The following is a 70,068-nucleotide window of genomic DNA, read 5'->3' on the forward strand; positions in this document are numbered from 1 at the left end:
GTCTGTTGTGTATTTGTGTGTGTCTGCGTGTGTGGTGTGTTTGTGTCTGTGTGTGATATGTGTGTGGTGTGTTTCTGCATGTGTATTTGTGTCTGTATGTGTGTGGTGTTTTTGCGTGTTTGGGGTATGTCTGTGTGTGATGTGTGTCTGCATGTGTGGTGTGTGTGCATGTGTGTGTCTGTGCATAGTGTGTTTGTGTATGTATGCCTGCATGTGTGTTATATCTGTGTGTGTGTTGTGTGTGTGTGGCATGTGTCCGCATGTGTGTTGTGTGTGTGTGGTGTGTGCATGTGGTATGTCTGCATGTGTGTGGTGTGTTTGTGTATGTGTGTCTGCATGTGTGGCGTGTGTGTTTGTATGTGTGCTAAGCCAGGTCCCAGGCCTCACTCTAGTGCTTGGTCACTTTCCTGTGGGTCTGAGTCCCCTTCCAGCTGCTCACAGGCAGCTGCCTGTCCTTCCCCACCGTGTGGTACACTGGGGATCTGCAGTCCTCGCTTGCCTGTGCAGAGGTGGGTCACCCCCAGGCCTCACTGGCTCAGGCGGGCGTTCTCCGCTTCTCCTTTGTAGCCCTGAGGCCTGGGTCTGTCCTTGGTCCTTGCCCTCACCTTACCCCTCAGCGTGCCTTTACGAGACCCCTGCCCAGCCATCTCCCAGCTCTTGGGAGGCCACAAGCTGCGACACAGACCCTTGGGCCTGTGAGTGGGTGGAAACACCACTCTCGTTGTAGCCCCTCTCTTAGGGACCAGGCAACTTCATCCTCACTGGCTGAGGAGGACTTGCTCAGAGGACCTGATCCGGCATCCTGGGCTGGCACTTTGATCCACTGACCTTGCCTGTACAAGACTGAGCATTCAAGTGTCCTCAGGGTGGAGTGTGGAGGCCAAGAAAGCGGTCGGGGGGGTGGTGGATGTGGGCCTTCGCTAGGCTGGTGCTCAGATGGCCCCCTCAGTGGCCCGTGCTCCACTCCTGCTGGTAGCCCCTGGTGGCCCGTGCTGCATGCCTGCTGGTGGTCCCCAGTGGCCCATGCTCCACCGCTGCTGGTAGCCCCCAGTGGCCCGTGCTCCACGACTGCTGGTGGCTCCCCATGCCCTGTGCTTTATGCCTGCTGTCCAGCCGTGGTGGGCCTGTTGCGGCCCCTGAAGTTTGCACTTCGGCCAACAAGCTTCTGTTGTAGCATGAAGGAGTGCAGCCCCTGGGGGCATCTCAGGAGGTGCCGCTCTTAGCCAGGGTTAAAAAGGGAAAAGGGCTGGCCAACTTTGTCTTTTTGTTGATGTTCTGTTTAATACTAAGGTCCTGGGGTGACATTTGTGCCCCTGGTGGCCTCTGAGGTCTGTGTGTGGCCAGGCACCGCCTCTCTCAGCTCCTGGGTTTTCTCCTGGTCTGGTCTGCCCTGAGTTATTGGAGAAGCAGAAGCCCTGCCTAGCACAGCCTTAGAAGGCATCCCTGGGCTTCCGCTCAGCCAAATGCCCTGCTCTGCCTCGGATTCTGCAGTCCTGGCTCACCGGACCACAAGCAGTCTGTGGCCTACTCTTTCTGCAGATGTGGGTGGGCTCCCGGAACAGACCCGCAGGGCCCAGCCTGGGAGTGTGCGAGGCCGGGTGGCCAGCGGCCTGCAGGGGGCTCCAGCACCTGTTCGCAGGAGGGAGAGTCCCACCTTCTGTCTTCTGAAAGGTCTGAGTCTGGGGCCTTGGTTCTGTGAGGACCGTCCTCACCCCCTCCACCACATCTGGGTCCTCACGGAGCCTCTGTCTGTGTCCTGGGATGCATCCCCACGCTGGGGCAGGGGCAGCAGGTGAGGCACGAGGGCCTGTTTGCAGGATGCAGGTGGATGAGTGGGCCTGGCTGGGGGGTCCTTTGGGAGCTCAGCTCCTGTGAGCCAGCACTGTCCCCATGGGCGGCAACCTTTGAAGTCAACAAAATCTGGCTGGTTGCCTCTTAGGTGGCCCACGATGGGCTTCCTGCAGAGGGCAGAGTGGACACAGGCCGCAAGTACGTGTACATCTGGGAATTGCCCCTCTGCATTAGTGAGGGGATGAGGTTGGTTTTATGTTAATGAGAAAGAAGCATGTGCTTGTTTTCGTCTCTGAAATAATGAAGTCTGCTAACATGGCCTTGGGATGCCGTAACTGTTTTGGTGTTACCTAGTTTCCTTTAGATTCTCAGTGTCTTATGCTCCTTTCTTTAGTGCGAGGAAAATATTTTCCATTTTTCTGTAGTTATTCTCCTCTTATTTTTCATTTTGCCAACTTTCTGAGCAATTTCTTAGGGGGCATTTAGAGAGCTCTAATTCTGGTACAATAAAATTAATGCCCAGTGTCAGCAAACAGCCTCTCCTGTGAGGACAGGATGGCCCCCGATGGAGCTCACTATACTGGAGCTTGCACATCGGGGCCCTGGATCCTCATTAGGTGCTGTCTCCTCGGCGTATAGTGGCAGAGCCAGGCTGAAAGCCCTGAGACTTAGTTTCACCTGCCAAATGGCCCCTGTCAGGGTTGGTGGCACAGGCGGTAGGGGTTGGAGCAGCGATGCAGATGTAGGGTCGGTGCCAGCAGGGGATCTGGCCTGGATCCCTGCGGAGGGTCCACTTCCTACAGCCTTGGTGGGGGAGGAGGGGCAGCCCAGTGGTCGCCCCACCCTGGTGGGCAGGCCTTGGATACAGCCCCTGCGTCTGGCCCAGGCACCTAGGTGGTGAGGGGGTGCTGAGGCCTTTGGTTCTCTGAGCTTCTTTTGGGCAGCAGAAGGACCCTCCCACCGTGACCACCTCTCTTTTCTCTCAGTCTCTCGGAATCTCCTGCACAAAGCAGTAAATGACTGACCAAGGCAACCGTCCTGGCCAAGGTGAGGCCTGTCCCCTGTGCCACCCAGTTCATGAGTGGGTGGGTGGCCCAGGGGTGGGTGGTGCTGGAAGGAGGAAGCCCGCAAGGGGCCTCTCCTTGTGTAAGTGAATTGGCTGTGCCAGGGAAGAGTGTCCAACAGTGGACACTGTCCCAGAGCTTGGAGCCACACAGGTAGGCACTGCATGGAGGGCAGGGCCAGGTGTGAGGACCGTATCCCCACCTGACCTTTGTGCCTCTGACTCCTGGTGCTGGCTGTACACGTTCTTGTGACCCCCAAGCCTCGGCCTCCTCACCTGTAAAGTGGGCTTGTGCTGCCTCTCCCCAGGATCCAGGATCCTGTGCCAACGTCCAGAGCCGAGGAACCTGATTCTTGGTGGGGAGGTGTATTTTAAGGACATATTGATCTCCATCCTTGTTTACTGACTGCAGCCCTAATTCCCATGTGGCCTTTGGACAGGGCAGTTCCCTCTGCACCCTTGGAGCCGAGGTCTGGAGAGCCCTTCAGCTACTTCTGCAGTGCGCCAACCCCTGGACTATTAAAAGGTTGTTGTTCACTAGGGATGTGCCCAACCATCTGGGGCATTTGGGGGCCTTTCCATGCACCAAGGTGGTCCAGGCTGTGGGTGCAGCTCCTGGCTGTGACTTGTCCTTCCTGTGCTGAGTCACGGACTCACCATGGCTGTTGTCACCTTGTCCCTGCTACATCACAGGGAGGGGTGAGGCCTGGGATGCCAGAGGGATGGAGTTTGAGGAGACTGGGACTTCCTTACCCTCACAGGCACTGCTGGGGCCTCATACAGGCTTCGATTTGGGCTTGGGGTCCAGTCAGGGCCCAGCCAGTCTGTCCATATGCCAAGCCTGAGGTCACCCTGAGGTGTGTTTCTTAGCTCGGTTGGCAGAATAACAGCCCCTGCTGTCACCCATGTCCTAATCCTGCAACTTTAAGTTGCATGGCAAGAAGAGAGGAAGGGAAGCTGTGGATGGAGTTGGGACTGTGGATGGGGAGACTGTCCTGGATGACCTGGCGGCTGCAGCGTCGTCACAGTAGTCCTTAGGAGGGGAGGAGGGCGGGAGGAGGGTGGAGTCAGGGCAACATCTGTGAGAGCTCAGCTGGCCATCACTGGCTTTGAACGTGGAAGAGGCCAGGAGCCAGGGAGTGCAGGGGCCTCTAGGAACTGGAGGAGGTGGAAACAGATTCTCTCTAGAGCTTCCAGAGGGAGCTGCCCTTGCCCATGCCTTGATTTTAGGCCAGTGAGACCCATTTGGACTTCTGATCTCCAACCTGGAGAGCGAGTCCTTCAGGGGGCTCCTATCCAAAGGCCCTGTGAGGATCCTGGTATTTCCAACCTCTCACCCTAAGTCTTGTCCCCAGAACAGCCATGTTTCAGGGAGTGCTGGCCCTGCTAACTGAGCCCCGAGTCTGTCTGTCCTACTCTGAGTTTGGTGGTCTGACCTCTGACCTTCTGCCTGAGGGTCAGCACAAACCCATAAAGGCCTGGCAGGCAGGTGTGTGTGATGGGCCATAAGTGTGCAAGGGCCCTGCTGGGATGGTGGCAGAACCAGGTCAGGGTGGTGTAGGCCATCCTGTGCCTTCGTCTGCTCCAGATGCTGCAGTGAGGGCACAGCCTGGAGCAGCCAAGGGCCAGGTGAGGGTGTGGACATGGGGCATGGATGTGACTATGGATGTGTGCATGGACATGGAGCATGGATGTGGCTGTGGGTGTGGATATGGGGTCTCACGTGGATGTGGGGTCTGATACGCAGTGTGGATTCTGGGTCTAATTTCTGGGCTGCAAGAGCTCAACCAGCTCCCCTCCAGGGCAATGTATTATAACATGTGTCCTTGAAATGAGTAATGATGGTGCTGAAGGGACTGTTCTCAGCTCCCAGCTCATCTGGTCCCACAAAAGTCCTTGCATGTGGCTGAAACTCAGTGTCACTGATGAGAACCTGAGGTATACATGGCACTGTGGTCAGTGCATGTGACGTTTTCTAGCCCTGTCCTGCCCTCCTCTGTGCCGAGCTCTTCTTCACATGCCATAGTGCTGTGCCCTGGTCCCGTTCTTGGCTTTGGGCCTTTGCTTCTATTGGGCAGACACCCTTAGTATAAACTTCATGAAGGAAGAATATTAACACTTTGCCATATTTGATGTATTTTTCATAGCGTGCATTTTAAAGTTTGTTTTGGTGTTTTGGAGCATAATTTTCATCCATCAGTGTTCTTTCTGAGTTTCCCTTCCAATTTTTGTTTGTTTCTTTGTAAAGAAAGTCACTTTGCACCCTGAGAGCAGACAAATATTCCCTCACATTGTGCTTTAGATGGCTTTTCTTTTACACTTGACTCTTTGGAGTGCGTGGATTGACTTTAGCTTGTATTCTAAGAGAGTGAACTTTTTATTTTCAAAAACAGTTTGCTAAGATCTTTTTCTGGGCTTCATGCTCTGTTTCCAGAACTCAGGACTGTGGTGGCTGTGGAAGAGAACACCCGTCTAGGGCTCAAGACCCTGGTGGCCTTGCAGGGTTAGTCTGATACACTGGGAACTAGCAGTAACAGCTCACTCTAATGAGTATTCACTCTGGGCCAGGCCCAGCCATCTCTTTACCTGGCTTCATTTGCATGTATAAATGCTCCAAGGCCAAGGGCTGTACTATCCTTAGTGAATGAATAAGGAGACTATTCTGTCTGTGGGCAGGCACTTAACCTCTCATACCTACCTCAATTTCCCTATTGTGGTAAATAAGGCTAATAATAAGAATTCCCATTATTGCAGGGTTGTTGGAAAATAATGCTATTAGAATTCTTGACATGCTACCTGTCTCAGAGTGAGCGATCAGCCAGAGTTAGTGATAATGGAGTTGGTGATGGTGGTCATGGTGATGGTGAAGGTCATGGTGATGATAATGTTGGTGAGGATGATGATGGTGATTGAGGTGATGATAATGATGGTGTAGCAATGTTGGTGATGGTGATGAAAATGATGGTGATGAGGGTGGAGGTGATGATGATAATGATGGTGTAGCAATGTTGGTGATGATGATGATGGTGGTGGTGGTGATTATAGTGGTTGAGATGATGATAATGATGGTGTGGTGGTAGTGGTGATGGTGATGACGGTGGTGGTGTTGATGAAGGTGGTTGAGATGATAATGATGGTGTGGCGATGTTGGTGATGGTGATGGTAGTGGTGATGATGATAGTGGTTGAGATGATGATGATAATGATGGTGTGGCAATGTTGGTGATGGTGTTGGTGGTGAGGGTGATGATGATGGTGGTGGTGATGGTGGTAGAGGTGATGATGATGGTGTGGTGATGGTGATGGTGATGATGGTGATGATGGTGGTTGAGGTGATGATGATAATGATGGTGTGGCAATGTTGGTGATGGTGTTGGTGGTGAGGGTGATGATGATGCTGGTGGTGATGGTGGTAGAGGTGATGATGATGATGGTGTGGCGATGTTGGTGATGACGATGGTAGTGATGATAGTGGTTGAGGTGATGATGATAATGATGGTGTGGCAATGTTGGTGATGGTGTTGGTGGTGAGGGTGGTAGAGGCGATGATGATGGTGTGGTGATGTTGGTGATGGTGTTGGTGGTGAGGGTGATGATGGTGGTGGTGATGGTAGTAGAGGTGATGATGATGGTGTGGCGATGTTGGTGATGACGATGGTAGTGGTGATGATAGTGGTTGAGGTGATGATGATAACGATGGTGTGGCAATGTTGGTGATGGTGATGATGGTGATGGTGAAGGTGAAGATAATGATGATAATGGTGATGATAGTGGTTGAGGTGATGATAATGATGGTGTGGCAATGTTGGTGATGGTGATGATGGTGATGGTGAAGGTGAAGATAATGATGATAATGGTGATGATAGTGGTTGAGGTGATGATAATGATGGTGTGGCAATGTTGGTGATGGTGTTGGTGGTGAGGGTGATGATGGTGGTGGTGATGGTAGTTGAGGTGATGATGATGATGGTGTGGCGATGTTGGTGATGACGATGGTAGTGATGATGATAGTGGTTGAGGTGATGATGATAATGATGGTGTGGCAATGTTGGTGATGGTGTTGGTGGTGAGGGTGGTAGAGGCGATGATGATGATGGTGTGGTGATGTTGGTGATGGTGATGATGATGATGGTGGTTGAGGTGATGATGATGATGGTGTAGCAATGTTGGTGATGGTAATGGTGGTGATGGTGAAGATAATGATGATGGTGGTGACGATAGTGGTTGAGGTAATGATGATAATGATGGTGTGGCAATGTTGGTGATGGTGATGGTGGTGATGGAGATGGTGATGTTGTCACTCTTACAGGGCCAGGTTCGTTTTTCCTCTTTTATTGAGTTAAAATTCACATAGCATAATATTAATCATTTTAAAGTGAACAATTCAGTGGTACTTAGTAAATTCACAATGCTTTGCAACCATTGCCTCTATCTAGCTTCAAAATATTTTAATTGCCAAAGGAGACTCCGTACCCACTAAACAGTAACTCCTCATTCCTCTCTCCTCCCACCCTCTGAAAGCACTACCAGTCAGCTTTCTGTCTCCGTGGATATACCTATTATAAACATATTATCATTTCACATAAGTGGAATCATACAGCATTAGTCCTTATGTATCATGCTTCTTTCATTTAGTGTAATGCCTTCAAGATTCATCCACATTGTAGAGTGTATCAGGACCTCATTCCTTTTTAAGGCTGAATAATATTCCATTGTACATACAGATTAAATTTTGTTTATCCATTCATTGACGTTTATCCAAATGTCAGTGGACATTTGGGCAATTTCCACTTTTTGGTTATTGTGAATAATACTGTTAGGAATATTTGTGTACAAGGATTTATTTGAGTACCTATTCATTTCTTTTTTGTTGTTGTTTTTTTTTTAGAGACAGAGTCACGCTTTATTGGCCAGGCTTGAGTGCAGTGGCACAAGCTCGGCTCACTGCCACCTCTACTTCCTGGGTTCAAGTGATTCTCATGCCTCAGCCTCCTGAGTAGCTAGGACCACAGGTGTGTGCCACCATGCCCAGCTAATTTTTGTATTTTTGATAGAGGCAGGGTTTCGCCATGTTGGTCAGGCTGGTCTCAAACTCCTAACTTCAAGTGATCTGCCCACCTTGGCCTCCCAAAGTGCTGGGATTACAGGCATGAGCCACAATACCTGGCCTGAGTACCTATTCTTAATTCTTTTGGGTATGTATCTGTCAGTGGAATTTCTGTGTCACATTGTAATTCTATGTTTAATTTTCTGAGGAAACATAAAATTTTTCTCCACAGTGCTTGCACCATTTTACATTTTTACCATTGATGTAAGAGGGTTATGATTTCTCCACATCCTCTCCAACACTTACTTTTAAAAAAAAAAATTGGCCAGGCACAATGACTCACGCCTGTAATCCCAGTACTTTGGTGGGCTGAGGTGGGTGGATCACCTGAGGTAAGGAGTTTGAGACCAGCCTGACCAACAAGGTGAAACCCCATCTCTACTCAAAATACAAAAATTAGCTGGGCGTGGTGGCAGGCACCTGTAGTCCCAGCTACTCAGGAGGCTGAGACAGGAGAACTGCTTGAACCTGGGAGGCAGAGGTTGCAGTGAGCTGAGATTGCGCCACTGCATTCCAACCTGGGCGACGGAGCAAGACTCCATCTCAAATAATAATAATAATAATAATAATAATAATAATAATAAAATGTAGCCATCCTACTGGGTGTGAAGTGTTATCTTACTGTAGTTTTGATTTTAATTTCCTTAATGACTGAGAATGTTGAGCTTCTTTTCATGTGCTTGTTGTCCATTTGCATATTTCTTTGAAGAAATGTCTGTTCAAGTCCTTTACCTGTTTATTAATCAGATTGTTGAACTGTAATAGTTCTTTATATCTTGTGGATGCTGTACCCTTGTCTTATTTATGGTTTGCAAATATTTTCTCCTGTTCTGTCACTTGCCTTCTTACTCTGTTGGTAGTGTCCTTTAATGCAAAAAAGTTTTTAATTTTGATGGAATCCAAATTAGCAATTTTTTCTTTTGTTGTTCATGCTTTTGGTGTCATATCTAGGAATCTATTGTTGAATTCAGGGTCATGAAGATTTACTCCTATGTTTTAAGAGTTTTATAATTTTAGCTTATATTTAGGCTGTCAATCCATTTCTAGTTAATTTTTGTATGTGGTGTGAGGTAGGCATCCAACTTCATTCCATTGCATGTGGATGTCCACTTGCCTTAGCACCATATGTTGAAGAGATTATTCTTTCTCCATTGCGTGGTCTAGGAACCCTTGTTAAAAATCAGTTGGGTGTTGATGTATGGGTTTATTTCTGAGGTCTTAGTTCTATTGCATTGATCTATATGTCTATCCTTACGCCAGTGCCACAGTGTTTTATCATAGCCTTGTAGTAAGTTTTAAATCAGGAAGGGTAAGTTTCCTTAGCTTTTCCATTTCTGTAAACAAAGTTGTTGGGATTTTGATAGGGATTGCATTGAATCTGTAGATTCCTTTAGGTAGTATTGCTGTCTTAACACTATTAAGTCTTACAGTTCATCAACATGGGATATATTTCCATTTATTGTATCCTTTAAAACCTCTTTCAACTGTGTACAAGTCTTGCATTTCCTAGGTTAAATTTATTCCTATATATTAATATTTTGTTATTTTTGATGCTATTATAATGGTAATTGCTTTCTTGATTTTATTTTCAGATTATTCATTGCTAGTGTATAGAAATCCAACTGGTTTTTGTGTGTTGTTTTTGCACCTTCAACTTCTGAATTTATTTATTAGCTATAGAAAGTTTTTCTGTCTATGGATTCCTTAGAGTTTTCTATATACAGGATTATGTCATATGCAAATAAAGATAATTTTATATCTTCCTTTCCAATTCAGACTCCTTTTATTTCAGGAATTTTTGTGTCCTAATTGCTCTGGCTAGAGCTTCCAGTACTGTGTTAAACAGAAGTGGCAACACAATGGGCATCCTATTTTGTTCCTCATCTTATGGGAAAAGCTTACAGCCTTTCACCATTGTATACAATGTTTGCTGTGGATTTTTCATCCATGGCTTTCATCATGTTGAAGAAGTTCCCGACTATTCCTAGTTTGTGGAGTGTTTTTATCATGAAAGGATTTTGTTAAGTGCTTTTTCTGTATCAATTGAGATGGTCACATAGGATTTTTCATCATTGTGTTAATATGGTATAATGTGTCTTGGGGAGGATGGGGAATTGGGGAAGGATTGGGAGAGATGGGAACATAGGAATGAGGCAGAGGGCTGTGCTGGCTCAGGAGAAGGAGCCCAGTGAGCCCTGCTTCTTCTTGTATTTTACCCACTTAATGAGATCTGTCCTCCTGGGTGAAGGAAAGAGAAGCACAACTTCTGCTGTCTCAGCCTCCAGGACAGAGCCCCAGGGTTGCATTTTTTTCTTCTTGCAGTCAGACGTGATGCTTCAGGGGTTGAAGCACTGATTTATTTTTATGTGCTGAACCATCCTTGCATTCCTGTGATAAATCCCACTTGGTCATGGTGCATTGTCCCCTTAATGTGCTCCTAGACTTTATTTGCTGGTATTCTGTTGAGGATTTTTACATCAAGAATCTGTTGAGGATTCTGTAGAGATACTGGTCTGTAGTTTTCTTTTCTTATAGTGTCTCTGTCTGGATTTGGACTCAGGGTAATGCTGACCTCATAGAATGAGTTAGGAAATGTTCCCCGCTCTTCTATTTTCTGAAAAAGTTTGAGAAGGATTGGTGTTATTCTTCTTTAAATATTTGATAGAATTCACTATTGGTGGTTCTGGGATTTTCTTTTTGGGGGAGGTTTTTTGATTCCTGATTTAATCTCTTTACTTGTTATAGGTCTGTTCAAATGTTCTGTTTCTTTTTGAGTTAGTTTTGGCAGTTTGTGTGCTTCTGAGCATTTCTCCATTTCATCCAGGTTATGTAATTTATTGACCTATAATTTTTCATAGTATTCTGTTATAATCCTTTTTTATTTCCTTAAGGTCAGCAGTGTCTTTATGTTCGTTTTTTTGTTTGTTTGTTTGCTGTGATTAAAAACAGTTTGCTTCATGCACATCTGTAGCTTCCATTCCAGGTAGCTTGCTGCCCAGACCCCCTTCTATAGTGACATTCTAGGGCTGCCTGGGGGGAATGTCCATTTTAAAAATTACTGGTCAGTTTTATCTACGTGCATTTGCTCACTAGAGGAAGATGTTGAAGTATTTTCCAGTTTGTTTGCTGCATTCTTCTTCTGGGAGTTGTCTGGATCTGTGCCCTGCCCATTATCCACTGTGTTCTTATTTAGTCTTGGAGCCTCTTTACATGCTACAGATGGCCATTCTCATGTCACCTTTTTTTTTTTTTTTGGAGACAGAGTCTCACTCTGTTGCCCAGGCTGGAGTGCAATGGTGCAATCTCAGCTCACTGCAACCTCCGCCTTCCGGGCTCAAACAATTCCCCCACCTCAGCTTCCCGAGTAGCTGGGATTACAAGTGTGTGTCACTATGCCCTGGCTAATTTTTTTTGTATTTTTATTAGAGATGGGGTTTCACCATGTTGGCCAGGCTGATCTTGAACTCCTAACCTCAAGTGATCCACCCACCTTGGCCTCTTAAAGTGCTGGGATTACAGACATGAGCCACCACACCTGGCCTCATGTCACTTTTAACTAAAAAAAGTATCAGAATAAAACAAAGCATTTCCATTTTGCTGGGTTTGCTTCTGCAGAAGTTTATTGATGTCTTAGGTTGTGTCCTTTGATACTCTGTCTTCATTCCTCAAATGGCTTAAAGCCTGTAGCCCTGCCATCTGCGTGGGAGGAGCACTCTCTTGTTCTAAGTCTCCAAGCACGTTTGCAAGGGGTCTGGAGGAGCTCCAGGGAGGGAATGAGGAAAGAATAGTTCTGTGTCTGGAGTCCTGGGCATGTCCCAAGGCCAGGCTGCTAGGCCTGTGTCTGGGCCTCTTCCTGGCCCCCATGAGGATGAGCTGGATGGGTGGCTATGGTGTGGCCCGCAGGAGGGGCTCCGAGCTGCCTTTGGTGTTTTCTGCTCCCTCAGGTTACCCCTGGTGAAGTGATGGGGACAGCCTGGCTCTGAGAACCCCTCTTCCTTCCCTGCCCCGCCGGTGATGGGGCATTGGTGGCCCTCACCCAGGCAGGCTTGCTGGATGGCCCATTCATTGGGTCCTCTTGGTGGGGCATATCTAGACGCTGTATCTAGGTCCAGGCTGCAGAGGCCTTTCCAGGAGGACATCTCTGCAGCTCTTTCCCTCCACCCTGCTTTCTCGATAGAACACTGTCCCTGCACAGCTGTGCTCCATCTGGTCCAGGTTCCCAGACGATGAGCAGGGATTCTCCCTAGAGCTTGGCAGATGGAAAGTGCTTGAGGGGGTGCTGAGTGCCGAGGTAATGGTCTGTTTCGTCTCATTTCAGCTGTGTTGGGGTAGAAGAGGAGGAGGCGCCCGACATCGACATATACCACTGCCCAAACTGTGAGAAAACCCATGGGAAGTCCACCTGTAAGTACCGCAGCCCGAGCGGCCACCTCTTGCTGACGAGAGCAGCATCCACCCTGCCTGCGCTGTGTGGAGGGCGAGGTCTCTGCTGGCCCTGGGCCCTGGGTTGCTGGGGGCAAAACGCCCTGAGTAGTGTCTAGGGCTGGGGACTCTGCCATCCTAGCTTACTGTCCCCTGTAGCCTCACTAGGCCCACTGTAGCCCCTCCTGATCAGCTCCTGCTGGCAGAGGCAGCTGTGCACAGACCCAAAGGGCCTTCTGAGGCCTAGGGAGAGGCCAGACCAGCCTGAATTAGGGGGACATGGACGTGGGGACCTGGATAAATGGTGATGCAGGGGTTTTCCAGGGTCCCCAGCCTAGCCCGGCCCAGCCAGCCACTGCCACATGGCGGGGCACAGCCTGTCTGTGTTTTCTGGGCACGTGCATTGTTGGTGGGCTCTGTCCTCCCCTCCTTTTTCAGCCCTGCCTCATGCCACCCACCTCCTCCTCTGCAGATAATCTTGGAGGGCCTTTACCTTTCCCACACAGCCTGCTGTTCGTGTGTCCTAAGGGCTGAGGCTCCATTTTCTTCTTGACCCTTTCAGGTGTGCTGGGTCCTGGGATGCAGGCTTGGCTCACACTGTTCAGGTTCATCCAGGTGAGCTGGAGGTTACATGAGCCTTGAGCTCCAAGCCTCAGCCCTGGTTGCAGACGGGGAGCTGTGTGGTGGTCTGCAAGGACTCGGGAGGGGTGTGGCCTGTAGACAGGACAGATGGTATGGATGTGGGTGTGTTTGTTTAATGTGGCGTCTTGTTTCCACGTCATTGGAGGTTCTTGGGTGCTCACAGAATCTGCAGGCTGGACATGGGCCCTGGCTGGGTCAGCTGATCACATCCCTGCTGACCTGAGCCCTGGACAAGTCTGTGGTATTTTGTTGTGGCAGCCTGAACAGAGTGTGACATACACACAGGCATGTGCACACATACATACACATGCACAAATAATGTAAGCATACACATACATGCACACGCACATGTGTACAGCCAGGCAGGGGCTGGGGGTCCCACCGCCTGCAACCTCAGCACTGTCTGCTAGTCTAGGATGTCTCTCCCTGAGCGGTTGGCCATAGGAGACGGGAAGGGGAGCCTGCACTGATGTTTTAGTGCAATAGAGGGCAGGTTGGGACACCAGGCCTCTGCCCAAACTCCCCGCAGGCACAGGGGCAGGGTCTGGGTGAGGCAGGCACACAGGACTCCCATGGCAGGTGGGCTGTTTCTGAGGATGCCTGGGGACATTAGAGAAATCGAAACTGTGTGCTCACCAATGTGTAAAACCTGCCCAACCCCAGCACCACACCATTGCTCTACCCCAACCCCAACTCATGCAGGAGCCCCCAAGCAAGGACCCCTTGAAACGTAGCTGACTATCAGGAGAAGGGGCTCCTGGCCCAGGGGTTTCCGACACTTTCTTTTCTACCAGTCTGAAAACCTCTTCTCAAGTGATGCACATGTGTACAAACCACACAAGAGCAACGCCACCCCAGCACCCTCCTGAGCCCCCCACTCAGGGGACCTGAGAGGGTCCTGCCTCCCAGGAGAGCACGTCCTGGGGTGTCCTGGCTCCAACCCTGCTCTGCCCTGACACCTGCCCCCTAGGCCCCATGGGGCAGCCCCAGATTCCCACTGGAAGCTCAGCCCTGTTTGTGTCGTTCCTGTTGTAAAGACAGCCTGGCCCTGAGCTTTCCAGGTGGGCTCATTGAGGTGCCAGAAGCACGAAGATACCCCGCCAGGCTGATCCTTCCTGCTGTTTCTGAGCAATAACCAGATGATAGGTTAATGAGCTTGCCATAGGCAGATGCATTCTGAGCATAAATGCAGCCAACTCTTGGGGACCAGGAGTAAGAAGGCAATTTAGGAATCCCGGAACCTCCCCACAGGCAAACCATCGGCCTGTAAGTTCAGAAGAGCTGCTAGCTTCTCCTCATCCCCCTCTTGCATATTTGTTGAGGCTGTGCTGGGGATCGGGTCGAGACCTGAAACACATGCAGCACCCGCCATTGTCCAGCAATGGACAGGCACAAAGTGTTCAGGCCTTGGGAGAGGCCAAAAAAGAGCAGCCCGGTCCTCAGAGTAGTGAGAGCCCCACCTGCCCCAGCCCCAGCATCACCAGCTGCGAGGCCAGGCCTCCAAGGCTTCCTTGACCCGGCCTCAGCTCACAGAACGGGGTGCTGGGGCCCCTTCCACCTATTACCTGCATCCTCCCTCTGCCCGTGCTGATTCCATAGGACTCATCCCACAGGGCTCTGGGGGTCTAGTGCTTCAGCTTGCAACTGGGCCCCGGTTACTTAACTGGGCTTAAGTAATAGAAAATTGATTTCTTACAGTTCTGGAGGCTGGAACTCCAAGATCAAGGTTGTGATTCAGTGTGTGGTGAGGGCCTGCTTCTGGTTCGTAGACAGTGACCTCTTGCCTTGTCCTCACATGGTGGAAGGAAGGAGGCAGCTCTCTGGGGTCTCCTTTATAAGGACACTAATCCCATTCAGGAGAACTTCGTCCTCATGACCTCATCACCTCCCAAAGGCCCCGCCTCCTAAAATCGTCACCTTAGGGGTCAAGATTTCAACAAATACATTTTGGTGGGACGGATGTTCAGTCCACGGCTGTGTGCGTGTGTATATGTGTGTGCATGCATGTGTGTCTGCATGCTCGTGTCTATGTGCTGAATGTGCTGTATAAATTCTGTGAAGCAGATTTTCAGTCATTATTGAGGGACGTGTGCTCCATCAGGGACAAAGGTACACGGTTCTAGCACCTTCCACCAGTGTGTATGCTCAGATTTGAAGTGAGTGTGCACTGTGCCCAGAGTCTGTCTATGATGCCTCAGTTGGTCTTTGCATTGACTCCAGGCACGCCTTGCACACCAAGGCACTTTAGGGACAAGAGGGCCCCTCTGTGTCCCTGGAGAAGCTCTAAGCCAGTGCTGGGAACCTCTGGAGGCCTTGAGCCTGCCTCCACCTGTCCTGCTCCTGCCACCCTGGCTTGCGGGTGGGGATGGGGGCTGCTCAGGGTTCCTGAGCGAGCTGTGCCTGAGGCCTGGTCCTCACAGTTTGCCCCCTCTTTTTGAAAGCCACAGTGGTGGGGATTGCAGGATCCCTCCCTGTTCCAGTATGTCCCTTGAGCTGATTTTGGCCATGGCCTGTGGGCAGGGACCATAGGCCCACAGGTTTACCTGACTGACGGATTGGGTACAGGGTGTCCCAGGGTGCCTGACCAGGAACTCGGGAAGGCATCCCTATCTGATGAGGAATGGTTAGAAGCGGGCCTGAATTGCAGCTCCTGACTTACACGCAGTCACTTATCTTATTGAACTGACTTTCCTCATCCTGTCCTGCCCCGTGGGTTTGGGGTGACTCTGCTCAGCGGCTGTCTCGGTGTGTTGTCACAGGGGCGCTGTCGTCATGCTCTGTATGTGGCTCTGGGACAGGGTGCCCCATGCCAGCAGCAGGAGGGACAGTCGGCCTCCTTGCCCCTCCGTGTACCTTTACTGGTGACCTTGGCACGGCCCCACGTCTCTGGCCTCAGTTGCTTCATCCGTGACGTGTGGACCCCGCCCCACAAGAGAGGAGGTACACAGGTGTAGCCGGGGGCCCTTGGCCTCAGTGAGTGTCCTCGGACAGAAGTGTGATCGATGAAATAATGACCATGCAGACAGGTGATGGGGAGGATGCCCTCACCCTGCCGGCCGTGCTGGGCCCCTGTGGGCTTCCCTCCGTGGCACCCTGTCTCTGTGGGCTGCCTCCTCTTCCTTGATCTCCTCAGCCAGCCCTGAGGCCTCTCCCAGCTGCAATGTCACTGCTGCCGCGTAACCACAGGGCTGCCTTGCGCTCCTGCCTGGGCTGCCTCGCGCTCCAGCCTGAGCCGCCGCCGTCCTAGACCTTCATTGCAGCCCCTCCTTGGAGCCCTGCCCACACTCGGTACTCCTCACAGGTGGTGACCTAAGGGCAGGCAGGGAGCTCTGCTTGGTGCAGAAAGCTCAGCTCTGGAAGTTTCCTCCCTAGGTCCCACTTGGCTCCCCCATGGAGTAGATATAACGGCCTCCATTTCCACGAGGCCTTCCAAGGCAGGGAAGGCACTTGTGAACTTTGAAGCCCTTTGCTCCCTTGATACCCACACCTCCCCCGGTAGCAGCAGGCCCAGCAGGAAGGTGATGGTATTCACAGTCACCGAGGCTTAGGACTGTTGGGGGGTCAGGAGGGTCTGGGCTGTCATTGGGGGTGTCTTTTTTCCAACTCCTTTACATTCTGGGCTGAACATCTCAGCACACACACTTCTAGGGCCAGCCTTGGCCCCCTTCCCATCTCAGCTCTTAAGAAGCAGGGGCTCCCAAGCATCTGACGCTTGGGTGACACCTGCTCCAGCACTCCCAGCCTTGCAGGGAGCCAAGCTACTCAGTGAGTGCTTGCAAACTGCAACAGGAGGGCAGGTTGGAGTTATCTGTGGCCCTGGCATTGCCTGACTCAGGCTGGCACCAAGATGGCAGGAGCATGGGCTGAACTGAGCCTTCTCTGTTGATAGTTATGAAGGCAGATGCATCTACCTCTCCTTCTGAGTTGCTCTGAAGCTGAGCAGCCAGTGTGACAAGGATGGGAGACTTCATCTGCCTGCAGACACTCTCCCTGTGCCCACTGTGTGCTGGGCCCAGTACTGGTCACAGGGGGCACCCAGGGATGAGCCCAGGGTCTGTTAGGAGCACCAAGCCAGCCTGCGAGTGTGTTCTGCCCTTGGACAAGCAGCTACCACACCAGGTGGCTTTGCCCTGAGAAAACGCCCAGCGGAGTCTGGAGCAGACACTGTGCATGTGCCAACCTATATCCCACAGCCACCCCACAAGGCCTGTGTGAGCCTTTCTCTAGTAAAGATGAGGCACAGAGATGTCAAGTAATTTGCCCAAGGTTACACAGCTAGAAGAGGATTGGCCAAAACACATTTGAACCCTTTTTGTTGCTCATCTGTGTCTGATGCTTCCTTCAGAAGTCCTGGCTTCTGGCCTTGACTCTGTCGGATTTTGCCAAGTTTCCATAGTGTCCATTTGAATTGTGGGCAGAGAGATTGAACACAATGCGAAGGTTCTTTGCAAATAAGAGGTCCCAGCCCCACCCAGCCCTGCTCCTTTGAGTTGGTAACAGAGCCTGCTCAGAGGCAGGCATTGTCACTAGGTGGTTGTTAGTTCCGTTTGCCCCCACAGCCACTGAGACTCAGGAGAATGACACATGGCCTTCTAAGGCCCCCATCTCCTGCGCCCCCCACCTCACCTTTGTCTGTGAAGGAAGAGCACCGTACGGGCCCTGCCTGGCTCTGCTCTTGAATTCAGTCCCTTTCCTGCTCAAGGGTCAGCCTGTGTCAGACTCAGCCAAGCAGCCCCCAAGGAGGGCATCTCCATGCCCCGATGGGCCTCCCTTACCCCGGCTGCTCTTTTCTGCCTGGTTGAGTACAAGGCTGGGAGCTAGGGACATAGCAGGGTGGAGAAGAAATTGCTTCCCTCCCTTCAGGGACTTGAAGTCCAGTAGGGGTATGTGTGCGTGCATAGGGCTTGCGGTTCGGTAGGGGTGTGTGCATGTGTATGTACGTGTGTGTGCATGCGTGTGTGTGCATGCATTGTTCCATGGGCGTGTAGTCCACTAGGGATGTGTGTACATGTGCTCACATGCACATGTAAGAAGTCCAGGGTGTGTATACCTTGTGCCCCGGGAGAAGGTGTGACCTGGGCAGTGTGAGGAAGTAGGTGGGGTGGACAGGTCCATGGTTGGCGGTGGGCAGGGGAGGGCTGGAGTGTGGCCAGCACAGAGGAGCGGGGATGTGCACCACCTGGAGAGGTGGGGAGGAGAGGGAACAAGATGGTGGGACCTGACCTGCCCCTGTCCGTGGCTGTGGCTATTGGGGTGATGGAGGTCCCAGTAGGGAGGTGACAGAGTCCAGCTGTGGAGGCCTTGGGATGGTGAGGCCGAACCGTGGCTGAGGACCTTTTCAGGAGTTGCCTCCCTGGTGGTCTCTGCAGACTCAGAGCCTGAATGAGGAGGGGTCCTGGGAGACCCCAGCTTCTGGGTCAGGGAATGGAGGACAGTGGTGCCATCCGTGGTGAGGTGTGGGATGGGAGAGGACACGAGGTCGAGGTGGGGAGTTGACTCCTCTCTCTGTGTGTGGCAGGGTGGGGGTGTCATCAGCCTTGGGAGGTGAGCGTGAGCCCAGCAATGTTGGGAGTTGTTAGTAGGCTGGGCGGGCCAAGGGTCTTAGGGGAGGTTGTGGAGCCCTGCTGGGGCTGCGCCGTGTGATGGGCCTTCCTTCCCGTCTCCTCTACAGTAAAGAAGAAGCGGACCTGGCACAAACACGGACCGGGGCAAGCGCCCGACGTCAAGCCTGTGCAGAACGGCAGCCAGCTCTTCATCAAGGAGCTGCGGAGCCGGACCTTTCCCAGGTGGGCTGGCCCTCCCTCTGTGCTCCACCTACAGCCAGGGGATGAGCATTCTCTCCGTCCCTCGCCCTGCTATCCATCACTGGGAGCTCCCTCTGCTATGCTTGCTGGAAAGCAGGAAGCAGGGAGCCTGTCTCCTGGAGGCAGCATAGTCCGCACCAGCAACCCAGAGCTCCCTGCAAATGGGCCAAACTCTCCTCCCCTTGGTCAGCATTTCCCTGGGGGTGGGGAACAAGCATTGGCGACCCTTCTCCTGCTGGGTGGAAGGGACCTCTCTCCCAACCTGAGTATGCCCAGCACCTGCCAGGTACTCTCCTGAACCCTTGGCTCCCAGTCCTTCCTCAGCCCACACGCGTGCTCCCATGACCCAGGCAGGTGTCGTCCTCATGTCTCCTTCTCAGAGACCCCCAGTGCCCACACTCTTGTTCTGCATGAGGGCAGAGGACAGAATTCTGGCCACAGGGAGGACGCAGCTGGGAGCAGCTCCTGGTGAGAAAGGAGCTGTTTAGGGGAAGCACCTCCGAGCTACCCTGCGGCCGTTCATGAGCTGGAGACAGTTTCTGTTTGTCACACAGCCTTTATTTCTCCCTCACTTTTGAGGGATAATTCCGCTGGACACAGAATCCTAAGTTGGCGGGGTTTTTTTCTTTTGACATTTTAAATTCCAACTCCCTTCTTGCGTGTGTGATTTCTGATGCAAAATCCAATGGAACTCTTGTTCTGACTCCTCTCTGGGCAAGGTGTTTTTCTCCTGGCTTCTTTATTTTTTCTTTTCTGACCTTCATTGAGATAAAATACATATAATACAGTTCACCCATTTAAAATGTGCAGTTCAGCGGATTTTACCGTATTCACAGATATGTGCGCATCACTGATTTTGGGACATTTTCATCACCCCCAAAATAAATCCCATTACCTTTATACATCATCCCTGTCTTCCCATCCCCTTTCCCAGCATGTCCTTAGCAACTACTAATCCACTTTCTTGTTTCTGTAGATTTGCTTCATATAAATGGAGCTCTACAACAAGACTGGCCTCTTTCATTTAGCAGAGTGCATTCAAGGGTCATCTGTGCCGTGGCATGTGTTAGCACCTCACTCCTTTTCTGAGGCTGAATGATATTTTATCATATAGATATTCCACATAGGTACTCTGTCTGTCCGTTCATCAGGTGATGGTCATTTGCGTTGTTTCCACTTTTTGGCTACTATGAATAATTGTGCCATAAACATTTTTATATGAGTTTTTATGTGGACATATGCTTTTATTGTTTTAGGAGTGTAATTGCTGGGTCATATGGTAACTGTGTTTAACTGTTTGAAGAACTGTCAGACTGTTTTCCAAAGCAGCTTCCCCGTTTTACCTTCCCACCAGCAGGATATGAGGGTCTCCATTTCTTCACATCCTCACTAGAACTTGTTATTATCTGACTTAACTTGATTCTAGCCATGTGGGTGGGTGTGAACTGGTATCTTATTTTTTGATTTTCATTTCTCTAGTAATTAGTGATGTTGAGCATCTTTTCATGAACTTGTTGATCCTGGTATATCTTCCTTGGAAAAATGACTATTCAGGTCCTTTGCCCATTCTTATTTTTATTTTTTGCTTTTTAAAAAAATTATTGAGTTTAAAAGTTTCATATATAGTACATTGTAGATACAAGCCCATTACCTGATATATGATTTCAAAATACTGTCTCCTATTCTGTGGGTTGTCTTTTTACTCTCTTGATGGTGTCATTTGAAGTAGAAAAGTTTTTAATTTTGATAAAGTCCAATTAATCTATTTTTTGTTGTTGTGCTTTTGTTCTCATATCTGAGAATCCATTGCCAAATCCAAAGTCATGAAGATTTATTGATATATTTTCTTCTAAGAGTTTTGTAGTTTTAGCACATACAGTTTGTTCTTTGATACGTTTTGAGCTTATTTTTGTATACGGTGTGAGGTAAGGATTGAACTTCATTTTTTTTGCATGCAGCTCTTCATTTGTTGTAGTACCATTGGTTGAAAACACTATTCTTTTGCTAGTAAACAGTCTTGGCACCCTTGTCAAACTCAATTGGCCATAGATGTGTTTGTTTCTGATATTAAATTCTATTCCACTGATCTACATATCTGCTTATGCCAGTACCACACAGTCTTAATTACTATAGTAATTTATAGTGAGTTTTGAAATCAGGAAGTACAAGTCTTCCAAGTTTGTTTTTCTTTTTCTTTCTTTTTTTTTTTTTTTGAGATGGAATCTCACTCTGTCACCCAGGCTGGAGTACAGTGGCATGATCTAGGCTCACTGCAACCTCCACCTCCCAGGTTCAAGTGATTCATCTGCCTCAGCCACCTGAGTAGCTGGGACTACAGGCTTGCACTACCAAGCCTGGCTAATTTTTTGTGGTTTTAGTAGAGACGGGGTTTCACCATGTTGGCCGGGCTGGTCTCAAACTCCTGCCCACCTCGGCCTCCCAAAGTGCTGGGATTACAGGCGTGAGCCACCACGCCCGGCCAAGTTTGTTTTTCTTTTTCAAGTTTGTTTTGATCATTCTGGGTCCCTTTTATGTCATACGAATTTTAAGGTCAGCTTGTCAATTTTTACAAGGAAGTCAGCTGGGATTTTGAAAGCTATTGCTTTCAATCTGTAGATCACTCTGCAAGTATTTCAATCTTAACAATGTTAAAACTTCTAAGCTGTGAACATGGATACTTTTCCATTTATTTAGATCTTTTAAGTTTCTTTCAAGAATGATTTATAGTTTTCAGAGTATACGTTTTACATTTCCTCTGTTAAATATATTCTGAAGTATTTTATTCTTTTTGGTGCTCTTGTAAATAGAATTGTTTTCTTAATTTTCAGATTGTTCATTGCTAGTGTATGGAAATACAATTGATTTTTATGTGTTGATCTTGTATCTTGCAACCTTGCTGAACTAGTTTATTAGTTCTAATAGTTTTTTTAGAGGGTTCCTTAGTATTTTCTATACACATATGATCATGTCATTTGCAAACTGAGATAGTATGACTTCTTCCTTTCCCATCTAGGTGACCTGTATTTATTTTTCTTGCCTAATTGCTGTGCCAAGAACCTCCAATATCACCTCGAATAGAAGTGGCAAGGTGAGGGTGGTCAGGGCCCCACTCAGTACTATCAGCATGCCACACCCAAGGGAGAGCTTCAGTTTCACTAGTCAGAGCTGGATGCAAGAAGGCAGCCCTCACCCCTTGGCACTACTTGCCACAGACTTAAACTCAGCAACAGTCAGCTGGGGCAGAATGAGAAGTGGAAGTCCTGCTTTTCCAAGAAGAAAGCTCTCTAGCTGGGAGCTGGTGGGGACGAAGCCTGTGTTCTTGGCTGCAGCACAGTGGAGTGTCCTCTCTGAGCTCTGAATGTGAATGGAGGGAGCAGTCTTGGTCCAAATGTCACAGACTCTTCTTACTGAGTTTTTGGAGATTTTCTTAAATAGATGTTTCTTCATTTGCTCTTTGGTCTTGGGACCATTTCCAGAGGCTCTGAATAATTGTTTTTTAAATAATTTTCACCAGTTCATTGTCATGCTGGAAGTTGACCTCGCTCATCTGACTTCTTTCTTTTTTTTTTTTTTTTTTTTTGAGACGGAGTCTCGCTCTGTCACCCAGGCTGGAGTGCAGTGGCCGGATCTCAGCTCACTGCAAGCTCCGCCTCCCGGGTTCACGCCATTCTCCTGCCTCAGCCTCCCAAGTAGCTGGGACTACAGGCGCCCGCCACCTCGCCCGGCTAGTTTTTTGTATTTTTTAGTAGAGACGGGGTTTCACCATGTTAGCCAGGATGGTCTCGATCTCCTGACCTCGTGATCCGCCCGTCTCAGCCTCCCAAAGTGCTGGGATTACAGGCTTGAGCCACTGCGCCCGGCTGACTTCTTTCAAGATATTTGCTTTGTCTTTTTTTTTTTTTTTTTTTTTTTTTGCAGTTTGAATATGATATGCCTAGGTGCAGAATTTTTGGCATTTATCCTCCTTTATGTGGTCTAATATTTTTGGATCTTTGGTTTCATGTCTGCCATTAATTTTAGAAAATTCTCAGCCCTTATTACTTCAAATAAATATTTATTCTACTGCATTTTCTCTTCCTTTTTATATTCTCAGTATGCACATTACACTGTTTGTAATTCTTCTTCTACATTTCTTGGATATTCTACCCCTCCCCTTGACCCCCACCCACCTGCTTCTTTGTTCTGTTTGGAGTTCAGGCTGGAAGTTTTTATTGACGTAACTTCAGGCTTACTGGTTCTTTTCTTGGCAATGTCTAGTCTACTGATGAGCCCATCAAAGGCATCCTTCATTTTTGCTACTTTTATTATTATTTTTAAATTTGTAGCCTTTCCCTTTTGGCTGTGTCTTAGTTTCCATTTCTCTGTTTACATTACCCATCTGTTCTTACATGTTGTCAGCTTTTCCCATTAGTGTAGCTAACCTATTAATCCTAGTTATTTTAAATTTTCTGTCTGATAATTCAGAAATCTGTGCTATGTCTGAGTCTTGTTCTGATGCTTGCTTTGTCTCTTCAGACTATGGTTTTTCTTGCCATTTAGCAGGCTTTATAATTTCTTGTGAAAGCTGGACATGATGTATTGTGTAATAGGAATTGAGGTAATTAGGGTTTAGTGTGAAGTTTTATGTTAATCTGGGTAGGACCTGGGCTGTGTTAAATTTGCTCTAGCTCTAGGTGCCAGAGATGTCAGCTTCTTCTAGTTTCTTTGTTTTTCTCCCGGTTTCTTTGGGTTTTCCTAAGAATTTCATATTAAACAGAGTCTGTGTCTGCAGCTCTCTCAGTTATAGTCAGCTATTGTTATACTGATGTATGGTGGTAAGTTTTGGGGAGGGGAAGTGTTCTATAATTTCAGGATTAAATCTCAGTTTTATAGAGTCTGGGCTGTGATCATTAGGAGCATTTCTCAGCCTTTTTAATTTTTCTTTCCTTATCTGAGACAGGAAGGCTGGTAGGGGCTGGAGGTGACCAGTTGCCTTCCCCATGTCCAATAGAGTCTGATACAGGGGAGTAGACTTTTGTTGTGGAGAACACCACTCTGGGTGTATTTAAAAATAGTTCCTATTTCCATCCTCCTGCCGGATTAAGGAGTTTTTAACTCTTAAACTGATCTACACTTAACTTTTGGCAGTTTGTCAAAAGTTATCACTTAAGTGTTCCTACAGGTCACTGCCTCCAGCAGCTTCTGCTTCAGGTAAGGCAATCTCAGCTATGATTTTCTGTCTCCTCAGATTTTGGGTGGTTGGTTGTTTGTCCTATGAGCTCAATTCTCTGATGAATATAAGAAAAGTTGTTGATTTTCTGTTTTTTCAGCCTTTTTCTTGTGTGGAAAAGGGGAGTGACAACATCCAAGCTCTTCACATGTTGGAGTTGAAACCGGAAGTCCAGTTCCACATTATTTTAACCACCTTATATTCATTGGGTTATCTGTTGTTTTATTGTTGAATTGTAAGAATTCTTTACATAGTCTGGATACTTGTCCCTTACCGGGCACTTTGTCCCATTCTGTGTTGTCTTTGTACTTTCTTGACAGTGTCATTTGAAGCACAAAAGTTTTTAATGTTAACGAAGTCTAACTTACCTCTTTTTTCCCTTTCGTTGCTTGTGCTTTTGGTATCACTGCTAATAAATCATCGCCTAATCCAAGATCTTGAAGATTTATGCCTTTGTTTTCTTCTGTGAGTTTTATAGTTTAAGCTTTTATATTTAGGTCTTTGACTCATTTTGATTGAATTTTTGTATACTGTGTGAGGTAGGAAGAACTTTATTCTTTTACATGTGGATATCAATTTTTCCTAGCAACATTTATTGAAAAGACTGGCCTCTCCCCATTGAACTGTCTTGGCACTCTCATTGAAAAGCAGTTGATTGTGGGTGTAAGGATTTATTTCTGGGCACTCAAGTGTATTCCATTGCTCTGTATATCTTTTCTTAGGACAGTACCACAGTCTTGACTGTAGGAGCTTCGTATTGAATTTTGAGGTTGGGAAGGGTCCTCCAACATTATTGTTCTTTTAAAAATCTGTTTTGGTCATCTGAGTGCTTTGCATTTTTATTCAGCATTCCAAGTTTAGTTTGTCAGTTTCTGCAAAGAAGTCAGTTGGGATTTTGATAGGGATTGTGTGGAATCTGTAGATTAGTTTTCCATTGTTTCTTGAATCCACACCTTTCTTCTAGGTTTGATTTCCTTCTTATAGAATTATGTCTTTTAGTTCTTTCAGCAAAGGCTTATGAAAAATATACTGTCTTGTCTGACAATGACTGTCTTTTTTCTTACTTGATTCTAATATTCTAAAATGGATCTAAAGTTCTAGAGTGAAAGCTATTTTTCTTTAATTCTTTGAAAGGTAATTTATTGTCTTTTGACATCTCTTGCTAATGAGATGTCTGTTGTTAGTCTAGTTGCTGTTTCTTTATATTGTTTGATGTACTTGGTACATGAGTGTATGGTACTGCCTCTAGATGTTCATTTGTTTTTGTTTATTCTGCTTAGAACTCAGTAAGCCCCTTTAATTTGGAGAGTCACATGTCACTTCTGAGAAATACGGTTTTCTCTTTAGTAGCATTTCTTCTGTATTCTCTATATCATTTAAAAAATTTTCTTCAAGTTTACTATTTTTTCAGCCATCTACTGTTTAGTGCATCCACTGAGTTTAAAAAATTTTGATCATCATATTTTTTATTTCTAAAATTTCTATAAATTTCCTTTTCAATGTTGCCTGGTCTTTTTTCTTTTTTAATACATCCCTGTGCCTTGCCGCATCCTCTTGTTTTCCTTCTGAATGTGTTCCAATATATTTATCTTCAAATCTCTTTTCAGTTGTTCTGTTATTCTCAGTTCTGGTGTCTCTTTGGACTGGTGCGTCTATTGACTGACCCTCTTGGTGGTTCACTTCCTTCTGTGGAGCATGGTGCTTCAGAGGGGTCACATTCCACTGGGACTAGTATGTCCTTGGCTGCTGTCCACCTACAAGATAGTTTGTGTTTGCCTTTTGCTAAGGTCTTATGGTTTTCACAGATTAGTTCCAGATCCAGTTTGGGGTTCCCAACCGATGGGTTTAGTGCGAGTTTGGAACTCTCACTGCTAGACAGGATCTTGGCATTGGGATTCATCAAGGGTCATTTTCTGCCTGTGGCCCAGGTGGATGGGAGGCCTTCCCCGTTGCTTTCAGAGCTTCGTTTGCATGGTTTGTATACCTCGAGTTTCTCACACGGTTGTCTGTACACATTCTTTCTTCTTCCTCACCGTCCAGTACCCCCTGGTTTATCTTTAACGCTATTCCCATGTGGTCAAAGCCAACGGACACTCTTCAGTTCTGATCTTAATTGCCCTCTTGACAAAATTAGGCACTGCAGCCCTCTCGATCCTTGAAGTCCTGTCCTTTGTTGGGAATGGGTTTCCTCCCACCTGCCCGCTTCCTCTCCTGGTAACTGCCCTCCTTGAGGCATTTCTGGGGACTCAGCTCCACAAACTCTTTAGCTCTTCTGAGCTTGTGGCCTACCCAGCTGGCACATCCCTGGACAATCTGACATGTGTCTTAGACCACATGTGTCCCCAGATCAGCTCTTGGACTGTCCCTGTCCCCTGCTCCTGCCCCTCTACCGTGGGCCCTCTGTAAATGGCCTCGCCTCTGCCCCTCTGCTCACAATAGTCTCCTGGCTGTCTGTATTTGCCTCTTCCTGTTCCCTCCCACTTTCTGAGCTATCACCAGACTTATTGATCTCCTGAACCCCCTTGGCCCTTTCCCTGTCCCTTAGTCTAGGCATGGTGCCCTGAGCCTCCTGATGCTCTGTGCCCCCACTCTGCCCTGCTGCAGGCCACTGTCCACACAGCAATGGACAACCCGCAGACTACACCGCTGCCCTACTTAGAATTCCAGAGGCTTGGCTGGGCACAGTGGCTAACGCCTGTAATCCCAGCACTTTGGGTGGCTGAGGTGGGTGGATCACCTGAGGTCAGGAGTTCGAGACCAACCTGACCAACATGGTGAAATCCCGTCTCTACTAAAAATACAAAATGAGCCAGGCATGGTGGCACATGCCTGTAATTCCAGCTACTCAAGAGGCTGAGGCAGGAGAATTGCTTAAAACCTGGGAGGCAGAGGTTGCGGTGAGCCAAGATCGCGCCATTGCACTCCAGCCTGGGCAGCAAGAATGAAACTCCGTCTCTAAAAAAAAAAAAAAAAAAAAAAGAATTCTGGCGACTCCCAGTGCTCTTGGTGTGCAAAGAATTCCTGCAGTTCCCAGTGCTTCTGGTGTGCAGTGGGAGCCCTCCAGCTGTGGCTCCTGTCATTCCCATACCTGCTGCTCTCTGTCCGCGTCAGAGACCTTGGGTGGTGCACTCCTCCCCTCGGCCCTGCCTTGCTGGGTGCTCTTGCCCCTGTTCCCTGCTGTCCTCCTCCCCAGCGCTGCTCACAGCTGTGCCCATCCCATAGAAGCATGTCCCCAGGGTCACCAAACAGAGGCTGTTCTAGCAGGCCCTGTGGACCACAGCTGCCCAGGGACCTCTCAGGGAGCAGGAGGCAGCCTGGGGCATGGACTGGGGCTGAGAGCTCTGGGTCCAGCTATATGACCCTGGGCAGACCATACTCCCCCTGGGCCTCATGTCCCTGGGAAGATTCCTAGGGTGTGTCAGTGCTCTGCCAAGGTCATTTGTCCTGTTTGCCTGTGGGCCCCTCTCATCTGCCTCTGGCCCTGTGGTGGTGGCCATGTCCAGTAGGGAGCAGGCCAGGACTGGATGCTCTCGTCCGGGTCCTTGGAGCTGACACTGCACATGCCGTTCATCCTTGCCAGCCAGGGGCCTCCTCCCAGCCCTGCACCTCTGCTGCTTCCTCTGGGGCAGGAATGTGGGGACAGGCTAGGCAGGGCGAGAGAGAGACAGGAGACCTAGTTTTCACCCCGTGCTCTCTATGTGGCTTTGTCCAAGGCCTTCCCAATATCAGAGCTGTCTTAGTGGCTCTTGTTCCTGAGCTGTGATTTGGTGGCCCTGCCGGGGAGAAGCAGGTGCTTCTGAGAAGGGGTGCATGGGAGGTGCAGTGGAGGAGCTGCCCCCATCCTCACCTATGGGTCAGCCTGGGTGCTGGTGGTGGGGGAGCGACCTTGCTTAGGCCCAGGCACCTCTTGCCTCTCTGTCTTGTTGGGAAGGACAGGCCCTTGTCACCTCTCGACTTTTCCATCTGACACGTGTGAGACCCCATGTCCCTGCTCCCCCAAACAGTGGGGTTCCGGAGTCATCTGCCCTGGCTGCCCTATGGTCCCACGTGTGACATCACGGCCAGGCCTCCTCCTGTGGCTGTGGGAGGTGGGTGGCCAGACCCAGGCTTGCCTCTCCAGTGCCAAGGCCCTGTCCACACCTGTCCTGGTACAGGAGGCCTCGGGCCCGATGTGGCCTCTGACCTGTGCCTCCCTGCAGTGCTGAAGACGTGGTGGCCCGTGTGCCGGGCAGTCAGCTCACGCTGGGCTACATGGAGGAGCACGGCTTCACCGAGCCCATCCTCGTCCCTAAGAAAGATGGGCTGGGTCTGGCTGTGCCGGCCCCCACGTTCTATGTCAGCGACGTCGAGAACTACGTGGGTAAGTGCCATCCCCTTCCCAGTGCTCTGGGGCTGGAGCCGGGAGTGCTGGGGCACCCACCACTGTGCATGCTGTTTCCCCGCGCCCTGCCTGTGTCCCATGTGTGTCGTGAGCAGGGGAGCCTCAAGGCTCACCGTACTCTGTTCCCGGTACTCTTAGATCAGACCCTGCGTCCCACTGAGATGACAAATGACCTGGCAGATCCCTTGCCCTCCCAGATACTCTGACTGCAAAGTGGGGGCTGGTCTGGGAGACCCTTTGATTCTGGCAGCTATGAATTGCATTACTGTGGGTGCTACTTGACACTGTCATGCCTGGGAGGCCCTGGTGGTGCGGGCCCATGTCCCCATCCTGGCTACCTGATTAGGGGCCTGGCCTTCCTCATCTGCACCATGACCTGCCCCCATGGCACCAGAATCTCCTCCTCGTCTGGATTCCATATGGGTTCTAGCCAGTGCCATTGCCATCAGCAGCGCCCACTTCATGTCCCCTCCAGAGCTACTGGGCTCAGGTGGGCACTTGTGGGTAGAGGAGGCACCTGTGGGGGTGCCGTTCAAGAGGCAGCGGCAGGGAGAGGCCAGCACACCTAGCAGTGTCCCTGACAGGTCAGCAGCCATACGGCCAAGCATGGAGGCCCACATGGTTGCAGGGCCTCAAGGTGCTCATGGGGGATGCCTGGATGGCTGGCCCGGGGAGGAACAACCCTGAACGGGCAAACACCCAGGACAGAAGATGGGCAGACAGGCACACTGGCCTCTCAGTGCTGGGGCTCCGAGACGACTGGCCCCACCGCTCTGAGCCTCACTCTCTTCCTGTGTGCACCCCTCGTGGGGTATGTGCTGGAGGTGAAATGAGGTCACCTTTACAAGCTTGTGGGCACATAGGGGCGCCCACCAGGAGGCCATCAAGTTCAATTTCAACAGGGGGCTAGGGCCCTGGATTTTCTTTAGAGTCACATGGACACCCTGGGGCTACCGAGACTGGGCTCCCAAACTGGTGGTGAGGAGGAAGAGCGAGCACCGTGGTAGCTGTCAGACATCTCAGGAAGAAGGGCTAGAAAGTGCTCATCCTGGGACCTGGGGTGAGGATGTTAGGTGTCCATGCAGAGGGGCTGATTCTGTGGGGTTCTTACTGAGGAGGAGGGCAGGCTGTACATAGTTGGAGCCGTGGCACTAGCTCTGTGGCTGATCCTGCCCTGAGCCGGGATCCAGCGCCTGGTCTCGCCTGTGCTCGGCTTTCCCACGGGTTTGCCTGAGAGCGGGCCGTGGCCATCTGGTGGGCTGTTTCTGTCTTGCTGCACAGTGCTGGTCAGGCAGCCTTGTGTACCCCCACTGTAATGTTCATGCTTGCCGGGCCAGTGCTCTTTCTCACCTTCCCAGACCCTGGCATGGTGCGTGCAGGATAACATCTAATACATAGTGAGGGCCTGCCCAGTGCCTGGCACTTTTCTAAGCTCTTCCCATGTAAGAGCTAATTTCCTCCCTTCCACAGCTCTGAGAGGTGGGTCCTGCCCTGCCACCAAGACCCTGGACTCACCTAATCATGTGGGTGGGGCCTGGTTTGTCCTCTGGCCCTGTTCCCTCCACAGCTGTCCCTGAAAAAGCAGGGAGGAGATGGTTCGTAGTTTGTATTGCTTCTATGTCTTTTTTTTCCCTCTTAATTTTTTTTTTTATGATGGAACTTTATAAACACACACAAAATTAGAGAAACAGTAAACCCTCATGCACCCAGCACCGGAAACAAAAACCACCAGCTTTGGGCTGATTTTCTGTCTCCCTACTTTTTTGTTCTCTTGTAGTATTTTAAAAGGAATTCTGATCACGCATGGTAGCTCATGCCTGTAATCCCAGCACTTTAGGAGGCTGAGGTGGGTGGATTTCTTGAGGCCAGGAGTTCGAGACCAGCCTGGCCAACATGGCAAAACCCTGTCTCCACTAAAAATACAGAAATTAGCTGGGTTTGGTGGTGGCACTGGTAGTCCCGGCTCCTCGGAAGGCTGAGACAGAAGAATCACTTGAATCTGGGAGGTGGAGGTTACAGTGAGCCAAGATCGTGCCACTGCACTCCAGCCTGGGAGGCAGAATGAGATTCCATCTCAAAAAAAGAAAAAAGAAAAATTCTTTTTACATACATCATTTTACCCATAAAAATTCTAGTACATAGCTCTAGCAGACAATTTAAAAAATATATAATCACCATTCCATCATCGCACTGGATTATATTAACAGTAATTCCTTGGTGCATGTAAGACCCAGTTTAATTCTTCCCAGTTGCCTCAAAAGTGCCTTTTTACATTTGGCTGTGGAATCCAAATGAGACCCTCACATTGCATTTGGTTTTTATATCCCTGAAGTCTCTTTTATTCTGACAGCCCCATTTCATTTTATCCTGTTGGTTTGTTGGAGAAAAGGCCATGTTGGTCCTGCAGAATGTCCCACATCCAGGATTTGGTTGCCAGCGTCCCCAGTGGTATCACTAAGCAGGTCCCTCTGTCCCAGCTGTTTCCTATAAACTCGTGGCTAGAGGCTTGCTTGACTTGCCTTCAGGTTTTTGGCAGGACTCCCTCTGAGTGGGTGTGCTTCCATCCGTGGGGAGGCCTATCGTGCCTGACCACACTCTTGCAGTGATGCAGACAAGGCCAGTGGCCCCAGCACCCACCTCATCTGTCCACACTAATCCCATGGCCTTGCAGTTTGTGGTCAGAGGAGCCATGGAGAACTATTGCAAAGGGCGACTGGCAATTCTGTCCTTCCTTCTCCCTCTATCAGTCATGAGTCTTTTGTAAAGAAAATTTCCACCTCATCTGGTTGTCCTGAACTTTTCCTTGTCAACTACAGAAAAGGCTTTTCCCTTTATTTATCAGTTTGCCAATTCTCAGAGTAATGAATAGGTGCCCTAGAAGTGCAGGGGTTTTGATAGCTTAATTTTTAAAATGTAGGTATGTCTCATGAATTACTTGGAACATACACTAAAATGTATTTGCAGTTCGTCTGAAATTCAGGCAGGCCAGGCGTCCTGTGTTTTTATTTGTTAATCTGGCCACCCTCGCTGAGGCCTGTGTCCTGGCTGCCTCACAGCATCACCAGGCCAGAGGAAGAGTGGTCAGGGTGCTTTGTTGAGCCAGGGGAAAAGCAGGCAGGTGAAGCTGGACGTTGGCACCTAGAGCCTTTGCACCCAGCCCCTGGCAGCTCCTGCTGTGTGTGAGGGCAGCCAAGGGTGTGTGTCCACTCCACACATCCTGGCCTCAGAGGGGCTGTGCCACCTTCCCAGGGTGCTCAAGCTCCTCCCGCCACCTCCCCAGGGCCGGAGCGGAGTGTGGATGTGACAGACGTCACCAAGCAGAAGGACTGCAAGATGAAGCTGAAGGAATTTGTGGACTATTATTACAGCACCAACCGCAAGCGGGTCCTCAACGTCACCAACCTCGAGTTCTCCGACACCCGGTGAGTGCTGCCACCTGGGGGTGTGGGGGCTGGGGTTGGGGCAGGGGCGCTGTGCTGTCCTTGGTGAGAAGCACAGGTCGAAGGTCTCAGAGTTGGAATACTGCACACGGCACGCACTGATTTTTCCTGTTTCTCTCTCTCTCTAAATTTGTTCATTTTTTCCTTTTTTTTTTTTTCTTCTTTAAGGCTGGCCCACAGCTGTTTCTCTTTTTAAAGTATGAAGGTGACACATTGAGAACAATTCAAACAAAAAAAAGGAGCAGAAAGGCAAAGCATCCTCTGGTCTTGGCCCTGCCCGTCCCACTCCTCAGAGAGAACCGTTGGTAACGGTGTGTAGTTTTTTCCAGAATGCACACTCATGACACACTGAGACCTGTGACACACCCACTTCTGGACACACAACATTCACGCTTATTCATGGACACACCAATACTCGTGACGCCCACTCGTGGACACACTCATGACACTCACACTGACTCATGGACACTCCAATGCATGAGACATTCGTGACAGTCTGACCCTCACATTCGCTCATGGACATACTCATGACACGCTCACCCATAGATATGTCACGCACCCACAGTCACGACACCTCATCCCTACTCACAGACACCGATGCGTGGTGCACTCACACTCACGGACACACTCGCCAACACTCGTGACACAGCACACCAACACTCATGGACGTACTCGTGACACATTCATAGACACGACACACTAGCGGACACATGGACACACGTGACACACACTCAGCACTCACCAACACAGGGTACACTCACACATGGACACATTCGCCAACACACTTCTGACACGTTCACAACACACCGGCATACTGCTCACATGACATGGACATGTGATACACACTCATGGACATTCACGGACACACTCCCGATACACAGACACTGACACTCAAACACAATAAATAGACTCATGACACGCTTATGACATGCACTTCCTTGATGCACTGAGACACTGACTCACTGGCACACTCACACTCCTGACACCTGCACACACCCGTGTAGACGTCTACACTCACACATGAGATACTGCAGGGGCGGCTTCTGTGACCCGCCTCCCTGCTTTCCAGGCAAGGCGGGCCCCACACAGATGTGCCTTGGTTGGCCTGGTCCCGCTGAGTTCCTGGCGCAAGTTGTCGTCAGCCCTGCAATCACTGGCTAGGGCATCCTCTGTCAGGGCTGACCTACACCAGCCTGGCTTCCTGGTGGCAGAGCTGCTGGCCCTGCACTTTGTGGCTCTAACCTTGTTCTCCCCACGGGCTACCGGCTTGGGTGTGGTCGGTGCCTGCCCTGGATCCACCCGTCAGCCCTCTCCATCACATCGTCTCTGCTCTCCTGCTGGCCCCTGGGAACGATCCAGAACACTCAGTCACTGTAGGGCATGGGTGGCTAAGGATGGCTTCAGTCTTCATCATTTCCATCATGCCTGTTTCCTGAAAGCACATAACATGTGCAAAGGGGTAGGTGGGGAGAAACAAAAGTATTGTCTAAAACCACACCAAGAACGAGAATACAAAACTATGCCAAGAGCCACAAAAAGGGAATATGGCTGTGCATGGTGGCTCATGCCTGTAATCCCAGGACTTTGGGAGGCTGAGGCAGGAGAGTCACTTGAGACCAGGAGTTTGCAACCAGCCTGGGCAACAAAGCAGGATCCTGTGTTTATTTTAAAAACTTAAAAAAAGAAAAAAAATGTAATGAGCTTTCAGTTTGGTTTGAGCTTCCTAACAGCAAAGGCAAAAAGGGAACTGGAGTGGGTTAAGGTACCAGAGAAAGTGGTATGTATTGCTTTGGTACCAAACAACATAACTGATCGTGTTTCCATCAACTTAATTTACTGCCCTGCCTGGGTTGAGGGGTTCTCACAGAGAGATGTCTGGGTTATAGAGCTAGGGAGAGATGGTACTTTGGCATGTGGTTTTCTGTTGGGCCTTTCAGGGCCATCCCTTTGCCTCCTGTTTCCACAGGCCCAGTCCATGAACCATTAGGGGGTTGTTTGCAACTGTTGTTGGGCACTGACCTACCAGAGCCTTCACATGGGCTTGGGTGGGGCCGTGGAGTGGGCTCTGCTTCCTCAGTAAGTCTGTCCCCAAGGATGTTGGTCAAGCAGGTAAGGTCAGGCCTGACCCCATGTGCTGTCTGGGGTAGCTCTTGGGGCCTGCTGCCTCAGGGGGGCCCACAGTGACCACTGTACCCCCAGACCAGAGAGATGCCTGCTGTGTGGCAGGTCTAGGGTGATGTGGCCACTGCTGGTCATTGAGACACACATCACATCTGGACTCTGCTCATGGTGGCCTTGCATGTCCATGGGGGCTTTGAGGACCACCCCCCGCCAACTCAGAGAAAGGTGTGGCCTGCACCTAAACAGGCCAAGCAAGGGGAAGAAGGACGTTTGAGCGTGTGGTGGGAGGCGGGGACAGCCTGGCCCCTGTGGTGTGTGGTGTTTGAAGGACATGGCTGGAGATGGGTCATGAGGGCCCTTGTGGCAGGGAACCCTCTCCTGTGGGCAGCAATGTGCCCAGACTGCTGAGGTTTCAGAGGTTGGCAGTGGGTGTGAACTCATGGGGGATGAAGAAGGGTGCTAGTTTGGAACGTGCTGGAGATTTAAAGGTGAGGTCTGTGACTGAAGCTGGTAGGATTGGGGTGGCGGGACTCTGCTTGTGATTTGTGACAGTCTTGTCCAGGGACAGCTTGTCCAGGTTGGTGTGGCCTTTGGGTAGAGACAGCAGCACTTGCAGATGGGCTGACAGAGACATGACAGGCCCTGTCTTTCTGGAGGCAAGAACTCCCAGATCTGGTTCTTAGTGGCACCTGAAATGTCACTGCACGGGTGCTGTTGAGCTTGACTTTTTTTTCTTTTTTTTGGAGACGGAGTCTCGCTCTGTTGCCTAGGCTGGAGGGCAGTGGGGTGATCTCAGCTCACCGTAACCTCCGCCTCCTGGGTTTAAACAGTTCTCCTGCCTCAGCCTCCGAAGTAGCTGGGATTACAGGCACACCAACATGCCCAGCTAGTTTTTGTATTTTTAGCAGAGACAGTGTCGTGTCTCGCCATGTTGGCCAGGCTGGTCTCGAACACCTGACTTCGTGGTCTGCCCACCTCTGCCTCCCAGAGTGCTCAGATTACAGACGTGAGCCACCGTGCCCGGCCTAATTTGACGTTTTTGATGAAACGTAACGCGTTTTATCCAGGACAGTGACATTTCATTGAATTGAAGACTGCCTCTGCATCTCCCTATCTTCCCTGGATATGAGTTGGCTGGATTGGACAGTGACCTGACATGGCCAGGGTTCGTGGGCGCCCTGTCGTCAGCTCTGGAGAGCAGTGGCTGTTATCCAGGTGACGCCAGAGGCACCTGGGCTGAGTGTAAGAAATGATGTCTACGCTCCAGCCCAGTGCACCACAGCCACATGCATGTGGCCAGTCTGGAAAGACTTGCTTTCCAGTTCCCAGGAAAGGAGGTTCCCTCTTAGGGGTGGATGGTTTTGGGGCCTTCTCATCATCTTCTGAGGGTGGAGGCCAGCCTCAGACCCAGTCTCCTGCCAGGGCCACAGCCAGTGCCTGGGCTTGTTCCGCCCCCTGTGATCCTGTTTGCTCCTCTGTGAAATGGGAGCTGTGACACATGACCTGCAGGTGGTGAGAGAGTGTGGGACATGCCTCACAGAGCCTGTTTCCCTCTCCAGGGGACATCAGAAAGGGAGTCGCAGGTTCCCTCACCACCTTCTCTCCCACCCCCAGAATGTCCAGCTTCGTGGAGCCTCCTGACATTGTGAAGAAACTGTCCTGGGTAGAAAACTACTGGCCAGATGATGCATTGCTGGCCAAGCCCAAAGTGACCAAGTACTGCCTGATCTGCGTGAAGGACAGCTACACCGACTTCCACATCGACTCGGGGGGCGCCTCCGCCTGGTACCACGTGCTCAAGGTGAGCCACGCCCCTCGGGGCACCTCAGCCTTGCCATGGCCATGACCGATCTGCAAGATCGTCTGCAGTCCCCACAAGCCCTGACTGTGGCCAGGATGCCACTCCCCAGAGGGCCCTGGACCGTCCATCCCTGGGACAGGAGGCCTCTGGAGATGTCTCTGGGTGGAGGGGCAGGGGTGCATGTGGGAGCAGAGAATCGCATGAGTGTCTCCTTGTTCTAATGGGATTCAGGCTCGTTAACAACTGGGTGAGGCCGCTGGGTGGCCGTGCACTTAGAGGAGAAAGGGGGTGTTGCAGAGACATCCTGGAAGAGGGGTCAGCCATAGCCAGGGCCCCACACAGGAGCCAGTGGGCAGGATGGGGGCATCTGAGGGGGCAGGGAAGGCTAGGCTGAGAGAGGGAAGCCAGAAGAAAAATGAGACATAAATAGCAACAGGAACAAAGGAAACCCTAAGTTATGGGCTCCCCCAGTTGCTAACTGACCTTCTGCAGACCAGCTGGAGCTGGACCTGGAGCTGGGCGGGTGCCTGTGCTCGTCCCACCTCTGGGAGGCCTTGAGCAAGTCACTGGGGCATCCTCGGAACCTGCCTTGGTCCCATTGCAGTAGGACGGGGTCTCGCTGCTCCCTCCTGGGGCCTGCCGTAAGACTGCCTGGGACACAGTGGCATCATTTGACCCAGCCTGGGATCCAAGTGGCTCTCAAGAGTGGAGCTACCTGGAATGCTTTTGATACCCAGTTACAGCTTTATTTGCAGCCTGGGTACCCACACCATTTGTAGTGCCTCAAAACAATGTAATGTGGGATTATGGGCTTTAGCTCTTGACTGTGCTGGGGGCCCAGATACCCAGAACCTTCCTAACACCCACACTTCTGAATTGCAAAGCACCTGTGCCCTCAGTATTGCAGGCAGGAGTCGTGGACCTGGGCAGGGTACTTTTCACTTTAGGACCTGTCACTTGCACCCCTACCCCCGCATCCTGGCATGGGCGGCTCTGCCAACAGGCTCTCTTGGCAGGGGGAGAAGACCTTCTATCTCATCAGGCCGGCCTCGGCCAACATCTCCCTGTATGAGCGCTGGCGGTCTGCCTCTAACCACAGCGAGATGTTCTTTGCCGACCAGGTCGACAAATGCTACAAGTGCATCGTCAAGCAGGGCCAGACCCTCTTCATCCCGTCAGGTGAGTGCAGGCAGCTTTGGGGACCGTGTCCTAGGGATTGCCGGGCCTCATCAAGCTTAGTGCCCTGTCCCTTGGGCCGTGTCCCCACCACGGGGTCTCTCAGCGTCCCTGGTGTGCCTGCTCCCTTGTCCAGCCCACCACTGGGTGGGGACCGCCACCCCAGCCCAGTCCCTGCAGAGGGCCCAGCCACGGGGCTTGTTTTGTCTGGTCAGCGTGAGCACTCCTCACCACCGAGGCCACCTTGGAGCTGCACAGCCAGTCAGCCGCCTTCACATCCTGGCTGGGCTCACTGTGACCGAGCCCACAACTGGAGACCCAGCTCAGAGAGCCTCGTGCAGGGACAGCAGCCACGCCATCAGAGTCAGTGAGGGAGGAGCGCACTAGCTACTAATTGAGGCAATAGTAGGGGACATTTTGAGCCTGTGCTGAGGGAGAAAGCCCATCATGAGCCACGATGTGCCCCTAGATGATGGTAGAACAAATCCCAGACATCCTGCTGTTTCACTTAAATATTCCACTATTTCTGAAGGACTTCCTTTCCTTCTAGAGTAACAGAGCTGCGATATGTTCTCACACCTCGAAAAATGAATAATTAACAGCAATTCCGCAGTATCATCAAATAGCCAATTGGTGTTCAGATTTTTAAATCGTTTTATAGATTTTTTTTTTCATTTTAAATAAGTATCAAACTGAAGCCCTCATATTTTAATGATTTATAAGCCTCAGAATCTTCTGTAATCTCTGGGTCCCTCCTCCCGCCGTTGGCTTTCTCACAGTCACAGCTCTTTAGGAAAGAGTTGTGGATTTCCCAGGGTCTGGCCCAGGCTCTGTCTCTGAGGATAACCTGGGGACCAGTCCCAGCTCTGGGGGCGATGCAGCTGCCCTGGGCTTGTCTCCTCTCCTGAGCATGATTGGGAGGCCGGGTAGCTGGACAGAGGCTGGAGCTTCCTCCCTCTGTCTGAGTACTGCCCCTTCAAGTGGCCTGAGTGAGTCCCCTCAGCTCTGGGCCTTGGTTTCTCTGTCTGTGCGGGGCTGGACTGACTAGTCTGTGCCGCCTCAGACACAGCCTCTCCCCCGACCCCCTTCCATGGAGGCTGGGGTTGGACCAGGGCCAGAGAGCTTCTCCCAGGGAGGCCCCAGGCTGCTGGTGAAGCTGCAGAGGCAGACAGGGCACCAAGGTATAGGCAGGCAGGAGCTGGATCCCGGGCTGGGGAAGGCCTGTGCTGGTCTCCACCGCTCCCTGATCTGGAGCCATGAGAAGCCCATTCATGGTAGCAAGGTGGGGCACCAGCCACTCCCCTCTCTCTCCCAGGCTGGATCTATGCCACGCTCACCCCTGTGGACTGCCTGGCCTTCGCGGGACATTTCCTCCACAGCCTGAGCGTGGAGATGCAGATGAGGTAGTGCCTGCCGCGCCGTCTGCCCTCAGGCTCCGCAGGGCGGTGTCCTCCCTCTAGCTGGGTCGGTGCTGGACGCCTTGGGCTGAGTCCTGCCACAGCCCGCCTGTGGGTGGCCTGGACATGACCATCAGCCTCTGTGGGCCTCTTCGTGATGTGGAGGGAAGGAGGAGGTGGGCTCTGGGGCCGTGCAGGCCGGCTCCCCGAGGGACCTGGCTGCTGGATGGTTGTAGTTGCCCTTGGTGGGGTTGGGGTTGGGGTTGCTTAAAAGGCTGCTGCCTTCTCTTCTTGGGCACTGACAGAGCTCTCATGGGCCCCAAGGCCTGCAGCCACCAGGGCAGTTGTCCCCTGGTCCTCTGCAGCTATGCAAGGCCCAGTGGGGAGGCCTGAGCTGGTGTGTCTTGGGCCTGGATTGATGCCCAGTGTCACCTGCTTGATGGTCAGTGCACTGAGAACTGCTCTTTGGTGGCTTCCAGAGCATATGAAGTGGAAAGGAGGTTGAAACTGGGCAGCCTGACTCAGTTTCCCAACTTTGAAACTGCCTGCTGGTACATGGGGAAGCACCTGCTGGAGGCATTCAGAGGTACTGGTCACTGCGGGGTGGGTGTCCAAGCCTGGGGCTCTTGGCTGTGGGGACAGCCAGACCTGGGTCAGGGCTGACTGTCTGGGTGTGAGTGCCGCCTTCGTGTGGCCTGAGCAAGGCCCTTTGGGACTCAGCCCCCTGGGGCTCAGTTTCCCCATCTGTATAATGCAGGACTGGATTGAACGGCTTGGGCCTCTCTTTCCGATTGGACTGTCCCTTGTTTTAGAACGAACACTGGGCTGTGGGTTGAGAGGGGCGAGTGTGCGTGGCCTTGGTGCAGGTATCAATCACACCTGCTCCACCCTCCACATTGGGAAGCTGGAGCCCTCGCTCTGTCACTAGCTGAGGAGTGGGTGTGAGTGGGCTCTGGGTCCCCTTAGGATCCCTCAGGGGCGTGGCAGCTGGACCGTGAGGCAGGCTTGTGGCTCGGTCCTGGCCCTCTGTGGATGCACTGTGGCATCCCTGGGCTGCCCCTTTCTTTCCCAGGTCCTGCCTGGCCATACCGTCAGAGATGAGAGCAGGTGGCTCCTGGCAGCCGCCACCCTGTTCAGGCCTCCAGACTGCCCAGCAGCATGAGGGAGCCTACAGGAGAGTTTGCATTTATGTGTGACTTCCTTTCTCAGTGTGCCCTTCACCAAAAGTTGCTCTTAGCTTTTCTTTTTTGGTTCTGATAGCAACCAAGAGTTCTTTTATGCAGAACCCTTTGCACTCTGGCCCTAGTTTGAGAAGGTAAAATGGTCCTTAGTTGTGGCTGGCCAGGTTTCAGTAAGATTTTCCCATTGCTCCCCAAATGTGGAGCCCTGAGCTTGACTCCGGAAGAAGGAAGTGCCCAAGATGGGAGTCTAGCCCTGCCCTCAGGGGACTCGTGCCAGGGAGGCAGGGATTAGGGCAGCATCCGGGAAGCCACCCCACAGGGCCAGCCTGACTACTGGCCAGCTAGGCCACTGTGGCCATATCCTCTCTGCCTGGGCCTCCCTCTCTGAGTGGACGACAGTACAGTTGGCCCCCAGGACTGAGAGGACCCAGGGAGCTGCCATGGTCCTGGTGAGTCGGAGCCCTGGAGCCCTGGAGCCCTCTCCAGTGGGAAGAGGGAGGGAGGCCCACAGCAGGAGCACACCTCCCAGCTGAACTGTGGTTGGTCCCTCCACTGTGCTAAGGGGCGTCATGAGATGGGAAGAGGTGCTTGGGGATGCCTTGTGTGGGCCCTGGAGACAGCCGGTGGCCCGGGTCCTGGCATGTGTAGCCCCTTGCTCAGGCAGGGCTGGGGTATTGGGCAGAGTGAGGAGAGCCAGGCAGCCTGTGTTAGGGGCCTGGAGGGTGAGACAGTGGGAGGATGGTGGGAGGGCCAGTCTTTCCTCAAGCAGGGGAGGCCACCAGGAGGATGGGCACCCCCAGGTTCCAAGAGGAACTGTTGGCAGTTGAGCTGGTGGCCGTGGGTGGAGGGAGACCTCTGGAAGGCTGGACCTGGCATCCTCCGGTCTGGCTGTATGGCTGGGCACGAAGGCACCTGTGGGCAACGGACATCCATCCATCTCACCCAGTGTCTCCTTCCCAGGCTCTCACAAATCTGGGAAGCAGCTGCCCCCTCATCTAGTCCAAGGAGCTAAAATTCTCAATGGTGCTTTCCGATCGTGGACAAAGAAGCAGGTAGGAATCATGTCACAAATGCCTAGGGCAGGAGAGCAGTGATAGGTGGGAGGACCTCCCTGGAGACCAAGCAACAATGTTCAGGACTTGTCCTGCTTCACTGAGATCCAGCCTGGGAAGGATGGTGGTGCTCCTCTGCCTGGCTTGGCCCAGGGTGTGCCTTTGCCCCAGACACCCCTGCTGTCCACTGATTGGGCCACCTGAGGGCTGGGGGAGGACAGATGTAGATGCCGAGCCCCCTCCCTCAGGGGCTCACAGCTTGGTCACAAGTTGGTGGGAGGAGGGTGAGCAGGTGCCAGTGCCTCCTGGGAGAAGGTGGGTCTGCGGGTGGAGGACAGATGGCTCATGGTGGGATGACACTGAGCACAGAAAGGCCTGGAACCTGGTGGGGGCAGGGAAGGACTGGGGGAGTGGCTGGCTCCAGGACAGGGAGTGCTGGGGACACCCTGTCAGCTCCTCCTGGCTGGCCCTGGCATTAGCTCAGAAGCTAAGCTGCCTGATAGCAGGTGCAGCACCCCAGCCACCTTGCTCTGTGACGCGGGCAGCCCCTCCCTGTGACTCTTCCCGATGTGCGTGCCCCCACAGAAGCCACTTCCTGTGTTCCTTAGCATCTTCCCTTGGTTTTGGCTACAGAAGGGAGGGGAAGGCCTGACTCAGCCTTGGGCACCCTCTGGGACAGTGTTTCGTGCTGGGACTCCCATTGTGCAGAGGCACTGTGGCCGCTCCTGAGAGGAGGACCCTCTCCCAGGCCAGAGAAAGCCAGTGGAGATGTACAGAGAAGGCTGCAGGGAATACTGTGTGCAGCCTGCCTCTCTCCTGGATGGGCCACGCAGGAGAGGCAGCCAGTGCACTCCCAGGGCCATCCTGCAGCCGCCACCTCCCTCAGGTCTCAAGGCCCAGGGCAGTCCAGGGCGGCCCTCCCAGCTCATCTCAGCCAGGTGACCAGGTGGAGTGGCCTCTGACCAGGAAGAAGGGATGGGACCCATGTCCACTCCATGGCTGGCTGGTGGTGGCCTCAGGCAAGCTTGTCCTCTCGGTACTCGGTTTGTCCCCCTATTGATGGGGACTCACAGCAGAGACCTCTTGCCAGGGCAGAGTTTGGCTGGGAAGCCCCTCGCCTCATGCTGATCAGAGTGGCTCGACAGTCAGGCGACAGCCTGCAAGAATGCAGGGGTAGGTCAGGGCCACGGGACGTGTCTGATGCTGACCCTGGGCCCGGTTGTCCTGCAGGCTTTGGCAGAGCATGAGGACGAGCTCCCGGAACACTTCAAACCTTCACAGCTCATCAAAGACCTGGCCAAAGAGATCCGGCTCAGTGAGGTGGGGCCATGTCCAGGTGCTGGGCTGAATCCCTGGGGATGGGGGAGGGCCGGCCTGTCTTTCTCTGGGCCCAGGGGCCAACCTGATAGACAGCTGCCAGCTCCAGGAAGGCCAGTGCCCCAGACAGTCCTCCCTGCACTTTCCTGGGCGAGCTTGCCTTTGTGAGGGCTCAGGGTCCCAGGTCTCTGGCTGGGTCTGTGTTCTGGTGTGAGTGTGTAGGGACTGAGAGATGGCACCGGCCTCTCTGAATCTCCCATGGGGAAGGCACTCTGTGGGAGGAGCCCCTGACTTAGCCCCTCAAGTCCCAGCTTGTGTGATCCTGGATGAGCCCTCAGCTGCTGTGCTGGGGTAGAACAGAAGAGCCTTGGGGAGAGCAAGTGACTGATGGCATGTGACGGGTGTGTCACACAACAGCGTGGGTTGGGTGTGAGTGTGTCACATGATGGTGTGGGGCAGCTGAGGCTTTCTGGACTGACAGCTCCCTACCAGCCTGGCAGTGAGGGTCTCCAGCGTCCTGGTGTGTGGACCCTCCTGGGCCACAGTTTGGCAGAAGCAGCATGTGACCCTTTCCTTTCTGTATCCCAGAATGCCTCCAAAGCCGTCCGACCGGAAGTGAATACTGTCGCTTCGTCAGATGAGGTGTGTGACGGGGACCGGGAGAAGGAGGAGCCTCCGTCTCCCATTGAGGCCACCCCGCCTCAATCCCTCCTGGAGAAAGTGTCCAAAAAAAAGACTCCCAAAACTGTGAAGATGCCCAAGCCGTCCAAAATCCCCAAGCCCCCAAAGCCCCCTAAGCCCCCAAGGCCCCCCAAAACGCTGAAGCTCAAAGATGGAGGCAAGAAGAAAGGGAAGAAGTCCCGGGAGTCAGCCTCGCCCACCATCCCCAACCTGGACCTGCTCGAAGCCCACACCAAGGAGGCACTGACCAAGATGGAGCCGCCCAAGAAGGGCAAGGTAGGCCCCCCTCACCCTGACTCCCCACCTCAGCACCAGGGGTGCTGCAGCATCTCTTGGGGGAATGGCCCATGGAGATAGCTAGGGCCCATTGTCCTTGTTCCCCGGGGGCACCTGGGAAGATGTGGGGGTCTGGGCTCTTGCTGTGGGCTCAGTTTGCCCAGAAGATGCACTTCCCTGCCTGGTCCTGACGCAGTCCTGCCGCATCCAGGTCCAGACCCCCCTGAGTGGACAGGCTGTGCCAGCAAGCCACAGAGCAGTGGGCCTGGAGAGGGGCCCTCATTGAGGAAGGCAACACAATGTGTGTGTGCTGTGGCAGAGGTGGCACCCAAGAGGGCCACCTGGTGGAGGAGGCATGGTGGTTTTCCAGGAAGGGATGTCTAGTTTAGGTTTCCTAGCCAGATGAGTAGTTGCCATGGGACAAAGAAGCCCTGGGTCCTCCCTGGGGCCAAAGCATTGAGGTTAAAACCTGAAGGTAGATGAGGTGTCTGTGCAGAAACAGCAGGGAGAATGCCATTGGAGGGGATGGGGTTTAGGGGTGAGGACAGGACCAGGGTTGCCCTGATAGTCTAGCCCCTGTGGACAGTGAGAGAGATGGGCCCAGCCCTGAAGACCTACTCTGACTAGAAGATCTTAGGTCTGGGCTTCAGGGACCATAAACCCCTGAGATCAAGCACCATTGAGTGTGAGCTTCTGCCAGGAGGAGGTTGTTACCCACTTCCTGGGGGCCAGGACACTTCAGGGCCAGTATCACAGGGGTGTAGTGGGACACTTTTGTGTTCTCTTTAACAGGGCAAGCATGAATGAATGCATGAGCAGATGAGTGGATGGCTAAATGGCTGGATGGATGAATGGATGAATGAATGAATAGATGTACGAATGGATGGATGAATGGATGAACAGATGGATGAATGAATGAATGAATCGATGAATGACTGGATAGATGGATGGATGGTTGAATGGTTTAATGAATGGATGAATAGATGAATGTATAGATGGCAACATGAATGAATTGATGGATGGGTAGATCGATGGATGAATAAATGAATGGATGGATGGGTGAATGGGTAGATGAATGGATGGATGGAAGAACAAATAAATGAATGGGTGGGTACATGAATGGATGATGAATGAATGGGTAGATGAACGAATGGATGAATGAATGGATGGATGGATGGATGGATTAATGAAGGGATGGATGGATGAGTGGGTAGATGGATGAGTGCATAAGATGGATGGGTAGATGAATGGATCCTTGGGTGGATAGATGAAAGAATAGACGGATGGTTGGGGGGGTGGGTGGATGGATGGGTTGATGAATAAATGGATGGATGGATGGATGAACAATAGATGGATGGAATGGATGGGTAGATGGATGGATGAATAAATAGATGAATAGACGAATGAAAAAATGGATGGATGGATAAATGAATGGATAGATGAATGGATGGAAAGGTGGATGAACAAACAAATAGATGGGTGGATAAATGAATGGATGGATGGGTGGATGATGAATGAATCAACAAATGGTGAGTGGATGAATGGTTGGGTGGATGGATGGGTGGATAAATGGATGGATGAACAAATGGGTGGGTGGATGAATAAATGGATGGATGGATGGATGGATGGATAGAGGAATGGATGGATGGATAGATGGATGGATGAATGAATGGGTGAGCAAATACATGTATGGATAGATGAACAAATGGATGGATGGATAGGTGGGTGAATGGACCGATGGATGGATAAATGAATGGATGGGTAGATGGATGAATGGGTGGATGATTGAGTAAGTGGATGGGTGGATGAGTGGATGAATGAATGAATGAACAAATGGATGAATGGATGAGTAGATGGGTAGATGGATAAATAAATGGATGAGTGGATGGGTAGATGGATAAATAAATGTATGAGTGGATGAATGAATGGGTGGGTAGATGAATGGGATAAACGGATGGATGGAGGGAGGGATGAATGAACAAATGCATGGTGCATGGATGGATGAATGAATGAACGAATGGGTGAGTGGATGGATGGGTAGATGAATGAATGGGATGAATGAATGGATGAACGGGTGGGCAGATGAATGAACAGATGGATGGAAGAGTAGCTGGATGAACAAATGCATGGTGAATGGGTGGGTGGATGAATGAATGAATGAATAAATGGATGGATGGATGGGTGGATGAATAGATGCATGGATGGGTAGATGGATAGGTGGGGTGAATGGATGCATGGATGGGTAGATGGATAGGTGGGGTGAATGGATGCATGGATGGGTAGATGGATGGAGACTTGAACTGCAAGCACATGGACCAGAAAGAGACAGGGAATCTGTGACTTAAGGGAGCCCCACCGGCCCTCTGTGTCTGCCTCTGGGTCACAGCAGCCCTTTTTTCTAGGCCACAAAGAGTGTCCTGAGTGTGCCCAACAAAGACGTGGTTCACATGCAGAATGATGTGGAGAGGCTGGAAATTCGAGAGCAAACCAAGAGCAAGTCAGAGGCAAAGTGGAAATACAAGGTGAGACATGCACGTGTGCATGCGTGCGTGTGCGTGTGTCAGCTCGGTGAATGTGAGCAGAGATGAATCTGTGAGGCCCTATGTGTGTGAAGGAATGTGCAGACGTGTCTGCTTGTCCTGAGTAGGTAGTACCATGGGGTGTGGTTATATGGGTCTGAGGTGCGTGTGACCACCCATGGACTGCCTTCCTCTGAGTTCGTTGGGATGCAAGAGGTTGAATGTGTCACCCTGTATGTTAACAGTGTTTCCCTTCACTGTCCACACTCTGGTTTTCATTCCCACTCCCTGGGGGCCAGGCAGCATCGAGGCACTGAGTCCATGGGGTGCAGGCCCCTGAGCACCCCACAGCGGCCTGGGTGGCCACCAGAGCTATGGGTGACTTTCCTTAGGCGTGTTCCCAGCAGCTGCCTCTTCCCACTGACACTAGTCGGGGTCCTGACCCCCCACTTCTGTGTGGGGCTCAGAGACGGCCCTCGTCTTGCTTTTCAGAACAGCAAACCCGACTCCTTACTGAAGATGGAAGAGGAGCAGAAGCTAGAGAAGTCACCTCTAGCTGGGAACAAAGACAACAAGTTCTCTTTTTCCTTCTCCAACAAGAAACTCCTCAGGTATGTGAGTGCCTGGATGGGAGGGGTGACCTCACACGTGCCCCACATCACACACACCATACATACTGCATCACACACACTGCTTTATACCACACACACACCATGCATGCAGTCTGCATCTCACACACACACACCACACACTGCATCACACACAACCACACACGCTGCACATCACATACCCCATACACACACAGCCTTTGCCTGACACACCTCTGGGGACCCCTCTCCCTCTGAGCTGCTGACCTCACTGACTGCAGCCCCTGTTCCTGGCACGTCTTCTTCAGACCTAGACACCAGCAGAGCCACGTGCCTGCCTCCCACCACGCTCCACCTGCAGGGTGGGTGTGAGGAAGCAGACATGCCTGGGTGGGGCTGGGCTGGAGGATGCAGCCAGCCTGCAGTGAGGGATGGGCCCCCGAGTCAGGAAGGGAGGCTGTGGGACTCCATGAATGTTAGATGTGTGGCTCTCGTGAGCTGGTGCTGAGGACGTGCGTGGGGAACAGGGTCCTGGCTCTCAGAGCCAGTGGGGAGGGCCTGGTGTGAACCCAACGTGGGACCCTGGGTGCTGAGAGCGTGACCCATCTGGGAGTCAGGAGGGCCTCCTGGAGATGGCCCTGAGCAGAGATTAGGGGGTGTGTTTGGGTGGTGTGGTCATGCTGGATGAGCCTCAGGGTGAGGTGAGGGTGCTGAGGGCTGTGAGCGCAGTGGCAACCTCGAGAGCCTCACGGTTCCAGTGGCAACGCTTGGGCCTGTGTGTGTTCCCAGTGCGTGGGGCATGTCACCTGCTGAGGCCCCACGCCTGGCTGGAGTCAGACAGTTTCCAGCAGGAGGGGCGGCCACTTTTCTGCAGCAGCCACAGATTGACTTGGCCGGGTTGTAGTTTCCTCATTGAAGAGATGGGAGGAGAACGCCTCTTTCTGGGTGGTGGAGAAAGGGAGCAGTGCCCAGGCGGAGTCTTGTGAGGGCCACAGGGAGCTCAGGGCAACAGGTGAGGCCATTCAGCCAAGGGGCAGGTCTGCAGGGTCCTGTGGCTGCCCAGCTTCGTTGCGCTGGGCATGTCGCTTGCTTTATCTGAAGTTAAAGGTTCAGGGGAAGCTATTAGATGGCATTCACTCTGTGATGGTGCTGGGGAGTTGAGGGTGGAGATGAGAAAGAGCGGTGTGACTCTAGCCCGTGGACACTTGTGTGTTCTGTGGCCCAGCCCGTGAGGCAGCGGGCGCCACCCCTTCACTTAGGGCACTGGAAGCAGCCTCGCCTGGCACTCTGTCCAGGTGTCTGCACTTTCATCTGCTCGGGATTGGCGCTGTGTCTGTTTGAAGTTCCGGACTTTTCTGCCTCAGCCTATTGTCCCTGCTGCCATAGAGAGAGGGAGAAACCTGTCCTCAAACCCCTGGGAGGGCCAAGGCCGGAGCTGCTTGCAGGCCAAGCTCTGAAGTAGTCCTCCTTCGCCCCGGCAGGGAGACAAATTACACACTATTTCTTAGACCGTTACATCTATCCTGTATCCCTGGCGCGGAGTTTATTTTTCCAGCATAGCTATGGAGAAAAAACCAGGAAAGTTGGATCCTATTCTGGTTAAAGACCGATTCAGCATGTGCCAGGATTCCCAGGCAGGCCGGAGGCAGGGCTTAAGCTTGTCCAGTGGCCCTGGGACAGTTGGGGGTCACTGTCTTGAGCATCTAAACTGCCTGGGGAAGGGCTCTCTCTGCCTGAATGTGGTGCTGGGGGAGGCACAGCATTGTGTAGGAGGCCACGGGGGTGGGGTGTCCTTTCCTGTGGGCAGGTAGCTTCCCACTGTGGGGAATGAGGGTCCAGCCTGGCCTCCTGTCTGCAGAGGCTTGGGCCCTCCGCCCTCCTCCCATCTCAACTCACCTGAGGCTTCTTCGAATGGAAATTCAAATGGTGGCAACACCACCTGCCTCCTGGAGGCCGTCCTGCCATGGCTCTGGCAGGGGACCCCTTGGGAGGTCCCGCCGGTCCACTGGCCTTGGGGCTGTGTGGATGCTGCTGACCCACTCGCTTCTGCTCTAGCTCCAAGGCTCTCAGGCCCCCGACGAGCCCTGGTGTGTTCGGGGCCTTGCAGAACTTCAAGGAGGACAAGCCCAAGCCCGTGCGGGATGAGTATGAGTACGTGTCGGACGACGGCGAGCTCAAGATCGACGAGTTTCCCATCAGGAGGAAGAAGAACACCCCGAAAAGGGACTTGTCCTGTGAGTTGGGAGGGGGTGTTGGGGGAGGGGTGTGCGAGAGGCCTGTCCCTCCCCTGAGAGGTCTTCCCGGGGTGGCTGGCTCCCTGCAAGCCTGCCCGCTGGACTCCCATCTGCTGTGTTTTCAGTCCTGTTGGATAAGAAGGCTGTGCTGCCCACGCCTGTCACGAAGCCAAAGCTGGACTCAGCAGTGTACAAGGTGAGCTACCTTCCAGGCCCGCCTTGGTCTCAGGGGCCATCTCTGGACAGTCCCCAAGGCCATAGTTTGAGTAACTCCAGGGTGGTCTCTGAGGGTGTTTCTGCATGAGATGGCGAACGGGCCCCTTACCCTCACCCCACCCTTTCATGAGTGTTCTAAGGTCACGTCCAACTCTAAGACACAGTGGTCATCTCTGCCTGGGCTTGCGAGGGGTGTGTCCCCACTGGGCCCCTTGCCAGGGGAGGTTATCAGGATCTAGTGTATTAACTGCTTTCCTCCAGCCTGAGGTCCCTCTGGGGCTGCAGGCCCTGCCCCCACCTCTTCTTCCAACCACGGCGGCATCTCTTTACATGTGTTACACACTGGGGCTCTCTCGTGTAAGGGTTCCTTTGAACCAGAGTTCCTCTGTGAATACAGTGCACAGTTTGGTCCTTTGTGGTTCTGAGAGAGCTCTGGCACCCACGTCTGACCTGTGTGTCTGTGTGTCAGCCATCCAGCCCTGTCAGCTCCAGGGGCCTCTGTCTGACCCCAGCAGTGTTCATTAGAAGGGCAGTGGCTCTTTAAAAACGTTAAAAAACTGGCTGGGTGCGGTGGCTCACACCTGTAATCCCAGCACTTTGGGAGGCCGAGGCAGGCAGATCACGAGGTCAGGAGATCGAGACCATCCTGGCTAACACAGTGAAACCCCGTCTCTACTAAAAATACAAAAAATTAGCCGGGCGTGGTGGCGGGCACCTGTAGTCCCAGCTACTTGGGAGGCTGAGGCAGGAGAAGGGTGTGAACCTGGGAGGCAGAGCTTGCAGTGAGCCGAGATCGCGCCACTGCACTCCAGCCTGGGCGACAGAGCGAGACTCCATCTCAAAATAAATAATAAATAAATAAATAAATAAAATAAATGAAAACGTTAAAAAACCTAGTTTAGTCCCTGAGGGGAAAAAGTATCCCCCTCCCAACTCCCAGGCCGCTTCGGTGGCCAGACCCTCCCCTGACTGAAGCCCTGTCCCTCACACAGCAGAGTGACGACTCCTCGGACGAGGGTTCGCTGCACATCGATACAGACACCAAGCCTGGCCGCAATGCCAGAGTCAAGAAGGAGAGCGGGAGCTCGGCGGCCGGCATCTTGGACCTGCTGCAGGCCAGTGAGGAGGTCGGCGCCCTGGAGTACAACCCCAGCAGGTGGGCCCCACCACCCGGCAGCACCCAAGAGCGGGGACCAGGCAGGCCCAGGGCTGGCCCTCGGCCACGGTGGTGGGAGCCTGTGAGTTAGACGCACAGCTGGAGCCAGTGCTGAGCCGCCCCTGTGCCTGGGCAGAAGGGCAGACCTCAGGGTACAGATGCTGGACTGGTTGGTCCCACTAGGGCTTTGCTTTCAATCAAGGGCTTCTTTTTCTTTTTATTTTTTGGGTAAATTCTCTCAGAGCCACAGGTTTTCAATTTTATGTGCCGAGACTGTTGTATTTTTCACGTGGAAATCTTACGGGAATTTCCATATGTACTACAGACAGGTAACCCAGGGGGCAGAGCTGTAACCCCTCCATGGTGCCCCTGAGCCCATGCAGAGGGCTGCAGCTGCCACAGGGGAGCACAGCCCTCCCGGTCCTCATGACAGCTGCAGGTTCCCATTGCACAGATGGGGAAACCGAGGCTCTGAGGGCTTATATTTGGACATGGCCACACTGCTAGGAAGCCGCAGAGGCAGACCCAGAATCTCCATCTGCCTGATTGCAGAACCTGAACTTGGGGATCCTGGGGGGTTGACTAGTGCTGGGCAGTGATATCTGGGTGTGTGCGGCTGGTCCCTTGTCCAGCAATGACTTGGACTGAGGAAGATGGACCCCGTACTTGGGTCCCGCTTGGTTCCCAAGATCTGCCTGAGACTCTGGTTTCCAGAATCGATGGGCAACCCAGGGCCGTCCTGCTAACTGCTCAACACAACCTCAGGCTTGTTCAGTGGCAGGTGGAGGCCGCAGGGCAGGCCTGCTTTTAGACAGATGGCGGGGCTTGGTCAAGGTGGATTAAGGGCTTGATTGAAAAGAGCTTTTGCTAAATCAGTTGGCCGTATTTTATTTCATATATTATTGTTTTACATGCAATATTATGTTCATGTAATATTGATCAGAAAGCCAGCTGTAAGATGCTTTTTTTAATGGGAGTGAAGCATGACGGGAGGCTTCCATAGCGCCTTAGGGGACAGATTTCCTGCTTGGCACTAGGTGGTTCCTGTCCATGTTAAGCCTCTTGCTGCAGAGATGTGCTTGTGGCTGGGGGTGAAGCTTGGCTGTGAGCTCCTCCTCCTCCCTATCGGAGGCTGTGGTGCTCCACACAGCTTGTTGGGGAATGCCTGTCTTCTGGGAAGAAGTATGCACTAGCCGACACCTCAGTGACTGGCCTTAGGGGTGGGAGAGGCCCCTAAACACTCTAGGCCCCTCCCAAGGTCCATGGAGAGGCCGGGGGGCCCTGAGGGTGGGGGCTGTCTGATGCCACCCAAGATGAGGGCAGACAGGGCCAAGAGCCCGTGGGCCACCAGGTGCTTTGTCATGGGCACCTGGGGCTTGCAGGGGGCATGGAGATGGGGACAGAGGTGGGGAGGGGTTTGTGCTTGAGTCTGTGAGGAGGCGCTGTGTCCCGGGCTCCCGGCTGTGAATCTGAGCCCGGGAGGGAGTGGGGCAACCCATCCGTGGACACACTGATCACAAAAGACCCAGAGCTTCCCCGCCCCGCACGACTAGCCCACGCCTAGGGGTGGTGTGCACGTGCACATGTGTCTGCCAGGGGCCACTGAGGCCACCAGCCCCCCTCAGCCCGCTGCAGGCAGTTCCTCTCCCAAAGTCTCCCATTTGGAGCGTAGGTCAGTTTTTGATGGTCCATTTGCTCTGTTTTAAGTATCGGCTGCTTGGAAAAAACTGCTGAAGAAAATGGAGGAAAATATGTTAATTTATCGTGGATAGTTTGCTCAGTGTTTACTGCTGAGGGAAAAGGAGAGGATTTGAGTATGATAATTGGTGGATTAAAAGTATTATTTTCCATGCTGACTAGTTAGACGTTACTCATTGATTCACCAGCAACCCTGCAGGCCCCGGGCATGCAGCCCTCACCCTCTTGGGTTGCCCAGATGGCATGGCATGCACCCTCATAGTGGGTGTCCCTGGCCACCCCCCGTTCCCCTGTGGCTGGGTGCAGGCCCCCACCCTCCAGTCTGTCTTGGCCTTGCAGGCCAGTTGAGGTGTCGGGGCAGGGCCTGCCAGAGGCTGCAGGGCAAGCTGCGTGCTCTGGCTGGCTCCTGAGCTGGGGCTGGGAGAGCCTGTTCCTGTGGAGATGTCAGTGAGGGCAGAAGTGACCGCGCTGTCTTAGGCAGGCCTTCAGCGCTGCAGCTTGTGTAGCAGGGGCAGTGTGGTCCTGGCCCTGTGGGGGCAGCTCCCGGCAGTGCCTTCTGAGGAGCGCTCGAGGCTGACCATACTTGATTTCCGCATTGTTGTGCCTTTCAAACCTCAGTCCTGTTCAGTTCCTGTGAAACCCGAAATGCAGCACAGCCTAGTGTGTCTCAGACAGGGCCTGGGAGGTGGCATTGGTGAAGGCTGCAGCGAGGGCGCCTCCCCCGGCACTGGGCATCCCCCCGAGTCTGCTGGACCTTCAGAGAGCAGTGAGTTCGGGCCTCAGCGCTGTCCAGCATGGGCAGCTTTTGTCCACGTTGCCTCACCAGCCCTGGGACTCCCTCTGTGTCTGGGCTCCCAGGGGCAGCTTCCTCTCCCTGTCCCGCTGCAGCAGAGCCTCAGTCTCAGGAGCCCTCTTGCTTCTGAACTGGGACTTGTCCTGTGGGGGCCACTGCCCCTGGTGCCTCAGTCTCCGTGTCTGGTAACAGAGGTGGGCACAGGCATGCAGAGCTGTGTGGCCTGCCTGCCACTGCGTTGGCTTCTTTCCTGTCTCACATGTGGGCTATCTCTGGCAAGGGGTTCCGGGTATTCAGGCCCCCATTCAGTCCCTGGGTGTGCTGACAGCCACAGGCTTGCCAGCCCCTCTCATTGGAATGGCTTTACTGAAAGTGCCTCCAGTGCTTCTGGGAGCTGGTGGAGAGGGCATGGGCAGCGCGAGAGACAGTGATGCTGATGCAGGAGTCCTGGAGGGGCAGGTCCAGGGAGCAGAGGGAGAGGATGGTAGGCACCCCGTGTGCCTCAGGTATGGGCCCAGGAGTGGCTAGATGCAGTGACAGGTGTGGCTGGGCCTCCCCTGTAAGGTGGGGTGGGCTGGGTGCCAGGTTTGGGCCACAGGGAAGTGGGCAGGGGTGAGGACTAGAAAGGGATGTTGCAGGGTGTACCTGCTGGGCTGGACCACGTGAGTGGTGGGGAAGTCTGGGGCACCTGTCCTGGCTACACACAGCATCTGGAGCCCAGGGCGGGCCCCTGTCTCAGAGTTTCTGGGTGGGGCCTGGGCCTCGACATGTGAAAAGCTGCCCAGGTGGTTCTGGTGCACAGACAGGCGAGAGTCCTGGCTGCAGGGAGTTGTGGGCTGGGGTGGGGCAAGGCCCCGTGAAGAGGCCAGGGCTGGATCCCATGAGAGGGCCTGGCAGGGAGGTCCCCAAGGAGCCCAGGACTTGGCCTTGGGGATCTTTGCTGTCCAGCAGCACCAAGAGCCTGGTTCTGTGGGATGACAGTGGTCACCCCATCTCACCACTCTATGAATCTAGACAGACTGATCACAGACCAGGTGTCTCAGAAGCTTCGGGAAGGAGGGGAGCCAGTGTAGACAGGAGGAGGTGTGTGCACAGGCATGGGGCAGAGGATGAGGATGCGAATGAGAGACAGGCGGGGCATTATGGGAGGGGGCCACCTGAAGCTGAGGGCTGTGGGGTGTGGGGGCAGGGCAAAGGGAAAGTCTGGGAGTCTGGAGCCTGCCAGAGGCTGGTGAACTTGGGCTGAGCTGAGGTGCAGCTATGCCTGTTCAGGTGCAGATGCAGCTGCAGGTCTGTGTGCAGGTGGGGGTGCAGGGTGGGGGTAGGTGCAGGTATAGATGCAGGTGGGGGTGCAGGCTGGGGGTAGGTGCAGGTGGGGGTACAGGGTAGGGGTAGGTACAGGTGTAGTGCAGGTGTGGGTGTGGGGGGTAGGTGCAGGTGTAGATGCAGGTGGGGGTGCAGGTGTGGGGGTAGGTGCAGGTGTAGATGCGGGTGTGGGTATGGGGGTAGGTGCAGGTGTAGATGCGGGTGTGGGTATGGGGGTAGGTACAGGTGTAGATGCAGGTGGGGGTGCAGGTGTAGATGGGGGTGCAGGTGTGGGGGGTAGGTACAGGTGTAGATGCAGGTGGGGCTGCAGGTGTGGGGGTTGGTACAGGTGTAGATGGGGCTGCAGGTGTGGGGGTTGGTACAGGTGTAGATGGGGGTGCAGGTGTGGGGGTAGGTGCAGGTGTAGATGCAGGTGCGGGGGTGGGGGTAGGTACAGGTGTAGATACAGTTGCAGGGGTGGAGATAGGCACAGGTGTGGATGTAGGTGTAGTGGGGGTAGGTGCAGGTGTAGATGCAGGTGCAGGGGTGGGGGTAGGTACAGGTGTAGATACAGTTGCAGGGGTGGAGGTAGGCACAGGTGTGGATGCATGTACGGGTGTAGGTAGGCACAGGTGTAGATGCAGGTGCAGGTATGAGGGTAGGTAGAGGTGTAGATGCAGGTGCGGGTGCAGGTGTGGGTGTGGAGAGGAGTGTGGGTCACTGGGGAGAGCGTGTGCCATGGGAGGCAGTGGGCTGCACTGCCCCATCTCAGGGTGACATCTGGGAGGGTTCCCTACAGAATGGGGTAAGGAATCCTCAGGGCTAGTTCTGCAGTTGGGAGAGAGGCATAGCGTGGACCGAGGGGGTACACAGAGTGGCTGGAGGGCAGGAGGGAGGTCACTGGGTTGGCTGGCTTTAAGGTGGGAGAGACCAGTGTGTGACCATGTGAGGGTCTGGACCCTCCTTCCCATCTGCTGTCTTCCCAAGTCTCCTCTCCATGCCCATCTCTCTCCCCAGGCCTCCAGCCTTCTCTGTGGTGTATGGGTGGATGAACAGAGCTGGATGGGGGCAGTGGCTGGCCTCTTCCAAGGGAGAAGTCATCAGCTCACTGCCACCCTCTACTCCACGCCCTCTGCCTGCCACCTGGGCCAGGAGTTTGTGCAGGCCATAGACTGTTGTCTAAGTGCCTGGGCTGCAGGCCAAGAGCGCTGGGCTGAGTGCCTGTCTCTCTGTGCCCGTAGCCAGCCCCCGGCCTCCCCCAGCACGCAGGAAGCCATTCAGGGAATGCTGTCCATGGCCAACCTGCAGGCCTCCGACTCCTGCCTGCAGACCACGTGGGGCGCCGGCCAGGCCAAGGGGAGCTCGCTGGCTGCCCACGGTGCCCGGAAGAATGGGGGTGGCAGTGGCAAGAGTGCAGGCAAACGACTGCTGAAGAGGGCTGCCAAGAACAGTGTGGACCTGGATGACTACGAGGAAGAGCAGGACCACCTGGATGCCTGCTTCAAGGACTCAGACTACGGTGAGTGTCACTCCTGCATGGGGCAGGGCCCACGCTCAGCCCTAGAAGGCCTGGCTGAGAATGGAGACAGTAGCAGAAACATGCAGCTCTCCAAGTTACAGCCGGCCTCAGCTCAGCAAAACCCTCGGCCTCTGACTGCTGTCCTGGGAGACCCTCCTGTGAGCGAGACTGGCCCTGGCCCACATCTGGTGGACAGACGTGGGCTTCGTGGTGGGGCCTACTCTCCTCTGACAAACAGAATGACAGCACAGTGAACTCCTGTTTTCTGGGCTCTGTGGGGGTGTGTGGTGCCGGGCGCCATCTTGCCTCCTCCTGAGCCTTGGGTCCTGGGCGTTCCTCAACAGGCCTCGCAAGTTGAAGGACCACAACCTGTAGTGAGTGCAGGGTGGCACTTGGCTTGTGAGGGTCACAGGGTCACTGCGTCACCGTGTTGGGGCAGCTCCCCACCAGCCACAGGTCGTGCCCTGCAGGGTCCCCTCCACCAAGACCTGTCGGGCAGGGCGGGGCTGTCAGAGCCCACCCTCCATGGACGTTAGACATTTTCCCTTTTCATAGCATCAGAAACTTTTCACCAAACAGAACGTTTCCTGGAGCCTCAAAGTGTTCCTCTTGCAGGAGCGGAGATGCCCTAGTCTGATTGTGGGGTCCCATCCTTCCCTGGTCCCCCAGTCTCTGCTGCAGCTTCCTCCAGGTGGGGCCTCTGGGGATCTCAAGCTCCGTGAACAGATGTACGGAGGGCAGCCCCTAGAGGCCAGGAGCTTGCAGGCACCGGGGCTAGGCTGGGCAGATGAGGCTGGTCAGGTAAATGCAGATGCCCTCTTGTCTGGGCGAGTCCCTGCCCCTCTGGATAATCTCTGGGGCACCTATGCCCATGCTTGGGGTGTCCTCATCATGGGCAGTTTCCATCACAGCCAACAGTGACAGTGTGGCAGGCCTTAGCATAGGCCCTGGGGTCGCTGGTGAGGAGGGTCTGCAGCCACCTGTACTCCCCCGCCCCTCTGTGGCCCCACCCTGCACTCAGCGGGCCCCGCCTTCCCTCTGCCTCCCTCTAGTTTACCCCTCACTGGAGTCAGACGAAGACAACCCCATCTTCAAGTCCCGGTCAAAGAAAAGGAAAGGCTCAGATGATGCTCCCTACAGCCCAACAGGTAGTGCTGGGACAGGGGTGGGGGGTCCACCCGACACCCAGTGTGGAAGCTGTGACTTTGTCTGTGGTCCCTCCAGCCCCTGAGAATGTGGGCTCAGCTCTGCACCTGTCCTGTCCCAACAGCTGGGCGGCCCGGCCCGCTGGGGATGGTCGGCCACTTGCAGGAGTGCTGTGGGCTTCACTTCTGCTTTGCTTCTGGGGGCCTGGGAGCCCAGATGTGCTCTACACAGCCCCCACTCAAAAGCCCTCACTCCTCTGGCCGGCTTCTCTCTGGTTTCTCCCTCAATGGGAAGCTCTGTGAGGGTCACCTTTGTACTGGGGGCACCCCCTTGATGGTGGCTGAGGGACACCTGCTGGGGCACCAGTGGGGTGAGGCCTTGTCCTCCTTTCACGTTACCCTCACCCGCCTGCCCAGCCTCTCTGATGTTGCTGGGCCTCCTGGGCTCTGTGCCATGCAGACCCCACTGTAGTATCTTCCTCCTGGGGTGGAGCAGCTGGCCCTGCCCTATTATGAGGCGGCTTCACAGCCAGGAAGCCCGGTGCTCAGGCCTGCCTGGCCAGGGGAAAGGCTGTGGTGGGGGCAGGGTAGCCCCACACCAGGAGGGGTGGACAGGCCGCGGCCTACCGCTTGAGGGGGCTGGCCCTTTTCTTCCACAGCAAGGGTCGGCCCATCAGTACCAAGACAGGACAGGCCTGTGCGTGAGGGTACACGGGTGGCTTCCATCGAGACCGGGCTGGCGGCCGCTGCAGCTAAGCTGTCCCAGCAGGTGAGGAGGGGCGAGGGAGAGGGACACAGGGCAGCCAGGTCCCTGCTACGCCCACCTGGGCTCAGGTTCCCCAAGGCACCTATTTCTCCACCCCATGCACAGACCCCCTGAGCCAGGGGCAGTCACAGGCTTGACGACATTTGATTAGAGAGTGCCCTGTTCCTCCAGGCCCTAAATTCCCCGCGTGGGGTCCGGGGAGCTAGGAATTGACGGCTGGGGCCCTGACGCTGGACAGCCCCATCCGTGCCGAGGCTGGGCTGCTCTCTGGTGCAACAGCGGCATGGAGGGAGTGCCCCTTTCCCTCCCCCCATCACACGGGTAGTTTTGAATTGTCCTCAGGTGGGAAATGAGGTGTTCTGTCTCTACATGCTCCTAAAAGTTCATCGCCCACCTTCAGCTCGTCCCAGTTCAGAAATGGAGGCTCCTGGAGCCTCACGTACCCTCCAGACCAGGCCCGACCGTATCTGGGTGCCCAAGGAATTTATTACGATCAAAGTAATATTCCTCCAAAACTGGGAGATGTATATGGCCGCTGCGTGGGGTGATGGGGTAGGAGTGCCATCCTACAGGCTCAACCGCTAGGTTAACTCACACTGACGGGGAGGCCAGGCAACTGCTGTGGGTGCTGGCACCCTGTCCCCTTGCGTCCTGTGCCCCCGGTGGCCCAGAGTCAGGCCTCAGGCTCCTACTGCCCAGCCCTGCTGTGCTTAAGGGCCCCTGGCAAGGCCATGCTGGGAGCTCCCTGCTCTGTTGGCCCAAGTGGGCCGTGCGTCTGAGTCTGCCCTGCATGTTTTGTTCAAAGGAGGAGCAGAAAAGCAGGAAAAAAAAGAGTGCCAAGAGGAAGCTGACTCCTAACACCACCTCCCCTTCCACCTCCACCTCCATCTCTGCTGGCACCACCTCCACTTCCACCACGCCGGCCTCTACCACCCCTGCCTCCACCACCCCGGCCTCCACCACCCCGGCCTCCACCAGCACAGCCAGCAGCCAGGCCTCGCAGGAGGGCAGCTCGCCAGAGCCCCCGCCTGAGTCTCATAGCAGCAGCCTGGCCGACCATGAGTACACAGCCGCTGGCGCCTTCACCGGGGCCCAGGCGGGCCGCGCCTCCCAGCCCATGGCCCCTGGGGTCTTTCTCACACAGAGGCGGCCCTCCGCGTCGTCTCCAAACAACAACACCGCTGCCAAAGGTACCGTGCCTGCTGGAGGGAGCCTGCAGCCCCGCTGCCCTGCCTGCCCCCTTGCGCAGTCCCAGACGTGCAGACTCGGCCTGTGGTAGAGGGCAGCACATCGGGAGGGGCTCCTGTGCCTCAGGTGGCAGGGTGCTGTGGGCCAAGTTAGTTGCGTCTTCGTGTGAGCGTGTCCTACGGCACAGGACATGTGTGCTTTCATCCTTCTCCTCAGTGGGCGTGCTCAGCCCCTGATCTGCCTGCACCCCAGCTGTGGAGACTGAGTGACGCAGCACGGGATGCTGGCAGTGGCTCCTGGCCTTGTTACTGGGGGTGGGGCCCAGGCATCCTCGCATCCTTCTCGTAATGCCATGCCCAAGTCCATGCCCATCCTACCTGCCAGGGCCCCTTGAGGACACGGCCTCTGAGGTGGAGGCTTTGCCAGTGATCCCGGACTCCTGAGGGGTGCTGAGCTCGGAGCTGGGGCCTCATAGGCCCATTTTACAGATGTGGGACTGCAGGCTGCCCCTTGGTGTTAGCGGGACCCTCCTCTGCAGTGGCATGCCGCGCTCCTTGCCATCTAGCTCACCTTCCTTTTTTGTGTCCCCTCCCCGACTCCCCTAGGAAAACGTACAAAAAAGGGCATGGCGACCGCCAAGCAGAGGCTTGGGAAAATTTTGAAAATTCATCGGAACGGGAAACTGCTCCTTTAAGGTTTGGAAAGCCAGGATCCTTCTGCTCCGCTCAGGACCCCCGGAGCCCCGCGAAAACAAAACACCTGCCTCCCAGGAGGGTGCTGAGCTGCCCCACCAGGGAGGGCCTTGCCTCTTCCCGGCTGCCATCACCCCAATGAGCGTCTGTCCCTTCATCCGGCAGAGCAAGCCCAGTGCGGCCCCTCGATTTGAAAATGGACGTCTTTTCTCAAGTTGCTAAGAGTGACCTGTCCCAGAAAAGCGGCCCTGCAAGTTTGAGGACCGTTCATTCCACTTTAAGGACAGCCTCCAGGCTCCCCTGAGCATGGGTGTGATTGCAGGGCCTCTGCAGCTCTGCTGAGAGCATGAGTCCTTCAAGGAAGGCAGAGTGAGCCAGTGCTCACCAGCCCCAGAGTCGGAGCTGGCCACAGGCTGGCAGCCTCCTGGGGCTTAAAAAAAAGGCAAAGAACACAGAAAGAGGAGGCGCAAGTGGGATGTTTATGTCCCCCCTTCTCTTCCTGAGTGATTCTCAGCCAAGTCCAGACTGTGCTCGGTGGGCGAGGAAGGGTCTGCCCCGAGCTCCCTGGTTGGCAGGTGGCAGCAGGATGGTAGGTGTCCAGCCTGAATGCCCAGGAGCATTTCTCGGGGGCAGCTAAGACTGGCAGCTGGGTTGGTGTGTTAGCAGGCAGGGGTGCCATTGTGGGGTCCCCAGGAAAGGGCAAGGGCTCAGCCATATCTTGGGGTCTGGGAGACCCAGGCTAAGCCATGTGGCAGGGACCATCTTGCCCTGCTGGCCACACTCTGGAGAAGCACTTCTCAGCCAAGGCGCCCCTGCCCTGGGACTGGCGGGGCAGGGGCAGTGGCCAGGCGGCCCAAGGACTTACGGTCGGCACTTCTCTGTTCTCCCGTGTCAGCGTGTGGTGTCGCCTGCATGGGTCGTACCTGGATGGTGTGTCCACCATCGACACGGAGGGGCTGGATTTGTTTCTCAGGCAATCCTGTATTTTAATTTTAGATGTATTTCCTGAAGCATATTTTTCATAGAATGTAGCGTGTAAATAGCTTTTTAAATAACTTCTTTTTTATAAGAGTAAAAGTATCTTTAGGAATTTCTTTCTATAGAGTTCTTCATTAACATTTATACGAGTTTTTTGCTGAGTCAGATGGACAGTTGGGTTCTGATGCTTTTTCCTTCTCCTTTCCTTTTATTATTATTATTTTTTTTTCTTTTAAGAACTAAGGTATTGCCTGAAAAACAAGTGATGTCTGTGCAGCCTTACACTCTCTTTACAGAAGCGAATAGTACACAAAAGATCTATTCCAGACACATTTTGAAGATGAATCTTCAACTTTAATACCAGCTCTTTGTTTTCCTTCTTGTATGATGAGGGGATTGGGGGATACAGTTATTTTACTAGCACCTTGTGAAGTGTTTCCGTGTTTTGTGATGCTGTAATTTATTAATGTTTGTAGCTTTTTATATTTGTACATTTCTTATGAGCTTTGTTTATATACCCATTACCTGGATGTTTTGTCCACGGGGAGAGGCAGCTTGGTGGAGGCCTTATCCACTCCCACTTGTCCTGTTTGGAGGGACGCAGTCCCCAGGGCCCGAGGCTGGGAGAGGGGGAGTCTCGCAGGGCCCCAGGCTTATTCAGAACCGGTGTTTTTAAAGTTTCCTTTACCCTGCCCTTGTTGAACATTTATATAATCTAACCTGGACATCAAGCTGTTCTCTCTCTCTCTCTTTTATTTTTAATTTTATTATTATTATTTTGGCAACATGTACATTTCTAACAAAGTTTATCGTGGCTATTAAAGTGTTTTATTTCCCAATTCATATTACTCTTGTATCGAGTCCATGAGGTCTAAGGCAACTTAGATCAAAGTTTTAAAAAAGTAAAAATATTTCAGGTTTTGTACAGAACCATGTCTGTGTCATTTCTGCCTTGACTGTAGTTGTTCACCCTGGCAGCGAGGGCAGTGGGGGGACGCCGGCCACCTGTGTTGCTCATGGAAAGCCTCAGGTTGCCCCGCCTGAGGGGCACACACAGCACCCCAAGCTGGCTGGCAGGAGTGGGCAGAAGAGACCCTCAGTGGCTGCAGGGGTGGCAGCAGCCTTTGAGACTCTGGCTTTGCCAGTCCCAGCCCTGAGGATGTCCTCGGGAAGCCTCTGGAACCTTCTTTTGGACTCATGGATATGGGGTTTGGCTGGGTCCAGCAGGCACACACGTGTGCACCCCAGCACGGATGCACACCCAGAGGTATTCAGTGCCTTGCCGAGCTCCAGCCTAAGTCTCATGTGATTACAGCGAACTACCAGGAGCAGCCCTTGCCTGACAGAGGAACTCAAATGGTGCGAGCCCAGGGAGGGTGCTGAGCGCAGGGGTGGGGTCGCTGGTGCGTGGCAGGCAGGGCTGCTGGGACATGGGTGAGGCCCGGGTCAGTCTGTGGGGGGTGGTGCATGCGTGGGGCGCTGGTGACAATGTTGACCACGGATAAACAGGCCATTTGGCATTTATTGAAGAAACGTGAATAACCTCGGGCCATTTGGGCAGTGCAGACGTTGACAATCCGGGGCTGTGATGATGGCTGGACTGGCCCAAGCCTCCACACATGGGGTCTTGCCCTGGCATGGGAGCTGGGAGTGAGATAAGCTGGGGACAGGAGTTTGGCCTGGGTCACCCAAGGTCTCTCAGCTTGCAGCTCGCTGAGCAGGGTCGGCCTTGGCTGCCGACACCCTGAGGAAGTGGGAAGCTGGTTCCCCAGTAGACCCTGAGCAGAGGGCCCTGCCGTGCCGGGCGTCCGACCCACCCCTGCGAGATTCCAGGGGGTTTTGTCAACCTGCAGGTTTGTGGTCATTCACTCCGTGCAGTTTGTCATGTGACACCGGAAACTAACCCAAGGCTGCCCGTGGGCAAGTCCTTTCTTGCTCTGAGCTTGCTTTCCTCCAGTCCCTGCTGGGGGCTCGGGGGAGTGCTCCCACCACGCACGGTGGTCGAGCCCCCAGAAGGAACCCGTCCAGGACCTGGGGACTGCAGGATGGGGTGGGGTCCCATTGCTGTCCCCAGGTGGTGCCTGGGACCCACGCTGGGGCTGCCCAGGCTGCCAGGCATTTTGGATGCCCCTGGGCTGTGGGTACTCCCACAGCCTGAGCCACTCCGCGGAACCCCACAAGAGCTGGGTGTCCTCTGCACACCCCTAGGCTACCTGGGAAGCTGGCCTGTCCTTGCCAGGTCCAGTCAGAGACTGTCCTGTGGTTCCCCCAGGAGTCCCCACACCTTCAGCCGCACAGCCACTGGGATAAAGTGTGCAGCACCCTCCAGGTCCAGGCTCTGAAGCTCCAACCACCCTCAGGCTGGCCAGCCCCCTGGGCCCAGCAGCTGGATCTAGGTGGAGATGTCTGGGTGCTAGTTGGGTCCCTCCCCACCAAGCACTGCTGTTAGGACTCACATGAGCTGAGCACCCTGGGCCCTGGAAGGGGCTTCTGCGGCTGCCCAGCATCTCCTGGAGCCCAGGCTCCTCCCTGTGCTGCACTCAGGCCGGCCCGGTGTCTGGAGCCCAGCCCCCATTGAGTGCCAGGCAACCTGTGAGCCAGGTGTCATGCAAGGATCCTGCCCAGGTGTGTGGCACACAGACCTGGTCATGCATCTCTGGGTGTGCTCCTGAAACCAGGAGGCCAGGGGCCCATGTGTCCCCAAGCGTGCCCTTAGCTGTGGCTCTTCCCCTAACTTTGGTGTCGGTGCTGACTGCCCTGTGACAGTGAAGTCGGGAGGGTGAGGTCTGGAAGGGAGCTGCCCACCAGCAGCGGACTTTGTGGGTTACGCCTCTGAGATTCGGGCCTGTCTGTCCTCTGTCCCTGCAGCCTGCCCGGCTTGGCCTGAGCAAGGTCAGCACGCAGTACAGTGAACACACACAAGCAAACTGCCCCCAGTCCTGCCCTCCAACGCTCGCTGGATTCCAGTTGTTTACTGAGCGGCTGCTGTGTGTCCGGCACTGTGTGGAGAACCTGCCCCAGCCTTCACCATGACTGACAACCTGGGGCAGGCATTGTCACCAGCCAGTTCTGCCCAGGAGTCCACCGAGGCTTGGAGGAGGCGCTCGCTACTCACCGTGGAGCGGGACCCACACCTGCCACCTGGACCACAGGACCACAGGACCACAGGACAGCGTGTGGGGAAGACATGCCTCCAGGTGGGAAGGGCAGGTCTGCAGGGGCCCCTGGAGCTGACCCGTGGGAAGTGGTGTTTCTAGCAACATGAGCAGAGGCGGAGGCAGGCAGCCATGCCCTGGGGCTGTCAGACATGGGCCCTGTGGGCTGAACAGAAAGGAGAGTCTGCAGTGGCTCAGAGCAGGGCCCTGGGGCTACCCTCACAGTGGAGGAATGTGGCAGGCCCTTGGGGGGCCGGGCAGTTTGGGAGCAGGTGGAGTGGGCTCTCCAGGACTACAGCCTGATGTTGGTGGGCCAGAGGCAAGGGACTCTCCCTTGCCCCTGCCAGGTGCCCATCATCTCCATGCCTGGTGGGGAGCTCAGAAAATCGGCCAGCTCAGTCTATTCTGCAGGGCCCTGCCTGTGTATGTGCCCAAGTCCTTTGACCCCGGCTGGACCCAGAGCCAGTCCCTGAACCTGCAGTTGGCAAAACAGGGTTCAATTTGCGAACCTTTGGGGCCATACCCAGAATAACCACCGGGGGGCAGGGCAGGGCCGGGAACAAGGAGGACAATTGCGTGAGGTTATTTAGTGCCTGGGGCTGGGGCGGGTGCTGGGACTTATGGGCTAATGGCAGGCGTGATGGTAACTACAGGCCAAAAAAAAAAAAAAAAAAAAAAAAAAAAAAAAAAAATTACAAGCATGCTGTGAGTGCTGGGAAGGCGACAGTAAAAATCAGCTTAGTCATTGATGCACCTGTGCTGTGTTACCTTGTTCATGCTTCACAGTCTCCCCCTGAGGGAGATCTTCTGAATGTCTCTATTTTACTGATGAAGAAACTGAGGCACAGAGTCTCTCAGCTGCTAGAGCAGGAATTTAAGTCCAAGCAGGTCAGCTCCAGAGCCTTTGGTCTTATAAGCGAAACCTGCAGAGAGAAGTTCTGCAGTCAGCAGCCAGGAGGCAGCTTGCAAGGTCTGCGAAAGGAGGGCTGTGGGTGTGGGCCAAGGGGTGGTGCAGGAGCAAAGGCCCTGAGGTGGATGGCTGCAGCCAGGGCCTGAGCCAGTGGAAGGTCAGGGCGGAGCTTGGAGCTCATCTAAGGGGCACCGGCGCTGTCCCCACGGCTCTCTCTCTAAGGGCTGCAAAGAGGCCCACCCCTTTTCCCTAGATAGGCGGGTCTCCTTCCCCTGCCTGCCCCAGCCTAGCCTGAGCTCTGTGACCGTCCCAGCCTCTGCACAGCCCTGGGCAAGGAGCCCGATTTGTGGATGGTGACACTGAGGCAGGTCTTGTCGGGAACATATGGCAGCCAAGGGTCTCTGTCCTCCTTGTTCACAGTATCAAGAGGCTGGAGGGTGGTGCGGAAGGAAGAGTTGAGAGGGCTCACAGTCCAGGGTTAAAAAAGAGAGAGATGTTGCTGATTTTAAAATCCAAGCTGTGTTCCAGCCCTCATGAAAGCAGTCTCCTTAATAACAATTCCCAGTGGTGACGGTGACATAAACACTCAGACAGAAGGTCTCAGACATCAGGGTTCAATACCGCTGGTCTTGTCCAGTGACTCTGTGGCCAGTGTGGTCACAGTTCCTGAGCACCTACTGTATGCTATGCAGGGCACTACAAGCTTTCCCCCGGCTGGCTGACCACTTAGCACGCTCCCTAATCCCCGGCGCACAGACGGAACAGGGCTGGGTCATGGGCTGGGCAGGCTTAGACAGTCTGGCCTGGGGAGCCTTTGAGCAGAGCCTTGAAAGCCTGAGAGAAGAGTGTGAGCAGAGGGGACAGCCTGTGCCAGGGCCCTCAGGCAGAAGCCAGCTTGTGAGGAAGAGCCAGGAGGCAGTGAGGTGAGGAGAGGGCGCTGAGAGCCAGCAGGGCCAGGGTTAGAGGGAGGCTTCATCCCCTCAAGCCCTTGGCAGGTCCTTGCCTTGGGGGACAGCCTCAGCCTCCTTGTCTCCAGAGTGGGGGTGATGGCGCTGACCCCACATAGAGTTGCTCCAGGGCCCACGCCTCTGTGAGTGCCCCCCACTTCCCAACAGCCCCTTGAAGGGCACTCTTACACCCTTCTGCAAGCCTGCTCAGAGGGTCTTGCTCACTGTGTGACCTCGGGCAGGTCACTTTCCTTCTCTGGGCCTCTTTTTCCCTCTGCCTTCCTGACAGCAAGGCTGCCTCCACCTGGAGGGGCAGGGGAGGTCTCACTGGAGCTGAGGCAGGGGAGAGGTGTCCCCACCCAGGCTTTGACTTCTGCCCTCGAGGCCTTATCAAGAGCGGTGATGGCCTGCAGAGCTGCCGTGGGCCTGGCCCGAGAGCTTCCGCGGGTGGACCTGGCACCCAAGCGCAGCAGGAGGTGCAGGGGAGGCTGTGTCCTGGACCTCAAGGCATGTGTGCTGGGCGGGCCTGTACCGATGCTTAAACACTTACTCATTTCCAGTTTTTGGTTCTTTCTCATATTTTGGAGTAAAAAAAAATTTTTTTTGGCTGCAACTTAAAGTTTTTTTCTGCAGAGCCCTGTGGCCAGAGGAGCTGGCTGTGGTGACTGGGGTGCCAGGCGGGGTGCCCTCAGGGGCCCAGTGGGCTGTGGATGCCTGATGGATGCCCCCTGGCAAGCCCCAGCCGCCCCGTTGAGCCACCCATTGCCCTTGAAGCCTGTTCCAGGCCGAGTCCCACTGCTGCCTCATCCAAACAACCCCAGCGATGCCACCTCGGTAGAAAAATGATGCTGTTCCATTAACATCTGACACGGATTTGCAGGCCCAAACATTCGAGCGAGCTGTAAACACCCGGCGCTGGCTGGGCCCTCGCCCGGCCTCCAAGTAGGATCCTTGTCATTAATCGTCCTCCCGCCGGCCCGGCTGGGCCCTGGGCCCCACTGTCCAGTCAGTGCTATTCCAAAATCGGAATCCTCCTCGTCCCTGCAAACTGCACTTGCCAAACAATAGATGCGCCGGCTTCGCAGGCAGGAGCAGAAAGAGAGGGTGCACCCCACTTCTCGTGCTGATGGGGGGGGTGGAGGTCCTGGCGCTGCCCTTGCCCACTGTGTGACCTGGGTCCTTGACTTCCTGCCTGTAAAACACAGCAATACCCCTGGCCTCCTGAAGGGCTTGTGAGAATAAGAATCAGGGGCCTGGTGTGCCATGATTCCACCTGCCTGGTGTGCTCTTGGGGACAAGTCTCTCAGGCTGCCTGGTCGGGATGAGTGGGCTGCCCAACGGGCTGGCAGCTCCACGGAGCCCTCTTGTCCGCACACCCTGGCTGGGAGCGGCCCACTGCAGTGCTGTGTGATTGCTGCTCACTGTGGCTGATTTAATAGGTGTGTGAGGCCACCTCCGTGTTGTTACCTGTGTCTTTTTACCCAGAAGAGGAAGGATTTTGTCCATGTGTTGTCTAGCATCAGGAGTACCCCGTGGGCACACCAATATGAAGTGTTATCTGCTTGTCACAGGGAAATCTTACATAAATGTGCAGTGACCCACACATTTGGTAGAGGAAGCTCTGGTCTGCGACATGCCCAGAAGTACATTTGTATTTCCTTCCTTCCTTCTTGGGCTCCTTTCTCTTAGCGTTTAGGAAAACTACATGTCTTCGCCTCCAGGGGGCCATCGGCAGCTCTGCTCTGCTCCCTGGGCTGGCGGGGCCCCCAGGGGGACAATCATCTTACCTTCCGGTGCCATCAGGATTACAGAGGTAAGCCACCTTAGCTCAGTGCCCGGCTCCTAGGGCGACCCACACGATGTTTACTGGATTATTATCATTGCTCAAAAAAGCCATTTATTTCACCTTTAAATCTGGGGAAGAAGACAGTCCTGTTTCCTTATTATTTACTTTTTAAACCACGCAGCTCTGCTCCACTGGGATGTATTGTAATTCGCTGCAGAGCACTGGGATCGCCCGGATATATTCCCCACTGGTATCCAAGTATTTGTGGCATATAAATACACAGAAATTAGTTTCCCGGTGTAAAAGTTTAATCAATGTCTGGACTCTGCTCCTCCAGGGTTTCCACGTGCAATGCTGGAACATGTTCCCAATCTACCACATCCTTCTTGTCCTCCTCGGATTGATGAGCTGCAAACCCATGAAGCAAACCTGAAGGCTGCTGATGACCTCAGTCTACATCCACTCTCCCTGCTCAGGGAGGAGGGGTGTGCTCTCCTGGTCAAACCCTCCCTCTTTCCCCAACTCAATGCAGACACTCTCTGGGCTTAGCTCCCACTTTACTCTGGGGCAGGGCATGGGGGGAGGGCATGCAATCTCCCAGGACCCCCTACACCAGCCCTGCCCTGTCTAGGTCTCCTGATTCCCTTCTTTATTGCCCCAAATTCAGCTTTGAGACACCATTTCCTCTGGTCACTTACCAGCTCAGCCACCATCTGTGGCTCCCCACTAACTGTTACGGGATCCTGACATTCTGTGTCCTCCATTCTCTTGTACTGCAACTCTCACAGCCCCAGCAGGGCATCCTTTGGGCAGTCATCAGGCCTCCCCAGGCCCATTTCACCCCTGGGAGTGGTCTCCGTTTGACCCCATGTTGGCTGGTGCTGGGGCCAGAGTGGTGAGCCAGCTGTGATCCTCCCGTTGGGGAGCCCCAGCTCCTGGGCAGGTGAGGGCCTCAGTGGTGAGTGGGTAGCAATGTGAACAGAATGGCCAGGGACCCTGGAGGAGAAAAGGACTGGAGACCAAGGTGAGGAGGGGCACACAGGGAATTTTAGGAAAGGAAGTGCCAGAATGGAGCCTGACAAGAAGAGACTGTGATCCCAGGTGGGGAATGAGGGTGTCAGAGGAAGGGGCTCCAGGCAGGGGTACCCATGAGTGCACAGTAGGGGCCAGTGACAGCAGGGAAGGACGGGGGCAGGTGTGGTGGCTGGTCAGGCTGCTGGAGAAGTGCGATGTGTATGGGCTTTGCAGGGTCCTGGGGCAGGTGGGGGTGGGGGGAGGAGCTGCACTGAGCTTGGCCCTGCAGATGCGGATTAAGACACACAGTGTATCCAAGTGGCCCTTCTGGAGTCTGGGGTTATCGCTGTTTCCTCCTCTGAGACCCCAGTGATTCATGGCCTGAGAGTGCATAGGCAGGCAGTCAGGGGCATAGTCAGGCAGCAGAGGGGTGGGTCTGGCCACTTCTACCACAGTGGGCTTGGCTGGCCTAACCAGGCAGGCCAGGGGCTCATGGAAGCCCAGATGGCAGAGGGCAAGGCTTTGGATTGCCCAACCACAGCCCATGCCAGACAAGTGGCCGCTGGCCCTCCATCCCATACTCCTCTGAGGGTGCCCATGTCTTCCTGGGTGCTTGGCCCAAACTTGGCTAGACTCTGTGAATTGGAAGCTGCCTTCCTGGGCCAGCCTTAGGGGTGAGGCCTGGAGAAACGATTTCCCCTCTAGCCTCAATCTTAGCTCTGGTTCTGAGGCCATAAACCAAACCAAAGAGAAGTAGGAACGCAGCTCTGAGGCTGTCAGCTATTGTCTATGGCCCCTATCCCCTGGCAGTATGGTAGGCACCTGAGGCCAAGTGATACCAAGTGGGTATTCTCATGACCCATCCAAAAACAACCATACTTCAGGCTTGTGGGAGAGACAGACCCTCCCCTACTAGGAAGCCCTGTGGAAGTCCAGGTAATGAGAGCATTGAGATTTGAGCAAGATGCTTCAGGGTGGATTACTGAGTTAGAAACTCCTTGAGAAGCAAAAGTGGGAACAGATGGTAAGGGTTGAGGGACCAAGAGGAAGGGAGGTGGTTAATAAGTCCTGAGCTGGGGCCAAGGCCAGAGTCATGAAGAGGACAGCATAGATTTAAGAGCCACCTGTCTTCCTGTAAATCCTGGGAAGCTTGGAAAAAATGCCTAGCTAAGAGAAATGAAACCAACTGAGGAACAGACCTCCCATTCCCCAGAGCAGGACCATCCAATAGAGCACTCTGCCGTGACAGAAATGTTCATATCGTGCAATCGAGCATTGAAATGTGACTAGTGTGACTGAGTTACGAATTTAAGTTTTTTTCTCTTTTTTCAAAATTGAGTGGATCTGTGGAACAAAATTTTAAATTTTATTTAATTTTAAATTAATCACATGAAAAATCAAAGAAATAGAAAAGCAAAAGAGAAAATCAATGAAACAAAAAATTGGTTCTTTGAAAAGATCAATAATAGTGATAAACCTCTAGCTAGAAAAATTAAGAAAAAAAATGAAGAAGGCACAAGTTACTATTATTACAAACAGAAGAGTGGCCATTGCTACAGATCCTGCAGGCATTAAAAGAATAAGTGAGTATTAGGACCAAGTTTATACAAATAAGTTTGACAAATTAGATGGAAAAATTCCTTGAAAAGCACAAGTAACCAAAACTGATGCAAAAAGAAATAGAAAATCTGATTAGCTATCTGCATATTAAAATTGAATTCATAATTAAATGTCTTCCAACATTTTATAAAGATATGATATATAAAGTCTTTCATAAAATAGAGGATTAGGCAAAACCTCTCATTTTATAAGGCCAGCATTACCCTGATATCAAAACTATAGACATTAAAAATAAATTACAAAGAAAACTATACACTTATATTTCTTGTATGCAGTCACAGATTCTCCACAAAATATTAGAAAACTAAATCCAACAATATATACAAAGGATAATACATCATGTTGAAGTGATGTTTATCTCAAATCTGTCAATGTAACCAGACTTAGAGAATAAAGAAGGAAACTATATGACTAAAAATCACTCAATAAAACTGAGTACCTATTCAAGACAAAAGTTTCCAGAAGTGTAGAACTAGAAGGGAATGTCCTCAGCCTGATAAAGGGCATCAATGCATACTTTATGGTGAGGAGACTGAACAGTTACCCCCAAGAACAGAATTGAAGTAAGAATATCCACTCTTAGCACTTCTATTCAGCTTTGTAGTTAGCCAATGTAATAAGGCAAGAAAAATAAATTAACACATTTTAGATGGCACTCACAGATGGCATTATTATATTTGTAGAAATTCCTCAGGAATCTACTAAAGAGCTACTAGAACTCTTTTGAGCAAAGACCTGAAGCATGAATCAGTTTTGTGTATAATGGCCAAAGGAGGAGACAAAGAGAAAAAGTGGTAAGACTGGAAAGATTGGCAAAAGCCAGTTTATCAAGGTTGCAGAATACAAGATCAATACTAAAAAGTCAATTGTATTTCTATATGCTAGCAATGAACAAGTGGAAAATGGAATTATAAAGCAATACTTTTTTTTTTTTTTTTTTTTTTTTTTTTTTTTTTTTTTTTTGAGGGGTTCTTTTTTTT

The 70,068-nt window shown here is 53.1% G+C and overlaps 1 protein-coding gene across 1 annotated transcript; it reads left to right on the forward strand.

The window, feature by feature from the left end:
* The first annotated feature begins 12,260 nt into the window (after nt 1–12,260).
* Nucleotides 12,261–60,586, forward strand: PHF2 (PHD finger protein 2). Its single transcript, XM_025360269.1, has 21 exons — nt 12,261–12,364; nt 18,696–18,810; nt 28,237–28,397; nt 31,699–31,840; nt 35,594–35,780; nt 36,797–36,959; nt 38,272–38,359; nt 38,833–38,939; nt 40,495–40,586; nt 41,817–41,906; nt 42,492–42,860; nt 45,263–45,382; nt 45,872–45,990; nt 48,022–48,200; nt 48,326–48,396; nt 49,409–49,572; nt 54,610–54,887; nt 55,940–56,035; nt 56,692–56,801; nt 57,604–57,988; nt 58,592–60,586. The coding sequence occupies exons 3-21, from the start codon at nt 28,289–28,291 to the stop codon at nt 58,678–58,680; spliced, it is 2,958 nt and encodes a 985-aa protein (XP_025216054.1). The 5' UTR covers nt 12,261–12,364; nt 18,696–18,810; nt 28,237–28,288; the 3' UTR covers nt 58,681–60,586.
* The last annotated feature ends 9,482 nt before the right edge of the window (nt 60,587–70,068 follow it).

Source organism: Theropithecus gelada, chromosome 15 (assembly GCF_003255815.1).
Source record: "Theropithecus gelada isolate Dixy chromosome 15, Tgel_1.0, whole genome shotgun sequence".
NCBI classification, from domain to species: Eukaryota; Metazoa; Chordata; class Mammalia; order Primates; family Cercopithecidae; genus Theropithecus; species Theropithecus gelada.

Coding starts and splice junctions, on each gene's coding strand:
- PHF2 (XM_025360269.1), top strand. CDS start 28,289: ATGGAGGAGCACGGCTTCACCGAGCCCATCCTCGTCCCTAAGAAAGAT. Junction 35,781..36,796: donor CCTGGTACCACGTGCTCAAG/GTGAGCCACGCC, acceptor CTCTCTTGGCAG/GGGGAGAAGACCTTCTATCT. Junction 56,036..56,691: donor TGCTCCCTACAGCCCAACAG/GTAGTGCTGGGA, acceptor TTTCTTCCACAG/CAAGGGTCGGCCCATCAGTA.